Below are 72,089 nucleotides of genomic sequence, written 5' to 3' on the forward strand. Positions count from 1 at the left end.
CATGGCAGAGGGGGTCCCAAGAGATGCAAAAGTGCGCTTTGCAGGACACAAGGGGGCGGGGCTTGTAGAGGAGTGGGCAGGGTTTGGTGTGACTGGGGAGGATTAACAGCCGCCCAATTCTACTTGTTATCAGCGCCCTCAGGCAATGGGGCAGTCGGTTCAGGGACCGCATCAATGAGCCGATGCAGTCCCCGATCCCACTGAATATTTTAACCTGCCCGATCAATATCTGGCCAATTTCAGGCCAGATATCAGTCGGGTATGGCCGTCATTTCTGCCCCTACACGGGCTGATAAGCTGCCGAATCAGTCCATGGGGCCGATATCGGCAGCTAAAATCGGCCCGTGTATGGTGACCTTTAGAATGGCATCATAATGCAGCAGACACTAATGAAATGTCTGCAAATCAGAGAATCTACCCAATAACTTGGAGAATGTTGGACGGCACTGCCTAATGACATCTTATTGGATCAAAGTGTGCAGCAACCATGTGCTACATTCCGGTGTTTGGCCGGCCAAGTCTTGTGCCAGACACAGCAGCTGCTCTCTTGGCTACACACACTCGGCAGCGGCCAACGGTGCATTTATAATCACGCCTTTTTAAAGTGCCTGGTCTTTTTAAGGCTCATTCATTTAGCTGAGAATAATTGATCAACAGTTCATCAACATCAGTTTCACAATCAATATTTATTGAGCCATTTCTATAGGGAATATGAAATACTAATCATCTCTTCTTAAAGGCGAGTGCCATGTATGAGCAGCTGTGGGAAAGCCAAACAGAGAATGGGATGTTGTCTTTTCACCGGCTGAATGGTTAAATAGCAATCCCACCCACTAATGGGTGCTCATGCACTCTCCCAGCAAATACAAAGCCACATTAACAAAGTTTTTTTGCACTTTACACCCTGCTCCACACCTAGAGCCTATAGGTGCAAGTCTTTGGCTCTAGAATTAGGTTCTTTGCCTGAGTGGATTGTCTAATCTGCCCAATAGATATCTGGGAGGGTGTTTGGAGCAGTTATAGGTGTGTAGAGTGACTGCCTGTGTTACCACATTACAAAATTATTTTTAAAGTAGGACAGAAATGGTGTAGTTATGCATGGCCTTAAACATTCCTCAATTTCTAATTATACAATTAATATAGCTGATTTTTCCCAATTCCTCCCAATGATATCTTGCCGATAGGGCTTTCACGTTATAAAGCCGCAGCAAAGTCACAGGAAGGTTAGTATTCCTTATTAAGTATTCCGCCTGCACTTGCATGGAGGCACCCATGGGGTAATTGAACAAATGCTACAAACTAATCGACAGCCCCGCTCCAGGGCTGCCATTACTGTATCTTTTGCACAAGTGGCATAACTGCACTGGGAATGGCCATAAATTACTAACAGTAATAATAAAAGCCATAGGAGCTGTATATGCTGCCATGGCACACATAGCCAAACATTTCCCTTCTATGGGTTTCATAGCTCAGCACTTGGAGCTGGGGGGGGGGGATGAAAAGGATGAGAGACCTTGTTCCTCAGCTTTTTACGCCAGTCCCCCAGGAGGGTGAAGAGACGTCATTGCTTATATAATAATGTAAGTTCCCTTTTAGGCTCTTATTCTATATATGTGCAACTAGGCAGAATATCCTGCAGCCTTTTAAATAATAGAAGTTCTATGCTGTAGCCAGTTAAAATGCTCTGCAGATGTCTGCATTGGCTCTAGGGTGTGCGACTATGGGTCACCCCCCCGGGCAACTGCTGCAGGGCATGAAACTGATTCCTGATGTTTTAGGGACTGGCGTCAGTGTCAGACTGGGATGCGAGGGGCCCACCAGAAAACCTTAGACCATGGGCCCACTCTCCAAAATATGTTTCATCTACTTCTTACTCAGTACTATAATCTATTCTTCTATATATTTAGTTGCTTTGTTCCCATAGAAAAATAAGTAATGACCAAGATTAGGCCAAATGGCTAGAAGCAGGAGGGCCCACTGACACCTGGGCGCACTGGGAATTTTCCTGTTATCCCTGTAGCTCAGGAAAAAGATTTTGCAGTGAGGTCCAGTAATTTCCAATTACAATACTGGTATTCAGGGAAAGTTAAGAAACTCAACTGACCCCCCCCCCCACTGATTTATCCCTTTTCTGGGAAGGGCCTACAGCTATGGATGTATGATTGGAAGTGTGTATAGTAGCGCAGGAATGGTGTGTAACTGTGGGATAGTGTGGGTTGAGTAAAGCTGGCTGTACGCGTTCTCTCCCTAACTAGAGATGTAGCGAACCTCACAAAAAAAGTTCGCGAACCCGTTTGCGAACTTCCGCCAAAAAGTGCGAACTTTTGCGAACTTTGCGAACCCCTTAGACTTCAATGGGAAGGCGAACTTTAAAACCTAGAAAAGCCATTTCTGGCCAGAAACCTGATTTTAAAGTTGTTTAAAGGGTGCCACGACCTGGACAGTGGCATGCAGGAGGGGGATCAAGGGCAAAAATTTATCTGAAAAATACGTTGTTGACACAGCGTTGCGTTTTGTGCTGTAAAGGGCAGAAATCACACTACATTTCTAAACTTGTGTAATAAACTGCTTTAAAACGTCCGGCGTCTACATGCCAATCAAGTCGTGTAAAGGTTACAGCCGGTTCAATGTGTGGTTGGTGCTTAGTGCACTACTATGTGCAGCACACCTGTCTCCAACACACACAGGCGGAGCTGCAGTACACAATGAAAAGAAGAGTAACAGTTATCAGAAAATAAAAGCAGTCCTTACAAGGACTATTGGGTTACAGCAGATGAGATCAGCAGGACAGCTGTCCCCAGCAGCTACATACAGAGCAGTAGAAAGTAGATTACTAGTCAGCAAAGCTACCTAAACTGTCCCTCAAACCCCTGCACAGCTCTCTCCCTATGCTAACTCATCAAGCACACACAGGCAGAATGTAAAATGGCTGCTGGGCTTCGGTTTATATATGGAAGGGAGTGGTCTGGGGGTGGTCCAGGAGGGAGAGCTGCCTGATTGGCTGCCATGTATCTGCTGGCTCTGGGGTGAGAGGTCAGAATTTGGCTCCAGCTAAGGCGAACCCAAAATTGCGAACTTCGCTAAAAGTTCGCGAACTTGCGAACTTGCGAACACCCGATTTTCGTGCGAATTAATTCTCCGGCGAACAGTTCGCTACATCTCTATGCCTAACAACCAATTTCAGTGCGATCTGACAAATCCATCAAATTATCCTATGGTTAGTGGGCACCATCTTACATCTTGTGAATTTTCATCCGACATGGCTCAGAAAATCGATTGGGCAGATTTGAAAATTTTCATTGTTAACAATGAAATTTACCCATTGTCCATTTATTTGCAGGACCAAGCAGGTAGTTTTCCTAACTTCAAATAAACATCATCACTTAAAATGTGTTTTTGTTAATGGAAAAATTGGCCGTTTCAGGACAAGCTTGGTCCTATGATAAGGAAAAGAGGTTTTAAAAATCTTAACATGTATGGCCGGCTAAAGTCTTTCTAACATTAAGCCTGTTGCTTTTATTGAACTATAACTCCCAGTATCAACCAGTAGTACAAGGCAGTTGAGAGATATGGGTTAATGAGAGCTGGAGAACTGCAAACCGAATTAAACCTAATGGGACCCCACTCAGTATATTTTGCTCTGGGCCTCATTCAGGTTTTTTCTTAGCAGAGCTGAACATAGTTGGTTATGTACATATTTGGGGACATATACTTACCGTATATCCAGTTGTGATTAAGCAGGATAGCCAATGTGGTCGTGAGACAAAAGGCCATTCATTTATTCAAGGTACCTGCATGTAAACCTAGAGATGCAGGGCATCCCTGGAGCTCCCACTGCCCTCAAAGTTGGCAGTTGCTCCAGGGTTCCAATAATATCATTTGTCATTTGCCACAATGAACTTGCAGACGCCGACCAAATGGCAGATAGCAGCTGGGCTTAGAAAACTGTGCAATTTTGCTGTTGCGACTGATTTGCATCATAACACATGCAAAACTGCACTTGTTTTAACACATCGGGTGCTACTGCATTAGGCCCATATCCAACCTGAGTATCCAAGTAAGGTAGCTATGGACTATCATGATGTCAGAATATCGGGGCTTTTTCACCCAAAACTCTTACCTAACCTGGTGCAGGAATGTTCCATGATGTGGCCCAGGACAAACTGTAATATGTGTATTCCACCAGTCTGATCATAACAATAGAACAATAGAGGCAAAGGATGATGTTCCTGACTGGTGTCTATACTTGCAGGGAAGCTTAGCCTACACACCTTTCTTATCTTACAATCCCATCTCTTTTCCACTATATAATACTACCTACGTCCCCCAGGATTGGAATTCTGCCGAGGGGGATACTGGGATGTCTTTTTCACAAACAGCTGGATAGTCGCTCAGAGCTATAAGTCTAGTTTCCAAGCAAGAATGTGTCAGGCTGTATGATAGACATCCCAGGAGGTGGGCAGCTTTATCTCTACAGATACTGCAACCATCAAGGTAGTTCCTTCCCTCCCCCACCCTGGTGTCACATTGCTATCATTTAGATGAAAGCATAAGGGAAATGGAGTGCATGTCTGGTTGTTCTCAAGCAAAATGTATCAGCCGGCAAATCACCAGACTATTGTCCAGTTAATTTCCCATTACAGATTAAGGGAACCACCTTGCTTATGGCACACACAGCTATAAAATGATGATGATGTTTGCTTGTGGGTGCTAGTGCCATAAGCCCAGCAATTCCCTATGATCTTTAATTAAGATTGTAAGCTCTACGGGCAGGGACCTCCTTCCTACTGTGTCTCATACCTCATGGCACTTATTCCCTGTGCATTTATATATGTATGTATGTATATCTTTATTTATAAAGCGCTACTTATGTACGCAACGCTGTACAGTAGATATATATTTATTGTATTTATTTATCATAACACTTCCTCCCTGTGTGTAATTTTGTATTTTGTAAGATTGTACAGCGCTGCGTACCCTTGTGGCGCTTTATAAATAAAGTTATACATACAATTAAATAATCCCTGGTATTTTGTAGCCACTATGGCCATAGGATGGGTGTAGGTATGTGCCCTGTCCCGGTCATATGCGCAGTTTCCGTTCTCCTCAGCACTCCCCCAATTGCACATAGCTCCCCCCCAGATCCCCAAGGAATGAGGAATTAGTGCACAGAAGACTCCTGCTCACCTATTTAGAAAAAACAAATGCGGCAGGGTGGCATGCCGCACCTTAAATCACACTGCCCTTTGTGGCCTTCCCAGAGCCTTCCTGTCTAGAGTGAGAATCATGGGCAAGAAAGTGAATGGAGCACAGGAAATATAAAGTAAATGAGCTCAAGGTGCACTCCATGTTTTAGGGCTACTATTCCCTAGGACTGGACTCACCCAGATATTGCTGCTGTGATGACCCCTATGTAAGCTATGCTGGGCAGACACGAACCCGCTGACCCACAACCACCACCCCACTGTGCCCCCTATCCTGACCCACTACCTGAACCCAACGGCAATGAGTTTATTTACCATTTGACCTGGGACCTGTGAAACCTGTAGTGATGTCACCATGGTCCTATACTGCACATTACTTGGGTACCCAAGAAGAGTACCCGGGGGCTTCCTACCTAAAACCCGACCACTACTGGTATTCTGCTGGTACCCTTTGTACCTGAACTGCTGCAGGTCTCTACACTGTGGCCTGTGACGAGAGGGAGAGTGGCTGCAGAATACTGGGCTCCACTTGGATTTTGTCTAGTACAATAGCAGACACATCTGATTATTATTTTTTAGAAATTTGCTTAAATGCCTTGCATTATACAGAGCAATTGATCATATTTTTGGCATTTTCCATTTACTTTTCTTCTAATTCCCATGGGAAATTGGCATTATGGTATATCTAACAAATACAGTGGGGTCAGTTTATGAACCTAGGTGGTACATTAATTGCAACTGATCAGCAAATAGTATTAAACAGTCAAGTTGGAAAATGTAAGCAAACACCTAATTGGTGGATACTGGCAACTGCACTTCTGCAGGTATATATGTTAGTAAATAAACCTTTTTGTGTTATTAGCATTGTGAAGACCAAAAATATAGTAATATTTATAAAGACTTTCAAGGAAACATGTTACAATAAAAGAGCAACACTCAGGAATGTGGAAGTCAAATCATGAATAATCCTTGATATAAACAAGGTGTCCACCCATAAATTGGATGAAAAGCATCTGTTTGTGGGGAAGGCCGTTCACCTGGGGGGGCCACAGGGATCCTAAACATCTGTTTGCCATGAGCCTAAAGTGGATCTGTTTTGCGTCACTCAATCCCTACGACAGTTACACTTTTAGCCCCATCCTCCTGCTCTCCTCTACCTGCCAGCAATCTGCTGTGAAGTAATCTGACCAATCACATTGCCTGAAACATCAAAACACAACTGCACCCCCTCCTCAACCCCAAAACCAGCAAAGAATAATAGTCGGGCAAATGACCTGAATTTAGGAATTATCAGAAGTGGGGGGGGGAGGATGGAAGTCTTGCTTTCTCTGCTAGGCTATCTAGTTGTATAAACAAATGATAAGAATCACACAAGTGGTTTGAAAGACAGACTGGAAGGTGACACCAGCGATGCCCCAACCATTTTCGGTTTCAGCTTGGAGACAGATAGAATAGCAAGAGGAATTCAAGGGGAACTCCGCCCTGAAAACTCTTATAACTGTATACTGGACAGTGGCTCAGAATTACTTTTTCTTTCATTATGCATAGAATAATATTTTTGGTTTGACATCCCCCTTAAATAACATACAAACGGTCTCAGCATGTCAATGAACTGTATATGTGTATATATCTTCCTTAGGTGAACTCCACTAAGGCACTTATATCATAAACTTCATTATTTCCCAAGTGATTCCAACTGACCTCAGCAGTAAATCTGTATTGAATCAATAGTATTGTACAGGTGGCCCAGTAATATATATACGACCCTGAACATATTCTTGCAATAAATCAATGACCTTGACCAATACACGTGACACTAAACAGCCAAGCCACCACATAAACAGGCTGCATCCTGCATAGAAAGGAACAGGGGACCTCTTTGCACAAAACATAAACAGAGAAACACAGGGAGGAAATGTATTTATAGGGGCCCATTGTGTTTATTGCCCAGACTGGGGTGGCTATTGTTCAGTGGGTTTCTGTTGACACTTGTAAGCTCTTCTTCTATCTGCATATCTGCCCCTTTATGTTTTACTGGGAAATGATGTGATCACAGATTAAAAGATGATTACCCCAAAAATGAAAATGAGTCTAAGATAAACAGATAAATGTATGCAAAACCTACTGATCTTACAATGGTGTGTGTTTGTATGCGTGTGTTTGTGTGCCTATATGTGCCTGCTTGCATGTATGTGTATAGTTTTGGTATGTGTGTCATGGCGTGTGTGTGCATACATCTATTTATCTCTGCGTGTGTGTGTGTTTTTCTAATCAGTCTCAGTGATCCAGAAAGTAAAAGCAGAGGTGAGATTCCCTGGCAAAGACTTCCCATGACTGGAACAGGATCCCCTGACTGTTCAGTAACCTAAAACTATATGGAGTCGTAACCAAGCAGTGAGGGGAAAAAGTCTTCATTCTAGGAACGTGGCTGTTAATGGCATAATGAAGAGCTGGGAGAACATTTTATTCAAGATATGAGCTCACTTTTTAAAAAAAAAAAATGCTTCCCCCCTTAATCCCCTCAGCTACCCAAATAGGAGGACTAAAGTTGCTGCGCTAGCAGAGATTTATAGCAGGCGGCTAATGTCTGTGTGTGGCATTAGCTTAAATGTACACAGTGGCCATCGCTAACGCTGTGCTCCAACCAATTAAATATACAGTAAAGTTGATGAATGATATGCTAGGATGGATCACAGACACTCATATACTTCTTTAAACCGAAAGTTACAAAGATCAAGGGGTGTACTCAGGAGTGTAACTACAGAGCAAGCAGACCCTGCAGTTGAAAGGGGGCCCAGGAGTGTAGGGGGCCCAAAGAGGCCCTGATTAATGAGCAATTTCAATATATCCTGGTAGAATAGATCAATTTCCCAATAGTTTGGGGCCCTAGATTAAATTAGCAGTGGGGCCCAGTAACATGAAGTTATGCCAATGGTTAGAAATCCAAAAAATAGGAAAAAAGCTTGGATTTCTACAATTGTATTTGGTTGCAGCACAGAGCAACAACTAGGAGCTAAAGCTTTTTTTCGCAAGTATTTTATACAAAGTTCACCAATAATTTTTTAATTATGCCAATGGGTGTAATATAATGAAACACTTTGCTACAATTCAAGCAGCCCAAGGCAGCCATTCAGCAAGGCAAGGTGGAGTGTGCAATGGACCTTCGTATGAAACAAAGTTCACTGATTTAACGTGTGTTATGGTGCAGGGGTCGGAGAGGTTCCTGACAGTCCACTTGTGTTGCATTACATTAGTTATAGCAGTGTCACGTGGGGTGGTTTGGGGTGCTTTCAAAGCCACATCTAATGCAGCCCAGACACTTAGTGCCGAAACACCTCACACCCATTGACATCTAGGGAATCGCATGAAAGCACTTGTGACAACACAGACTGCTTGTGCAATGGCAGCTGATAAAAAGGCACTTTGGCTTCAGGTGTTTGACCTACTTAAAAAAGGTTCAAAGCACCTATAATTGCCCTGAGAAACCCAAGTATTATTTGTTATTAATTATTTGTTAGCATTTCCTCTTACAAATCCACACTATGGGGTAGATTTAGTGTGAAATCAGAGCTCACCACAGAAAATTTCACCCACTCTCTATTCATTCCTATGGGAGTTTTAGAAGCATATTTATCAATGGGTGAATGTTAGAGTTTGCCATTTGATAAATACAGCCAATGTCACATCATTAATATAATACACAATACAATAGGATGGAAATGACCTGGCAGGGCTGGGGAGAGAAGGGAACAACATTTAGGGAACTCTGCCCATTCCCAGTCTAAAGGCAAGGCTGTGTTTATTTCTCCTACGCTGGCACGTGTGTGTTTAAGTGCATTCAAGCAAAATTTACGCTCTAGTGGTGACTGATACAATAAATGCCATTTTATTTGCATAAATTGCTGGTTGTGCATCTGTTTTCCTTGCGCTTGTGTTTGACATGAGAGGATATGCCTTCTCCCCTTGTATTTGCTGATTGCATGCCTGCCGTTGCTTGGTATGCTGCCAACTGGCGACGAAACCCACCCATAATAATAAGGAACCTTGAGCCTGCAGCTCTAACTGCCTGCACACACATGGAAACAATGTATATTCTCACCTATATTTATCATTAATTAAAAGGTGAAGTTGAATCAGGCAACATCACTAAGCACCAATTACACACATAACCACATTAAGCACTATATTAAGCACTATTTATACAGATATATTTTTCAGGTTATTTATGGCTCTTGTATATTATGTTGCCATAAATGTACTCTGTACTTCTCAAGGCCATAATCCATTAACTGGGATAGCCAGTGTCGGACTGGCCCACCAGGATACCAGGAAAACTCCCGGTGGGGCAAGGTGTCAGTGGGCCTTCCTGCTCCTGATCATTTAGCCTAATTCATTGTCATTCCCTATTTCTGATTGGGAACAAAGAGGAGAAATAGATGGAAGAATAGATGCTAACATGTTAATGAAAGAGACTAGGAGAATAAAGGGGTTGGGCGAGGAAAGGGAGGAAAGTAGTTTGTGGAGTGGGTACTATAGTCTAAGGTTTTCTAGTGGGCCCCTGAGATCCCAGTCCGATACTGGGGATAGCAACAATTCAATAACAAGAGAAAGGCTAGTGCCACATGGGGCTGATTCTTGGCCTATGAAAAATGCAATCTGAGAATCAGCCCCTACGCTGGCACCAGCTTCCTACCTTTCCTGCACCCAGAAACATTGTCTTCACCTGGGTGCAGGCAGATGCATTGGATATCAGCAAAAAAAACGTGAGAGTTTTCATTTCACAGCCGATATCTGCTGCGTCTGTCGCAAATGAACAGAGACAATGCATCCAGGTGCAGGAAAGGTAGGAATCAGGTATCAGCATGGGGGAGGATTTTAGGACTGTGTTTTTCCGCAGGATGAGAACCAGCCCCTGAAGGCACCAGCCTTTCATTTATGGCATCATAATACACAACAGGAGCCACTCTAAACAAGTGCATGCATTGACAGGAGAAAAGCCCTGAATTATAGGCAGCCAGGACCTAGCAATAATTCAGGGTTCCCTAGGAAGGTTACATTAATAGCTACAATTTACTATTAATGTTGTGCTGTTGAAATTGAGCCATTCCAACACACATGCAGGCCTGAACTGAGATTTTGACAATGCCCACCATCAAGGAACCCAGGGGATTACTTAGTGGGGCTCAGGGGAGTTTCAGGCCCTGATATGCTCTCTGCAATAGAAGAGCTAAAATTTCAACTTAAAAATTGTTATTTCAGCTCTTAAAGTTATCAAGAGGGGCTTTTTGATGCCTTTGGTAACACTGCTGTCTGAGGCAAGTTTCTCAACTTGCCTTATGGCAGCATCACCCCTGGCAGGGCAATTTTTACCATATAGGTACCTGGGGGCCTTGGGTGCCTTTATGGGAAAAAAAGCATTTAAAAACACATTTCCCCAATCAGGCAGTGGTTCTGAGAGGAGGTGGCACCTTAATTCTAGTCCCTTACCAATTGGTGCCTGTGCAATATAGGCTTTGTACAAGTGCCAATTGGGAAGGGCAGTGTTGGACTGACCCACCAGGATACCAGGAAAACTCCCGGTGGGCCCAGGTGTCAGGGGGCCCTCCTGCTCACCCAACCATTTGCCTTGTATGCCTGTTACTCAATTCTATATGAGAAGGAACAGAAGAAAAGGAGGAAAGGATAGATAATAGTATGTAAAAAGAAGTAATTAAGAGACTAACAAAAGTGAATGAACAATAGAAGAACATTAGAGAGGCTTCAGATGTAGTTTTTTGCCTTCCTCTGGATCAACTAGAAGTTAGACAGGTTATATATAGGCATTATGGTTGAATGTGATGGACGTACGTCTTTTTTCAACCTAACTTACTATGTTACTATGTAATAGAGAAGGGGAGTGTGAGCCTAAGGTCTAAGGTTTTCTGGTGGGCCCTTGGCACCCCAGTCCGACACTGAGAAAGGGAATGGGTGCCCAGAAGTGACTAGGACAGTGCCAACTGCTAATATAGCCCTGCCTATGAGCTAATATTTAGGGGGCCTCTGGGGGGATGGCTCTGCCAACTTATTAGTATGTGGCCCCATAATTACGAATGGCAGCCCTAGTCCACATTAGTGCCCTCAATAAGACTGGAATTCTGGGAATAAAATACTGCATTGTCAGCAAAAAATTGCAACTTTGCCTTTGAAAACACACTTTTAAAATTTCTGCTGCTTTTCTCTTTACATATATGACATTCCCCAGACTTTACATCTAATCTACACAGAAGTAACATGCCTTCCAATAAGCACCTCTGCTAATATTACCATTCCTACTCCATTTACAGGAAACTAAAAAAGAAACCCATTTACAAAGAACGCATGGTTTTTATTTAATACCTATGAACAAGAACAGCTGACAGCATTTTATTGGTGCTACTGCTAAGTCAGTTCAGTTCTACATGACTAATGGTGCCTAGGAGTGCCTGTATTTAGAAAGAGCACACATTGTATGAGTAATAAGCAGAGGGTATCAGCAGAGAGTAACAGTGAATAACACCCATTCCACGGGAGTGTGTATCAGTGGGTGAAAGTGAGTAACACTCCCAGGCAGAGGTGTATAAGGAAGGAGTGTGCAGGTAGGGGAGGTGTTGCAGCAGTTTCTACATACATACCGGAAGCTGCACAAAGGAATGCATTTCTTGTTGTTTTTTAAATCATCTCAGCAGGGAAAATCCTTTCTGCCCTGTCACTTCCCATACCAGAGTTAAAAGTCTTCTCACTGCCTGGGGCCACAGAGGCCTTTTCTGCTCTTCCCATCCAGTGTTATATTATACCCCACCCAGTGTCATATTATATCCCACCCAGTGTCACATTCTATCCCACCCAGTGTCACATTATATCCAGGTGTACAATACCCAACTGTTATTTTAGCCCCTGCCTAGACCTTCTTTCCCATGGCCAATCTCATCCATGTGCCCACTTTCTTTCCCCGATGTGCCCACCTTGAGGTGATGCAAGACACTGGGTAAGGACGGCATTAATGAGCCAATGCGTTCCTCACCCTGATGGGATTTTTAAACCTGCCCGATTGGCATCTGCCTGATTTTTGTTCAGATATCTGTTGGACAGGGACATCTGTGAGCCCCATACATGGGCTGATAAGATATGTGTATGGCCACCTTCAGGAACTCATAGCCTCCCTAAAAAACCCCAACAGCTATACACTCATATTTAATTTCTTTAGTGGAAAACCTTTCACTCGTAGCCTCCCCAAACAAAAATGTCACTGTCCTCCCCTGTGTAGACTTCTCATCTGGACTAATCCTCAGCTGATTACTGGATGTGCCATTATCCATACGTCTAGTATTGATCACTGATCAGCTCGGCTCGTGCTGACTGACTGCCCCACAGGGAGAATTAAAGGGTCTGTCTATATTTAAGATATGAGACTCCATTAACATATATAGATTTCTACATTTTTTTGCAGCAACAGGGTTCAAAAGTGTTTATTTGAGTGGGTGCTTGTGACTGTATTGGTATGGGACACACAGTAACTGCAGACTCTGATATTTAGGGATCAAGGCGTTACCCCTTATTTATACTGGATCTTCCAGAATGAGGGTCCCATGGTGAAAGGTGTGCACTCCACCTCTAATGTGTCGCTTTCACTGCTTGAGGTAATACTGTCATATTGATCAGATTATTATTAGTGGGATTTCATTATAGTGCCATGTCCCACAGGTGGGGGAGGGGGGCATTTGGTTTCTTCTTATCTCCTATATTTCCCTCAGTTTTAGATTGTAAGCTCACATTGTGTGTGTATATACATATATATATATATATGATCTGTGCAGTTTCTCCATCAATGCCGAGCTTTACAAACTAAATCATATTTACACTGTGTGCATAGCGGCATTTTACATAATTCATGTTCCAGGCTAGTCTTTCCTCAGCTTTAAATGCAGTAACAGGCGCACTAACGAAACAACAATGCCAGTCGCTATCTCCAGGCTACTGCGCCAAGCGTATCGCCTATTTAGTAATATCCCTGATTTCCATTCACCTCACGTTGCCCTAACCTCCCCCATCTCTTTAGTGTAAGCGTGGGTAGGGCTGCCCCAGGCCATGAAAGAGTTAATCCTGCTGGAACAGGTGAACGGTGGGCGGGGCCCAGCATGCTAATGAGGGAGTGATGTCACCAGCTGGAAGATCGAAACCAGAGATAGGGGCTGGGAGTCGGGAGAGAAGGGAGCGGAGTCAGTGTGTGTGTGTGGGGCACGGAGCCAGTGTGTGTGTGTGGGGCACGGAGCCAGTGTGTGTGTGGGGCACGGAGCGGAGCAACACATACCGGGATAGGAGGCTTGGGTGCCCGCAGTACTGCCGCTGAGACGCAAGGGCCCCCCGGGAACCGAGCTAGAGAAGGAGGGAGCCCAACTGAGAGGGAAGGTTGCTAATTGGAGCCGCAGGATGTATCGCCTTTGCTCTGTACTGTTGCTGCTGTGCCCAGGTAGGTGCCAGCCTTGTGCCTCTGCGCTACTAGCCCCTCACTCATCCCATGGGGTGCTATAGGGTGCCCGGCTCCCTCTCCTCTTCTATTAACTCACTGACATTCCCAGCGGATCAACTGGTGTCTGAACACCCAGCAGCTGTGCAATATGGCCTCTCCCGTGCCCTGCCCTTTCCGCATCGGTGTGCGGATACTCACCTGGATCAACATTACATAGCAACCTGGGCTGGGCAATAGTGACCTTGTCAGCTGCTCACTAGCGCCCCCACCCCCATATTCTCCCACTCCTCTATTTGCCCCACATCCCCCCATATGTAAGGTGCCCTCCTGTACCCTACATTATGTATTATTCGCCCCCAGCCATCATTACACTGTATTATTCACCCCCAGCCATTCATTACACTGTGTATTATTCACCCCCAGCCATCATTACACTGTATTATTCACCCCCAGCCATCATTACACTGTATTATTCACCCCCAGCCATCATTACACTGTATTATTCATTACATTACATTACATTAACATTTATTTATAAAGCGCCAACATATTCCGCAGCGCTGTACAATAAGTGGGTTACATACATTGGACATACAGAGTAACATATAAAGCAACCAGTAACCGATACAAGAGGTGAAGAGGGCCCTGCCCAAAAGAACCATCATTACACTGTATTATTCACCCCCAGCCATCATTACAATGTATTATTCACCCCCAGCCATCATTACTCTGTATTATTCACCCCAGCCATCATTACAATGTATTATTCACCCCAGCCATTCATCCGAATATGGCAAAGATGAGTAGTATTGCTGCTTCCTAGCATGCCCATCTATGCTATACAGTACACACATTCAGAAATATGGGGAATAAAGGCCCAGTATGTTCTGCTCTAATTTACATTGAAGGGAAAAGTGTGTAGTAAAAGGAGCTAATGCTATAGGTAACAGGTCTTGTGCCTGGTGGGGTAAGTAAATGCCCTGGGGCCCCAGTGCACATTATGCTCAGTCCCTTTACTTATCACCCCCCAACCTTTAACAGCCTTTCTCTATCCAGATTGTATAGTTGTGCCAATTTTGTGGGTCTTGGGTCCCCATGTAGTTGGGACCCCTGTCCTTCTATAGGTAATACACCCTCTCTCCCTGCCGGTGAGAGTTTCATTCTCAATATTTGGGCTGTCAAACCTGCCAATAGTGTTGAATAGTAACTCCCTGCATTGGCTGGCGGGGGTTGTTTCAGGGTGGACATTTCTGCTAGAATGCAAAGAAAAATCTCCTTCAACTCTTGGCACTTGAGCTTGTATTGAACTTCAACAGCCTTCATTTTCTAATTTGCTTTTGCTTTAGAGGGGGGGGGGGGGGGGTTATGGAGTTTCGGTTTAATAATAGCTGGAGGTCCATGTGTACAATATGACTGTGTATGCCCTACCTATGGATGCCAGGGGCCTGTGGGTAGAATAAGCTTGAGCCAGAGAATCCCAATGATCTCATCCAGCGTTAGATGTAGATCTATATTAAATTAACCCCTTTATGGCCACACCCTGTTTTTCTGTATATGTTGGCTCCTCTTGGGTGGATGGGAGAGGTTGTGTGTATATGTATAACATCTGTGGAGCAGCATCTGTCTGTCCTTGCAGTAGACTTTAAGCTCTTTTGGACAGTGACATTTTATGTTTATTGATCTTTTGTACTTCTCTATGAGCTTGTAATTTTAATACTCTTTACTTCCTTGTATGTATTTCTAAATACCTGTGAGATATCTGTATAAACAGTGCTTAGAGATGTTATCCGTTGTAACTGGTGCTTGGTGATACACATGTCACATGACTCACTGAAACTTGCTTATTATAAATTTATTATACACCTGTTGTAACATATGAGGCAATGAGAAGCCACCCCTGAGTTTCATGACGTGGAAATCAGCCAGTGGGCTTTTATCTCTCTATGTCCCTGGGGCTTCTTTGTGGGAAGTGCAAAAAAACCTGATTGCACAGAACAGGTTTTATTTTTGCAAATATTTGTGGTTTTCGTGTTTAGGGTAGATTTTAGTAGTTTTGGCCATCTTGTTTTGGTTCTTAGCTTAGCAGGCAAAACAGTCAGACGCCAGCAATATGGCACTGGCCTTGTACAGAAGGATAATGACCATTCAGCTGCCTGCCCATATGGTAACCTAAAGCCAACACTGACTCTACTCCCTTTATATTGTGATTCAGGGCTGGATTTTGGGCCCTACAAGGACCCAGTCACTAGCGAGCAGACAGTAGAAAATGCATATTATGCAGCTCAGTATTCTCCATCCCATTATGGGTGCATATAAACCATGCTGGAAAGTTCTGTGCAACTCAGTCCACAACTTTGTGTGCACAGTCGGAACACTCCCAGTTGCACTTATTAACTACTTTCTTATTTAACCAGTTCTGTGATGCCCTGCCTCCCCACTGTACAGTTCCTTGCCCCACCAGTCGCCCCATTTCTCTATTGACCTGTCTCCCGACTGGCAGTGAGTGCGGGCTAGCCTGTGATGAGTTAGTTGAGGAATCCTGGGAATGCATGTGTAATAATTAGATGGGGGAGGTGAGGCCTGGCTGGCATTAGGAGGGGGGAGGTTATTGTATAGTAGAAAGAGGGATCGAAGGTTAGAGTCCCACTTTACAAACTGTCACACCCCAACTGGGGGGGGAATTGCTCTGCTTTTCAGACTGTTGTGTTTCCCCACCCCCCAGCGCTCTCTGCTCTCTCACCGATACTGGATAATATTGGCCCTCTTTGTTGTCAGACAAAAGTGAAGTTGGAGAGGAGTTTTGCAGGACTGAAAAGCCGCCTGGATCACCTCTCCTGCTTGTCGCTGTTAACCCCTTGGTTGTCATGCAGCTGCAGTACAGTCAGATATAGTTGGACATTGCATCCAAATAAGTTTGTCTGATGAGCTGTAGTAATGTATCTGCCATTTGGGGGCAACTTATACAGGCAAACAAAGTGGATTTTTGCTGCAGGCAGAAGCAGCTTTATTCCTGTGAAACTGGAGGCCTATAAAATCCCACATGCTGCATGCCTGGTAATGCGATGGGCACATGATGAGCTCTGCAGCGGAGTTTAAAGTTGGCCACACTCAAAGATGCACTTGTCTGACCAAGTTAGCAAATGATTTTTGCCACCTATATTCTGGTATAAATGGGTCCGACTAGAACTTGGCCAATGATTAGATCAAATGGGGCACCCTTATAGTGTTGGATGCCATCAGAAATCTCTGCCCAGTAGGGAAGGTGACTTTTCCCATAAGTATGAGTTTATGCTTTTACATATAAAGGGCAAGTGGATTATGTAAAGAGTAATATTCCCTGTAAGGTGTTGGCTTGTGCACGCACACACGTTTTGAGGCCAGCGCACACAACAAATTGTGGTGCGCACAAAGAATTTTCTGTAAAAACAACAAATTTTGTATCCTGACCTGGGCATACTGTTTTAAAAATGTGCACACAATTTTAACAAGTGTGCATAGCCAAGAGGGAATTAGAGGGGACATTGGTCATAAGACTGTGATGGCAGCCAATTTCTGCTTATAGAAGGCGTAGTTCGCCTTTAAGGCTGATGCCAGACGAGGCGTAGGGCGGATATTTTCGGCAAGTGGAAAAGCAATTGCTGAAAATACCGCCCTACGCCTCCTACATGTGCCTGCACCCGAATGAATGGAAAACGCTCAAGTGCACGCATGTAGCCAAAATATGCATAAAAATGCGAGACTTTGCATTCTCTCGGGTTTTTATGCGTATTTCTGCTACATGTGCCTGCACCTGAGCGTATCTCATTCGGGTACAGGCACATGTAGGAGGCGTAGGGCGGTATTTTCAGCAAGCGCTTTTCCGCTTGCCGAAAATATCCGCCCTACACCTTGTCCGCCATCAGCCTTAAGGTGTCATATTCTTCGCTCAGCCTTTAAATTGGTCTTAATATTTATAGTTTTTGTGAATTATTTGCCCTTCCTTGCTTTTATTACTTTTTTTTTTTTTTTATGCAGGCCCTCTCCTGTTCATCTTTCAGTATTCAAAAAAACTGCCTGGTTGCTAGGGTGACTCGGACCCTAGCAACCAGATAGCTGCTGAGCAAAAAGCTAAATCATTCAAAAACCATAAAACATAAAGACCAATTGCACATTATCCCAGAATATCACTGTCTACGGGTGTACTTTTTAAGTGCACACACACAGACTACACAAATGCTGCAGAACACTCTTTCAAGGACCTGGGGGGCACCCTGGACCCTGCTAAGGAGCATCAGCTATTCAAAGGCAAAGTAAAGAAACTCGGTTGTGGTTAGATGTATCTGATTTCTGTAAAGCTGCTGCAGCTGTGGGTTATTGTGTATAGTAGGGCAATATCTCCCAGCAGTCTGACAGCTGTCACATTACTACAGTTACTTGCAGAGCTGCAATAATGGTGTCTCATTGACTGTCCCTGGGCATTCCTATTCCATGGTCGCTCATTGTAACTTCCAAGTAAAGAATTTGTAAACTTTCACTAAATATCTGAAATTATGCTATCTACTATGCTTATCTACCAGCAGATCCCATATTTCCCCACAGAACCAAGTTAGTTGTGTGTCATAGTGAGAAATCTGGAAAATCCTGCTGATCAGTAAACCTCAAGGGCTGAGCTGGCCGGCAGTGGGGTCAATGATTCAGTCGTGTCATGGGGTAGGGGGGGCAAGCATGACTGGGTAGAAGGTATGGGGTGGGGGTAGAAATAGATTTGGTAATTGCAGAGGAGGTCAAGATGGCATCTGGAACACAGTGGTGCCCTATGTCCCTATCTGCAGCCCTTTAGTTGCCAGTGCCCCTTTCCAACCTTTAACTTTTCAGCTGTTGTTAACTACAAATGCTAGCACCGGGGCCCTGGCATTTGTAGTTCAACAACAACCGAGGGCTGCAGGTTGGGCAGCCTTAACTTTTCTAAAATAATGTGGGACTGAAAGAGAGCAGGGGGTAGAGTCAAGGTCCTACCCAGATGGCAGCATCTCTAACCCTTTTGCCCATTTTGCCATCTGGATTTTGTCCATATTTTTATCTTTCATTCATGCTGCACCAGTTTTTTCTCCCGGTTCTTCCCTAATTGTGCTGCTGCCCGATTTGTACAATTGCAGGGGCGCGCTTCCAAATCCTGATCGAGCTGCTAAGGGGCAACTTATTTTGCAGCCCTATTGGTTTGCCATGAAAGCTTGTGTTTGTGGTTTTAGGCTGTGGAACAAAGCGCCGGTACACAGCGAGATGGGGGTTGGTGGGGTCCGGTTTGGAAGAGCTTGTTCTACTGGGATGTGACCTCAGGGCCCATTATTGAGGGAATGTAGAAAGGCAAGGTCCTGCAACCTAGAAAAAAATATCCATCCACAATGGAAAAGTAGAGACAGGCCACTGTATTCTACAAATGTATAGTGAGGTATCATTTGTAGATTGTAAGCTGATTTGGGCATGGCTGTCTTCACCTCTTGTATCGGTTATTGATTGCTTTATATGTTAACTCTGCCCAATGTATGAAACCCACTTATTGTACAGCGCTGCGGAATATGTTGGCGCTTAGGACATTATTTGTAGTATGGCAAGATGGTGCTGGGGGCAGCAACCCTGGCATAGGCTGTAAAGCAGGGGGCTAGAGCTGTAACTGCAAGACAGTATGTACAGCCTCATTTCTTAATCTTGGTTGCCAATATATTGCTCCCAGTATGCTTAAAAGCTTAGCTGTATGTTTAGAAATGGTGACAGTTATAGTTCAGCAACATCTGAGAAGCCATTGTTAATAAACAGGGGTGCAGAGTAAGAGCAGATTGTGTCAAGAGAAGGAGCTGCAAAATTTGTGATAATGTGTGTAGGATAGATGGTGTATTTTCCCTTTAAATGATGCTGGATTAGAGAAACTATCTGTACCATCACTCAGTACCTGCCTCTCTAATTCCCATTTCATGCACAGTGCATTGTGTCTTGTTGTCATTCATATTTCTCCCCTTGAGTCCTCTCACCCCCCCAATTCGTTTCCCTTAGTTCTTGCAGCCTGCAGTCCCTGTGTGTGTGTCCCGGCGCTCTCATCGCGGGCCCCATGCCATCCTTTAGCTCTGCGTGTGCCTAATTTTGCTGCCTTGGCTTACGCTCTGTTGCGCTTGATCTCGGCCCCTTTGCAGTGACAGACAGAGAAGGGGGTAAAACAGTGGGGGGAGGGGAGGGATTAACCCAATCCGGGGCACCGCAGCAGGGAGTGAGCGAGATGTGTGTTTATAAGGAGGTTGGGTAACGTTATAACACGTTATTGGCACAACACTGTGCCAGAGTTGTCAAACCATTAGGTGAATGAATCGATATACAGCAGCATCTGTGTATATTGCTCCTCTGCACAAAGAACGCAGCACGCTTAGGGATGAGTGAATAAGACTCCATGCGAGCCTAGTGAGAAGGGTGGAAGGAAATTGCATAAGAGAATCCTGGGTACAAAGGGTTATATCGGTCCAACATCAGAGAGCCCTATACAGTGCCTCATACAATATGTATCACTGTGTGCAATGAGCCAAATGGGAGCCATGGTCTTTGCTCCATAGATATCATGGCAGTGGATGCTGTGCATGAATATATGTGCAGCAGTATCATGGCTCCATAGTACAGTGGTGCAACAGGGTGCCCAGCGCTGCTTAATTTGGTTTGGACACTCCATCAATTTATAGGAGAAAAGGCCCCCTTTAAACTGGGATGTGGGGGACCATAAGCTGCATTTAAAGCCTTTAGTTTCCCCTGCTGTATATAGTACTATAGTATAGTACTATTATTTACTAAGGCCCGTATTTCAGTAAGCAATTAGTAGCCTGGCCAAACAAGTGGTACTGCTTGCACTATACAAAACAATAAAACTTTATTCTGGCCAGCTACAATTAACAAGCTATTTTGTCTCCTTGGATGTTTTCATAGTAAGAAAGTGACCTCCTTCCCACTTGGATTATTGGCCTGTTAGTCAGCACAGGGGGATATGTTGGCGCTTTGGAAATGGTAAAATCAATGGGCGCACGTACACAAACAGCGCTCGTGTTACAGACCTCCGAGTGATGCTGCCAAACCCCAAAGCTGTTTATTGCACTGTCATTATGTGGCAATAGGTTATTCTATGCAAACCAGCATGCCAATTCAATAAACAGTTCAGGACTTGTCTCGGTGCATTACGCAGGAATGGGATTAGTGTTATTGAGCCGGGCTCCTGTATGAATAAGGAAAACAGCGTTTGGCCCGTGCCTAATGGCTCCCATTTATAATTAAATGCCTTAAATAAATACCCAGTTTTATCTTACCTTTGTACTTGGGTGGTCGATGGCTGGCAGGGTGCTCTGTAGTAATGTAACTGGTTCTATAGATGTGCTACAGCATGCCTTGGTTTCTGTATAATAGCACCCCCTGTGGTCACTAATAAATACTGTTCTCTTGAGCTCTATGGTGGGAAGAAAGCCTAGGACACCAGGATATCTATAACTGCTACTTTATCTGAGAACAATAAATAACTGTGTGTAGGGATCATTCTCCCTTGAAACTGGCAGTTAAGGTATGAGGGAAATAGTTGGTTTTGCGGCCAGAGCATTTCTTCTTGCATTTAGAGGTATGAGGACTCCCTGCCTGCCTTTTTTTATTGCACTGAAGGATAAGCTCTGCTTCAATGTTGTCTCTATTCCCCCCTGCAAAGCCTGTTGTCAGAGCTGCGGATTTGTCCTTTCATTACTAACAGCAGGCCGGTGTATATGTCGCCAGTGTTGGATTGTGGCATTTCAGGCAGATGATTAGATAACCTTAGCTGACCTGCAATGAAAGGTGTTCTGGATTCGCTAGTCCTGCTCTGCTCTTGTTAGCGTGTCTGGCTCTGCACCATGTGGCGTGTCTCATGTCAGCATAATCAGCCTGATGAAGGGGCCCCTTATATCCTGAAAGCCTGCACGGATTATCTGTTTAGCTGGCCAATGTAGACATCACCAACTGATGGAGGTTTGTCGCATTTGATAATTTTAATTCCTTATGCCCCATTCTCAAACACACACACCAGATTCCGTTTTATCAGGAGCCAATGAACCGGCCTGAATGTTGGAGGAAACTAGGGTACCTGGAGGAACCCCAAGCAAACACAGTGCTGAAAAGCTGCTTACTACCCACACTGTGCTGCCTGGATCATTTTTTTGTAGATTGTGCCAGACAGAATTCAGGTAATTGCCCCAGTTTGCTGTCCGGTAACTGCAGAGGGTTCCTACAAGCAAAACTGCCACCCAAAACTGCCAGCTTGTGGTGTGTTATTATGAATGACCGCTTCAACCAATGGGAAGTAAGCAGCAGTGATGCTTGCTGGTTACTTTGGGATCCAAATATGGGTTCAGGGCCAAACAAGCAGAGTGCTAAGATGACAAGGAATAAGTTCCATTTGTGGCTCTTTAAGGCAGGACAGAAGGTCCAGTTGGCCTTATCTCCCTGTCCCACTCTATATATGTTCTCACAGTTCCGTGTGTTGCAGGGTGTGATGGCGCCTGTGAGTCTGTGCATCGTTAGTAGTAATTAGGCTTGGACAGTGCCTGTGGTTAATGAAGCGTCTCCTTGTTTCGGCTGTTGTTCATCCCAGCAGCCTGCGGTTTCTGTGGTTGGGCAGAGCATTATAAAGGCTAAAGCAATGAGTACCTATTGACACTGCTCAACTGCAGTCCCCATGCCTCCTCACCTGATGGCTGCAGTGAAAAGTTGTAGTTCAGCAGCAGCCAAGCTCTTGAGTTTGTGTGTTTTGGCTACAAAGCAGCAGGCGTTTGATGTATTGTGCTGCTCTCGCTTCTTTGTAAATATTTCCTTATTTAGGAGAAGTGTGATCTATTTGCTGCTTGTCAGCATATTCTTTGTGGATTGCTCACTTCCTGCTCAGTGGATGATAGATTGATATGGCAGCATGCTGCACCTTTATACGTGGGGTAAAGGAGCTCCTTTTGCGTTTCTCTCCTTGGGAATAGGCTGTATTAGTGTAACAGTTTTTGGTGTAGTTCCCCTTTAAAATAAAAGATGAAGAAAGACACACACAGTGCCGTATGATTGTCCATCAATCCACCCTCCTTAAATTGCTGCTTCAGCCAACATCTGCTCCGGATCTGCCGCTCCCTTATGTTCTGGGCTAGAAATAGGGAATGTGCCCAGTGGGACAGCAGCCTGGACCACGTGAGCCCTGTAGTAAGTCAGCTGCTGGTGAAGGCATTTGCCCCGTGGCACCGCTGTCACCAGGTCAGATTGATGCTTCCCTGCAACAGCTCCAGCAAGTGTCACCCTATCACCCAGCGACGGCTAATTGCTAATGTCAGGGAAGCCGGGGGCTCAGTCATTTACATTTGGGGCAAACCAGTGACCTCGGTGCCGATGTGCAAACTGGCCCAGATGCCTGAATTCCAAGTTTAGTTCTCTGCTGGTGACCTTGGGCTTTGCTTATCCACCCAGCACTGCTCCAATGTCTAAAAGGGAGTTTGTTCCATAGGGGCAATTAATCATGATTTTTCCAAATGGAATTTTCCTTCACTGATTCAGTTAGTTTCCATATTATCTATATGGGGAAGTTTGCTCCTTCCTCCTCTTTCTTTCATCATGTGGCACTTAATCTCTCTCACTGTATATTTATTTATTGCTTTGTTTATTCCTGTGCCGTTAAAGGGGTGGGTCACCTTTAAGATAACTTTTAATATGCTATAGAATGGTTAATCCTAATTAACTTTTCAGTTGGTCTTTTTTGGCTTTCCAGCTTTCAAATGGTGTTAACTGCTCACTCCTGTAATGTTATACTGGTATGGGATCTCTTATCCGGAAACCCTTTATCCATAAAGGGAAGGCCATCTCCCATAGACTCCATTATAAGCAAATAATTCAAATTTTTTAAAATTTTCTTTTTTTTCTGTGAATAAAATAATACCCTCTACTTTATGCCAACTAAGATACAATTAATCCTTATTGGCCATACATGCACCGATGACAATGTATGAAACCTCGTTTCGTTATGATATTTGGTGCGTGTATGGCGGCTCGACGAGGCAACCGACATCGCAAAAGGCTTCGCATATCGGTCGACTTGTTGATTGGCCAGGTTAAAAGACTTTGATTAGGCGCCATTGAAGACGCCCGAGCAAATCTTCGTTCAGGGCTGAATCTGCAGAGGGAGGTAGAATTCCTACCAAATTACAGAAAGATCCCTTATCCGGAAAACCCCAGGTCCTGAGCATTCTGGATAATGGGTCCCATACCTGTACTATGTACGTCATGCTCAATATTTGGTTTGGGAGTGCAAGGTGCGACAAAGCTGAAGAAAATATGCACTTTTTGTTTATTTGTGCATGCAAAGCCAGCACCTGTTGTTTGTACCTTGCGCTATAAGGCAACTTAATATTAGGTCTCGCGTGTTCAGTGCATGGAGTGAGCTGTGCCATGGCTTTTCCCTTGCACGTTTGTTTGCACGGTGGCAATAGTGCTCAGGGTGTGTTGACAGTGTATCCTAGTGATGTTGGTGAGACTCCAGCATTATCCAACAGGAAAATCAGGCCGGGCGAACGCTTTACAGGTGATTGCTGCCTATAGATGCTGTTTAATCTCATGGAAACAGCCGAGGAATTTGAGTGTTTTTATGGGCTTTGAGCTTTTGTCTGCAGAACAATAAAGGCTTTTTTTAGGTTTCCTTGTGGAGAGGCCACAATCTGCTGTTGAAGTTTCAGTGCTGAGGAATCCTTTATACAACAGGAGATACAATTACATTCATCAGGAAATGGCTGGGCTACAGACAAATACTGGCTGGGAACGTTGTATTGATGGGATGTACGGTGCTTTTAACTTTCTGCAGGGGAAGACGTGTACATTTCCTCTTATAGATTCCTCTAAAAGGGGAATGTTTAACTATTAACACTTGCTGCAGAAACCCACATCAGTTGTGGATAGGAAGGCAAGACTTTGGGTAGTCTAAGTAGTGAATCCAGTGGCACAGGGAAGGCAGGGCATTTATCCACTATAACTAGGGGCATTTATGAAGCCCATTTGCTTTTTCTGCACTGGTAAAGCTATATTTTGAGTGAATAAACTGGAAATTCAGCCCAGTAAAGAGCGGTCTAAGGCTTCTTTCTTACCTTGCCTATCAGCAGGAGCAGCACTGGGTACCTTTAAGCCAGCCATGCCTTCCTCAATAACATTGTACAGTTATATCCATATGAATTATATGTGATTAAGCAATTTGGGAGAGTGGGTAGAATTGAAGCGCTGGGGATCATTTTCAGATCATTTTTCTGCAAGTAGTGTGTATGTTCTCCCAGGTACCCCACTTTCATCCCACACTCCAAACACGCAACAGATTGTAAGCATCCCTGCTGCAGGGGCCAATGGGAATGCTGTATCTTCTCTGTAAATCTCTGCAGAATATGTTGGCACTATAAATACTAATAATTTGGACAATATTATCTGCCTGTGTACTCGGCTTTCTGTTTCTCTTGGATGCGGTGGTGCAAATGGAAGCATGGAACCTGCAGATACAGAGGATCATTAATCTTGCCATGACGAATGAGTGGTCGCTTATTATTCTGACAGGAGGCTTTGTGTCCCCATTTGGAGCTGTGTGTGGGGCAGCAGGCTTGAGATGTATTTATTTTTATACAATTTGCTCTTTCTATGACTGTATCTTTTTAAAAGTTCCTAATTTTATTTCCCTTCCAGGAAATGCTTTTTTTCTACCCATACCTAATCCCTGAGGTGATACATTTTTTGTGCAACCTGATGGGATGGATTGGATAGATTTGATTGCTTCTTATTTAACTCCCTGTTGCTGGAGGGGTGTTTGGTGGTCATTTTGCTGCAGTGTTGGAAATTTCCAGTTTCATAGATTTTTATTATGTTCAGTAGCGACAATGCATTGATCCCTTTTTAGCTATAAATCTAGGATGTCTGATTGCAATGAAAACCTGTTACCCTTTTATTGCTGTAGAAGTATGCATATATCATACTTGCCACATGTTACACTCAAACTGGGGCCCCCATCTAGTACTTAAGCCCCCTAGGGCAGATAGACCTGCAGTTTGACTGGAAACTCTTCATTGGCTGTTGATACATCTTCCCTCTTGCCCCTTTATGTGCAGGCATATTGCTCCTCCTGGTTTGTGGTTCTACACATTGCATCTCAGCTAGATACATTGCCCCTCTGTTTCTAGTGCGTAGCCGCTCACATTGTATCTGCTGTTTCCCTCGCACTGATACAGTGCCCATGCATTATGCATAACATTGTAAGCCGCTGGCACACAGCTACACATACTGTGCCCTTCTTCGTTGTGAGATTTATTGTATCCACCTTGAATCATCTCAGGAAGGTCTCCTTGTCCCAGACTGTGATTTATTTCTGTCACATCCCGGCTCTGGTCTCCCAATCTGTATGCACATTAAATACCCATCACTTTGTCCTCCAAGTGCCTTTCCTTGTAAATCTTTTTATTGTTTGCCTTCGCTTTGCTCTCTGCCCTTTCTTCTTTTTTGTGCTCAGCTCTTGGTTTCTCTGTTGGCAATTCTCTATCCTTACTGTAACCCCCAGCCTCCGACCTCTCTGCTCAGCAAGCTCTTAGGACAGTGGAACACAGTCGATATGCACAAATTGTGCTGTGCCCTATTGCCCTTAGATTATCCCGTGCCTTCGGAACTAACCTCTTCATCATATCTACGAAAATAGTAGCGGAACTGGTTTCTAAGCACCCATGCAGTATACATCTCTATGGATTAACCAGCCCTGCAGGATCCAAGTGGGGGCAGCAGCACACAGCTGGGCCCTGCATAGCAGCTTTTTGTGGGTATAGAGAGGGGATAGCAGTTATAGTAATGGCTGTTGATAATCTTAAGGTGGCCATACACGCACCGATATTATCGTACGAAACCTCGTTTCGTACGATAATCGGTGCGTGTATGGCATGTCAGCGAGCCGACCGATATCGCAGGAAGCTGCTGAAATCGGTCGGCTCGCCGATCGGCCAAGTTAGAAAATTTTGATCGGGCGCCATAGAAGGCGCCTGACCAAAATTCTCCCTTCAGAGCTGAATCGGCAGAAGGAGGTAGAAATCCTATTGTTTCTACCTCCTTACCTGCCGATTCAGCCCTGAATGGTGTGTGGCGGATCTGACGATGTTTCGTGCGACCGACGGTCGTACGAAACATCGTGAGATCGCCACGTGTATGGCCAGCTTTAGTCTTACCCTTTGCTGTTTTTAAAGTGTTGTCAGCTCTCACCCTAACTAATTGCTCCAATTTTCCTCAGTTTTGCAGGCACAGGAGATAAATGTCAACGAGAAGGTAACTGGCACCTTGGGGCAGCAAATAACTCTGCCCTGCACATTTAACAACAATGGTGTTGATATGCAAGTGACTCAGATAATGTGGATGAAAGATAGCACAAACCTTGCTACCTACAGCCCCCAGTTTGGCATCCATGTGCAGAACAAGAATGATTTCAATCTGACTGCCAGCCCAAGCAGTGCCACGCTCCTTATCAAGTTGCTGCGGGCTTCTGATGAAGGAAACTATATCTGTGAGGTCACCACCTTTCCAGGCGGCAACCGTAGGGGCATTACATATCTCAGTGTGAAAGGTAAGTGCAAAAATGCAGTGATTTGAGGGGATGTTTTCATTGATAGCTGACGTGGGTACAGATGGCAAAAACACATTCCTTCCACTTTCATGGCTGCTCATGAGCTGATACAAATTGGGCTGATCTCCTTTGTCCCTCAGGCCAACTATTTGATCATAATGAGGGCTTATGCTGAGATTTCTAAAATTGCCCTGTAGATATCGGGCAGATTTTTTGAAAGGTATAAATTTGGCAAGCTAAAGGGAAGGCCCTTTTCATGAGCCAATAAGCTGCCAACTTTGGAGGGGATGAGTTGGCAGCTTTATTGGCCTATGTATGGACATGGGTATGGAATTTACACTGCCCCCTACAGATATGTCTTTTGTCTTGTTTTGGTACATACAACTTTTTTGCATCCCTAAATACTCACTGCCTGCTTGTCCCTCTGTAGCTGAACCAAGAAACTCAGCTGAAGCTCTTCCTGTAATTGCCGGCGACATAGAGGTTCCGGTGGCAAAATGTGCATCAGCCAATGGCAGGCCTCCATCCCAGATCACTTGGAGATCAACACTCCCAGGCAATTTTGATACCACAATGAATAATAACACAGATGGTACATACACGGTGGTCAGCAACTACAAGCTCGTCCCAACCTGGACTGCTGACAAGCAAGAAGTCATCTGCATTATTTCCTACGATTCCAAGGAGTCTGTGATTCCCATCACCCTGTCCATACAATGTAAGTATGTTTGTGTTCTGGCTATGCTGCCAAGCATGCAGTAAGGTTATTATACTTTCAGTATTTTAATATTCTCATTCTACATCCTGTAATGTTGGCTGTTGCTTCAGCACACGTCCCACAGTTAATACCTGTCTGTGACCCACTGCTAATGATCGCTGACCTGCTCCCTGGCATAAACTTTGGGGGCTACACCCCCACCCCTGATCATGGCACCAAGGAGGGTACACAGTGCAGGCAGGGTGGAGGCTGGTTTGCGACTCGGTTGGTGGGACCCCTGGGTTGGCAGCTCAGTGGGCCCTAGATACTTCAGTCCGACACTGGCATTACTTCTCAAAGTCAGTTCTGTCGAATTCTCCACATGCAGTGTCCATGGCTTCCTTCATGCTTTTTGATGCTGTTTGTCTGTCTGTTCCTGTGCTATTGCATTACTCGGGCATCTGATTTTAAGCTTTTGACCATTGCTCCCTTGCAGACAGCCCAATTGTCACTATTGAAGGATACGATAACAACTGGTATCTGAAACGGCTCGGGGCCTCGCTTACCTGCAATGCTCATGGGAACCCCCAACCTACAGTATACACCTGGAAAACGTAAGTGCAAATACTGTGCGATTCCAGTGCTGCCATAGCATGGATTTTAGGACCACAAAGATAAGTCTAAAAGGAGTGTAGCTCATAAATGCTACAATAATGGCCTAGGGAAACAAAGCCCTGCAGCAGTATAAGCTTATATGAAATGTAAGTAACAGACAGCATTTGGCCATGACTTGAAACCCACAGCAACCATTAAGTTGTTTGCTTCCATTGTTGTATTTGAGTCTGTTCTAAATGCCCCTTGGTTGCTATGGGTTACGAGATCTGGGCAAACTTTGCCTGCTATTACGTTATCCATTAACAGGCAGGTTACCTAGAATCCATCCTTTTTCTAATGATATGTCCCCTAGGTAACAAGAACAAAAGGATAATGATCTAACGATCTGGCAATTTCCTCTCTTCTTGTTTCCCTTTATTTCTTTTCCTTCCAAAACCCATAACCCTCTGTCATTTGCCAGCCTTATACTGTGGGTTTATGTACCCAATAAATATATTGTGCTTTGGTTGATGAGTACTTGCATAAACTATAGATATATCCAAAGATATACAAGATGTATTAGCCATGACTTTCAGAAGTGACCTGACTGCTATTCTCTTTGCAGGGCCGACGGCTCGCCGCTCCCTAACACGGTGAAAGCTAAAGATAATGTGCTGTATGTGGATGAAGTGGACGAGCGAGTGAATACGACCATAGTCTGCGAGGTGACAAATGCCCTTGGGAGCCGAGCATCCCACCAGGAGGTGCTAGTGAGAGGTAAGCCCCTGAATGCTGCATGAGCGGAGTGCTGAGCGGGAGTGTGTGCAGGGATTTTGCATGGGGAGGGCCTGCTGTGACAAGGCTCATGTCATTATCATATGGGATTGGGGTGGGGGGGCAGGGCACTCCTCTGGACATTTCTGCCATCCCCATGGCTATGTTTATAACTCTTCAGCTGGGGTATCGGACTTACCGGTCTAGAGTTTACTGGGTGATGAGTAGAGTTTACTTGACAGTATACCTGTGTTTGTCAAGTGGTTGAGATCCCTGTACTAGAGACTAAATAGCTATAGGTGTTGCCATACTACTTCCCAGTATCCCTTGGTCTTTTCTGAGCTGTGATGCAGATTACAAGCAGTGGTTGAAATTCCCAGTTCAGTCTTTTTGGCAGCTGGCTTATCAAATCCAGATAGAAGAATTTAAAGAAGTTTCTCATGCTTGTAAGTTTTTTATAGAGGGAAAATATACTAGAAATGGAGGAAACTTTGATTTTGGATCAAGGTTCAACTAAATTTTCTCTGTAAATGAAGGTTTCAGACTGGGTTTCTAGCTCTGCCGTCCCTGCTTTAGGGCTTGTTTATGTAGGGCAGTGATGTCGGACCAAACTAACCTCCAGAATGGAGGGGGGAGAAAGGCCACACTTTGGGAGCCACAGGTGTCATTAGTCAGCAGCCACTAGAATATTAGAAGCTATTTCTCCTTGTGGCTGTGTTCCTTCTTGATATTAAGTACTTCTTTTGCCAGCTGGTACACAGAATTGAATCCCTATTGATCCCTATTCCTACACCTGTACCTGAGTGTGCACCCATCGATACCTGCAGGCCCAACCATTTGGCCTATTTTTTAAAGAGATAGGAGGACTACGTTTGCTGCGGCAAAACAGGTTCTGTCACTTTGTTGGTTTACACTTAAAGAAATATTTTTCCCACTGTATTGGTACATTTTTTACCTGGTATTTGAGTTGAATGTAATTTCTGGCTAGTAGCGTGTTTGTCCTGTTGAATTGCTTCCTCACTGTGCTGGGGCTTTGTGTTTGTACATTCTGTCCTCTCTCGATATGAGTTTCTGTTTGTGCCAGGTAGAAAGAGTTCTGAACCGCCCATGTTAAAGTGAAAATATTACTGTTTGTAGATAGGATTTTATTAGTTTATTCTCAACATAGGCATAGTGATCTCAAAATGAAGAACCTAATACATCAGCACATTTGTATTCATGTGTATTAACTGGTGCTGCCACACAGCTTTCATTGCCATGGTAACATATCTGCCTCTAGCTTTGCCCCAATGACAAAGTATGGAAATGAGTTGGCTACTCAGTAGTACTTAATAAATAAATATTGGCCATTGATATGAAAATCCATATCTGACATTAGACGGGCTATCTGGCAGTAGCAGCCAGGAAAACCATCCAGTAACAATGGCTACAGGCCGGCCCACCTGACCTAAATATAGTTCTTAATAAAAAACACTGATTGGTAGAACAGCAGTGCTCAGACTTTTTGGTTTTATAATCTCTCTTGTAGTCCAATATTTGGGCCCCCACTTAGCTTATAACAATGCTACAGATATACAGAAACATTGGGGTAACAGTCACCCTGCTATAGTCCCAGGGGTACCCAGGGCACAAATAATCACTCACCCCTAATCTCCCCCTAACTGGCCTTCAGGCTGGGCCCCCATTAGCCAATAACAAGGTTACAGATATACAGAAACATTGGGGTAACAGTCACCCTGCTATAGTCCCAGGGGTACCCAGGGCACAAGTAATCACTCACCCCAATGTTCCTATATATCTGTGACCTTGTTATGAGCTAAGGGGGCCCAGCCTGAAGGCCAGTTAGGGGGAGATTAGGGGTAACAGTCACCCTGCTATAGTTCCAGGGGTACCCAGGGCACAAATAAGCTCTCACCCCAAATCTCTGGATGCACCCAGCTCCCTGCAGCCCACAGATAGGATCCTGCACTACAGAATGTAATTTCATATAAGTCCTATGAAAGTTCCTTTGGATCAGTAACCAGTTCTACTTCACTTTCTAACTGGGAAGCGCTCCTGGCGTATTCATCACTCCTGTATTTGATGTCGCACATTTGGGTCATGTTTTGTTTTGCACACCCAAAGAAACCTGTTTCCTTTCCAGTACGTGTAGAAATTCTCCCGTAGCCCCAATGATCCAGATAGCTCTCATGTCACTGCTGAAACGCCCTGATTTCGAGGTGTTTCCCAGAGGGCTGGGAGTTTGCGTCTGTCCGTGGCACCAATGTTTCGATCAGTGCGACCCAGCCCCTGGCCTCACGCGCCATGTTATTGCAGGATATCCCCGAACATAGAGCGCACGCCTAGAAATTACTCATCTGCCTGCCCCAAGGGCTAGACTTAAAGGAACCCTGAACCATAAATGTTATTGTTAATGAACTTAGCATAAAGAAAACAAAATAACAAATGTGTCTTTCTAGGAAGATACACAATTTCCTAATTCTGTTAGCCGACCCCCATGGGCTGCCTAAAGGATATATTAAGGTTATTTTGGAATTATTTTCATAATAATTACTTATCACCTGCACGTTTTGGGTGCTTTGTGTCTATAGATCCAGTAAAACTGAATGTATCCTGTTAATAATGGGAATATATATGCTGTATAGCAGTGATCCCCAACCAGTGGCTCGTGAGCAACATGTTACTCACCAACCCCTTGGATGTTGCTCCCAGTGGCCTCAAAACAGGTGCTTATTTTTGAATTTCTGGCTTGGAGGCAAGTACTTTAAAACCAAGTATAATGGCAAACAGAGCCTTCTGTGGGCTGCCAATCCACACAGGGGCTATTAAATAGCCAATTATTGCTTTTATTGGCACAATAGGGAACCTTTTTCATGCTTGTGTTGCTCTCCAACACTTTTTCCATTTGAATGTGGCTCACAGGTATAAAAGGTTGGGGATCCCTGCTGTATAGGATATGGGAATCTGCTTGCCTATGACAAATGGGACAATCTATGGCTGGAGGTCACAGTCTCTCATAACTTTCCCATAATGCTCACCCCTATGTGCAATAAACTGCTCTCTATAATGGGAAACAGCAGCCTGTGGTTCCAAAATGTATTTAAGGGAAAGTAAATAGAAGATTGCAAAGTCTATTTTCTCTTTAGTCAACACTGTTCCAGGTGGTAGTGTCACACAGATGCCCCCGGGCCCGGCTCTTTCATTGCAGTCAATGAGTAGTAATGGGCAAACTGACCTGGGATAGATAATTAGTTTTAACCTGGTGTTTACATGAGGGACTAACGTTTTTGTCTCCCTGCTCATGGTGCCCTGCTGTAAGGCTACTGTATAACCCTGCAGGCTGAAAGCTCTCCCTTTACTAGCCGTATAGGGCAGCACTTACACTCACACTCACAAATGGATCCGTCATGTAGCAGCAAGTGTGTGGCTTGAACACCTACAGGTGTAAAACTCTGCTTTTAAAGGGGCAGTTTACCTTGAAATAAACTTCAAGTAAGATGAAGTACTGTACATAGGCAATTTTTGTGTATTATTAATATTTTACTCATAGTTTAGAATATTATCTGTTTTCTGGTTGCTAAGGTTACACAATCTTCCAGCCTGTTATTCAAATCACAGCCTGGTTGCTTAACCGTAAATACCTGGCCTGGGCTTTGCTGGGGTCAGAGACCCTGACAACAAGTTTTGCAAATTATTTTTATTTATTAAAGGGGTGGTTCACCTTTAGGTTACCTTTTAGTATGTTATAGAATGGCCTATTCTTAGCAACTTTTCCATTGGTCTCTCTTTTTTTAAAGTTTTTGAATTATTTGCCTTCTTACATTTTCCATTTTTCAAACGGGGGTCACTGACCCAACAGCCAAAAAACTATTGCTCTGCGAGGTTACAATTTTATTGTTACTTTTTATTACTTAAGGTCCCCATACACAGGCCGATTTTAGCTGCCGATATCTGTCCCTTAGACCGATTCGCCAGCTAATTGGCCCGTGTATAGGCACTACCGACGGGCCTGCCCGACCGATATCTGGCCTGATATCAGCCAGATCTCGATCGGGCAGGTTAAAAATTCTTGTCGGATCGGGGACCACATCAGCTCGTTGATGCAGTCCCCGGATTGACTTTGCCTATACCCGCCATAATAATTTGATGCTTTGGCCTGGATTCTCCCAATATCGCCCACCCGTAGGTGTATGGGCACCTTTAGCCCCCCTCTATTCATATCTCTGACTCTTGTTCAAACCATTGCCTGGCTTCTAGGATAAACTGGCCCCTAGCAACCAGATAGTTGCTGATATCCAACCTGGAGAGCTGCTGAAGAAAAAATTAAACAATTTAAAAAAAAAACAAAAAAGACCAATTGCAAATTCTCTATACATCATAGTAAATGTTAAATCCTTTACAGTTCAACCAAATCTGCCCTTTATATAAATCAATATCCTTCATCCCTGCATGTGAATGCTATGTATCTGCAGCAGCATTGCGTGGCGTTTTGTCTGTGCATGTCCCTGTGTATATGTGTGTGCATGACGTGTGTATATACACAGGCAAACTCGCAGTGCACCTTACGGTGGGTGGGGTGGGATCTGCTGTTGTGTGCTTGGGCAGCCAGTAGAATTGCTGTGTTTCTCTCATATCTTAGAACGTGCGCTCGAGAACCAGACAAACAACGCAGGAGCCATTGCCGGGGGTGTCATTGGGGGGGTCCTGGTCCTGCTCCTTCTAGCAGCCGTCATCTTCATCCTCATCCGGAGGGGAGGGGTGCACAAGAAAGAACGGGGATCCTACAACCCCAAACCCAGAATCTTCGGCAGCGGGAAACCCTCCCAGGAATTTACTTACCAGGACGACTCAGAGATGGGCAAACCTCTTAAAGCTTCTGGTCCATTGAGAGACAGTGGGTTGAGCCCTTCGCTGGCAGAGGAAGAGGAGGATGAATCCGAAGAGAGGATGAAATACAATGTTTTAGAGGACGACGACGAAGAAGAGAAATTCAACGAGGTGGGGCCCATGCTGCAACTTAGACCTCACCACGACCCCTACCTGGACGATGACATGGAGTCTCAGACTGACGGCTCTATCATCTCCAGGACTGCAGTGTATGTGTAATGCTCCACCTTGTAAGCACCATTGTTATATCCTTCCACCACCGAGCTCACACTGACCGCAGGCCCCAAACACATGGACTGCAATGTTTCCATCTAGCCTCATCCCAACAATAATCAGGATTGCTGGTGTAGATGTACAAACTGTTCTCATCCGCCCACCATATGGACTTCATTGTGCGTCCTCACTGCCCTTATATCTACATTCTCCTGACCTGCAGTGTGCCACTACCTTGCATCTCATAGCCGCCGGCCTCCACGCTCCTATTTCTAATGGACACGGCAAAAACAAATGTGCTCTTTCTTTCTTCACCAGGAGTGCTATATTCTTCTAATACCCAATGTTCCTTCTTCCCACCACCCCCAAACCACTTGGACTTTACAAGGGCAGAATATGACTCTAACCTGTGTCACTGTGCATCTCAGGGCCCTATTGAGGACTGGGGACTAAAGAATTGGGGCGACTGTGCCTCACACTCACAGGGGAAGGGGGTTTTATTCGTCGGGTAATGGATGGCATTTTTATTTTCTCTGGACTACAAAGTGAGTGTGCCTCAGGAGATAACATGAAGGAGGGTGCTCATTGAAAACATAAAAATGAAGAATTGACTGATAAAGGGTTCATATGAAGTAGGGAGCAGTGAATAGGAAACGTTCCTTTCCCTCAAATTTGTTTTTTGTTTTTTTATTTTATATATATTTCTGTAAGATAAGAATTTTAATAAAAAATAATTGTAAAAAAAGATTCCTGGTTGTAAATGGGAAGTTGTATGAATCACAGTAATAAGCTGAGCCGTGCTTGTTGTCTTCACTAGTGGTGTTGGAGGCACATCTGTGTATCTGCCTATTGTTCTGTGTTTAGTGTCTGTCAGCCGAGCGGCACCAGTGGGGTATATAAGTGAGGGGTAGGATTTAGTGGGGATGATAAATGAGGGCATTGTTGCTTGGATGCTAGGGGGGATTAAAGCAAGGGTCCTGGCTAGGATTCTAGGGGGGATTAAAGCAAGGGTCCTGGCTAGGATGCTAGGGGGGAATTAAAGCAAGGGTCCTGGCTAGGATGCTAGGGGGGATTAAAACTAGGATTCTAGTAGGGGTTTATAAGGGAGGACCCGGTCACTAGTATTCTGGTGAGGTTTATAAGTGAGGGCCCTGTTGCTACGTTTCCCAGAGGATACCAGGAAAACTCCAGGTGGGCCCAGGTGTCAGTGGGCCCTCCTGCCTCTTACCATTTGGCCTAATTTAGGATCATTCCCTGTTTCTCTATGGGAACAAAGAGACTAAATATAAAGAAGAATAGAATATAGTATGTAAAGATAAGACAAAATATAGCGGTTAAGTGGGTAGTGGATGAAAAATAGTTTGGAGAGTGTGCCCATGGTCTGGGGTTTTCTGGTGGGCCCCTGAAATCCAGTCCGACACTGGCTAGGGCCCTGTTGCTAAGATTCTAGGAAGGTTTATAATTGAGGCCCTGTCACTAGGATTCTGGGTGGGGGTTGTTAGTTAATCAGAAGCTACAGGGACGCAGAATAGACTTTGGTGGTACCACTGAAACCCACTCAAGGTTTGCCTTTTACTAGCCAGAAACAAACTGTTGATACAGGTAACTTCCGTATATTTCTAAGCCTGGCAATAAGCTATTAAGGTATATAACTCTGGGTATATGACATGCCAGGCTGTATGCCATAATAGTCCTGAATTCCTGAGAATACACTGGTAAGGGAACTCTCCATACATGGGTACAATGACATTCTCTGCACTAAAGAGAGTATATAAGTGACAGAATGATCTCACTATATTGCTGACTAAAAAAGAGCTTTGTGATGTGCCCCAACCTAACAAAAACCAATGAAATGCACTTTTCAATGGGTGATGGGAGTCAGGGGTCACTGCAAAGGGCAACAGAAGTAAAACTGTGTTAAACCAAATCTATTTAGGGACATTAAAGTAAAAGGAGCCTGAAATGTTATTGAATATGAGTTTACATACTCAGTAGAATATTTAGTAGAACAAATGATTTATTACACAGGGTTTCTTAGATTCCTATGTGTGTTTATCCATAACAGTGGGAATTATTGCTATACCTCATGTGTATATTATATGTGTATTTCTTTTAGCTTATATAGAGCATCTAGTTTCTTCATAAATACAAGTGGGAGCTTCCATAATGGTTGTCTCTGAGGTTCCAGTGATAACCGCACGTGCCTCTTGCAGGATGAGGGACTCTTATAGCTGAGAGCATCTGTTATTCTACAGGGCAGGGCTATTCTGCGGATTCGGGTCAGTGGTTGCTTTGGATTTGCAGTACCTGTGTCCCAACTGCCTGTGTGTAGAGCTGCTGTGTGGGACTTCAGGAGTTAATGTGTGCTTAATATCTGTATACACAGAGTCTGCAGTGCTTGGGAAGAGAGCAAATAAGTTATTTCCTTCCCATAGTCCCCAATCTATATAAATACATACTGTATATTTTTCCACTCACACCTATGAGTGCTTTAGGCTTTTAGCTCTGCAGCAGTGGAAGGGCCACTGGGGACAGATCCCTAAGAAGCAGCTTGCTATACAGAAGCAGAGCAGGGATGGTTGGAGGATTTGTTTTGTTTCTATGCAGCAAGCTGTTCATTGGGCAGTAGATCAGGCTAGGGCAGTTTGCAGCCCTCCAGGCCCCAAACTACAACATCCTGCAGCCTTGCAGCTGTGAGCGAACTACAACGGACAGATGGGTTCCTCTATAAAAGTGCCATGGTGTTGGTTCCCCTAGCTTTTGTCTAGCTTTCTCTTCTCGGCTTCTCTGTCCAACTATGGTACAAGTCAGATGGGAAGTCCTCTAATTATGATGGTTTTTGCTGTGTTTTGTATGGGCGGGTTGGCTATAGACTTGTTCAACATGAGCATACTTGTGGATTATTGTTGGGTCTCTCTCCCCTTGAGTTATAACCACTTTCTATCTTTTGTATTTGATGTCAGCATTACTTTTTGATCTGGGTGGGGGTGGGGGGTTGTCCAAGAAAGAGACATTCTAGAATGGTTTAATCCTGAGGCGGACCATATCTTTATTGTTGAGCTGCTTTAGTTCAAGGCCTGTAGAGCAGACAAATGGCAGCAATGCTGAATAATGTGATGATAACAAAATACCCACCTTTTGCTCTTAGTAATAATAAATCAACCCCAGCACCCCCAAACAGAGCTGTGGCTTAGCCTGCAATAAACAAATGGCAAGCCTGTACTGAATCCTCTTGCCATGCCCATTGCCTGTCTCTGCCTTTATAGAATGATGTCTGGGAGCACTCACATAAAACTAGCCTAGACTCGGGCTGCTGCGTTCAAAGGCTTCATGCTAGAACATTGCTCTGTTGGCATTTTGCTGCGCTCTCATCTTTGAATGTAAAAAATGCTTGGAGGCTTGCAATGCAAATAATTTATGGGGACACGAAGCCCTACACTGAATTCCAGCCAATTATCTTTAAAGAGCTCAAATCCCCACACACATACTGTGCTTTAAAAGACATTTTCATTGCACAGGGGGTATCTATAGTCCTAGGTCATTATGGAAGGTGACATGGCGCCCCCTACTGTCTGGGAAACATGCCATGCCCTTCTAACCAAGCCAGAATCAAGAACCCTGCAATATAATTAAACCATTTTAATTCAAAACTTTTGTTTAGCTTCTTTGTTCAAGAAATTCAATCTCAAACATCAGTTGGCACGCTAAAGCTCCAAATATTGTTTTAAAGGGACACTGTCATCTGAATTCAGCGGGGAGCACAAACTAGTGATAAAATGGTTAAGAGCACTGCCCTTCAGCAAGGAAAGAGACACACAAATATGCTTGAAATAGCAATTTCAGAGGGTCAGTAGTGGCACGCAGGGCTTGTGCTCAGGCAGAAAACTGGTAAATAGGGGCCTTTTTGACAATGACTGTCACCTCTTCCTGTATACTTGTATGGGGAATAAACCACAGTTGTTTCCTGTCTGAGCACAAGACTGGCCAAGATGCCCATATATCATTAGCTATAGATGTGAGACTGCAAAGACAGGTTGAGCACGTTTATAGCTGTGATATGGCTATGGCAGTTCACTTCTTTAAAGCATTTTGTTCTTTTGTTCTGTTCATGGCTGAGTGAGGGTCAGCCTGACTCGACCTGTGTAGTTGTCCATCATGTGCTGCGCAGATTTTGATGACCAAACCTTTTTAGTCTATAAAATACAGCCATCGGGATGTGGGCTGCCTGCCAAACCCAGGACCACAATTGCTGCCAAACGCTACATCGCAGCTCATTTGTATAAAATGAGGGCAGATTGCCAAGCCTTTGTACCTGATTGTATTGGATTTCAAGTGTATTGCATTGCAACTTTTGTCTCAGAAAGAGCAACTGTAGCATGTTGGGCTGCCTTTCTTCTCCTTCCAAGATAAAAACCCAAGAGTCAGGGCTTTTATTTGCTGTGCCCAACACCAGTTGATGCAGATTTACGTGTGTTATCCAAAGTTGTTATTAACATTTATTTATAAAGTGCCAATATATTCTGCAGCGCTGTACAATAAGTGGGTTTTAGGGCTCTGCCACACGGGGAGATTACCCGAACTACCATCCCACCGGCGAACATGTAAGTCGCCGGTGGGATGGTACACGCTGCACAGGCGATTTTGGCAAATCGCCGAAGTTGCCTCATGAGGCATTTTCGGCGATTTGCCGAAATCACGCCGCCACGTGTGCCATCCGGTGGGATGGCAACTCGGGGAGATTAGTCGCCCGTGAACAGGGAGATTTGTCGCGGGCGACTAATCTCCCCGTGTGCCAGAGCCCTTATACATTGGACATACAGAGTAACCTATAAAGCAATCAATAACCGATACAAGATTAGCCATATATCAGGCACCATTTGATGTTGCTTAGAGAAGAATCTAAACTTATTGTTCTGCAGAACAGGATGTTGCTTCAGGACTCATATTGTAAGGCAATTTCTGGTAGTTATTCAGCAGATCTTGAGGCTCTAATAACAAAACTGTCAGACACCCAGTTAAAAGCATCACATGTTTCAAATATGTAGATGTCTGCAAAGGATTTAAAGTTTGTTCCAGTGTACATTATGGTACAGTATTTTAGCAAAGGTATTAGTTGCTGATGTATGGAGCAGGACAGGATTGGGCTTGCCCAGCCCCATTGGGAACAACCCCAGTGGGCCCTGGTCTCTCCCCAACTGACTGCCACTAGACCCCTAGAGGCCCAGCAGCACTACTGGCAGGTAGTGTAGGGGGGGAGGTGAAAACAGTCAGCGGTACCCTCTGTGCCTCAGGTACCCCAGTCTGACGCTGCAGTAGGGAAGCACCAGAATATGCTTTTGTGTGTTGAAGGTTGGTTCAACTTTGTTAACTTTTAGTATGTTATAGAATGGGCGATTCTAAGCAGATTTTCAGTTGGTCTTTATTATATTAATTTTTTTTATAGTTTTTATATTATTTGCCTCCTTCTGTTTCCAACTTTAAAATGGGGGTCACTGACCCCACTAGCCAAAAAACTATAGCAATGTGAGGCTACAATTGTATTGTTATTGTTACTTTCTGGTACTTATTTTTCTATTTAGGTCCTTTCCTATTCACATACCAGTCTCCTCTTATTTAAACTACTCCCTGTTTTTGTAATTTGTACCCAAGCAACCAGATAGCTGCTGAATTCCAAACTGGAAAGCTGCTGAACAAAAAGTTTAATAATGAAAAAAAATTTATATGAAGACTAATTGCGAATTGTCTTAGACTAGTCCTCTCTACATCATACTAAGAGTTAACTCTAAGGTAAACAACCCCTTTAAGCTTTGGTTGGGTATATATCCACCTATAGAAGAGCAGGTTAGAAAGCTGGCAATCAGGCTTGCTGAGCTGCTGATGGGGAAACATGAGAGGGCCTGAAAACAAAAAAGAAACCAATTCATTTTTACAACATAAATGTAAGAAAGATTCTAAAAAAACAAGCAACTATTGTTGGCACAGGCCACAGAGTGCATTTTGTACCCCTTATGTCTACATGCACCCATAGTGCTCAGTGCTTCCACCCATATCCATGGCTAATGAGGCCTTTTGTGTACAGTGTTCTGTGTCCTCCCCAATCCTTTACATTCACACAAAGCTTAGATGGGGCATTCGGCAGGAAGAGACTGGGCAGAGCTAGACCAATAGATTCCATGCTAGACCAGATTTACAGGAATTCCCGCTTGTGATGGTTTCCTAACACATCTATTTGTGCAAGTTCTGGTTAAACATCACTAATAATAACAGCCCCTATGACCTTTAATAAGGTCTTCCTTTCAGTGTGTGAGCTCACCTGCTGGGCGTTGGGGCTGCCCTGTCCTTTATACATCATGGTTTGTTCTCCAAGGTCACTACCCTGGTTCATCCTTCCTTCCTTTTTCGTGGCTGTTCCCATAGCGTACCTCTTGTTATAGGCCAAGGTAAACATGGCTCATGTCTCATGCTAAATTAAATAGCTGTTTTCCTATCTATCTTCTTTAAACAGGGTGTTTTAACACAGACACCTGCCAATTTTCCTTTAGCTGGAAGCCTTAATGTGTTGCCCTTTCGTGCAGATAAACCAAACACGTCTGGAGCAGGGGCCACCGGTGGAATAATTGGAGGAATCATTGCAGCCATCGTGGGTATAGCTGTTATTACTACAGTGATAATGATTTGTCGACAACAACGCAAGAACCAAACGGCCGAAGATGATGAGTGAGTGTCTGTGAAACTTCTATTGATAAGTAACACATCAGAGAGACAGCGCTACCCCTCACAGTTAGGTTTATAGAGCTATGGCACTGAAAACATTTTGTCACATATAAAAAAAGTCATAGACTGAACATTCAGTGGGAAACCAGAAATATATGCAGTATGTGGGCATCATCACCACTTATTTGTATATTTCTATGGAAATCTGGGTCACTCATTGGCTGCATAGCTCAATTGGTTGGTTAAGCTATCAGCTTCAGTATGGTCTCTCTTGGACAAGTGGACCTGGTCTGATCATTTTGGTCCAAAATATTTAGAAGGAACTTCTCTCAGTGTGTCACATGTACCAGTGGGGAGGTATTGAATGGCCTGCTTTTATGTCCTCAAAGACCTTCTGTGATCCCATTAGGATACAAAGGAACATTGGTCTTTCAAAACTGTCCTAAATTGTCAGAGCATGGAGCAGTTGTACTGAGATTTACTCACTGTTCTATTTTTTATTCCAGCCTTGAGGGACCTCCCGCATATAAACCTCCTCCTCCATCTGTAAAGATGCAAGAAGAAAAGGTAATGCTACACACTATTTCCCTGAACTCATTCCTGGCCACACAAACTGCAGCAACTTTGTATTCCTACTCTCACCACCTTCTGGAATCAGAGTTTTACCTTGTGCCAGTACATAGATACTTTGCTCTGAGGAATGTAAACTGAGCCTGGCCTCACAAGTTTATGTCTAAAAGACATAAGAAGCGTGTTTTTGTTTTTTTTACACAACCCCTAAAAATTAGTTTTTACAAAACTTAAATAAGTCTAAAATGAGTGAGATTTTCTTTTTAAAGCCCATATCAGTGGCTGAGCCTTTCAGATAAAAATATTCTTTTTGTACCAGGCTTAAGAAATGGCATGCAAGTGCTGACCCAGCACAGTGTGCTTATATAAACAAGTCAGCGCATGTTTAGGCAACGTACTTTTGAGTCTATAGGCAAAGCAAAAAGCAGTCCTATAGCTGGACCCATGATCTAAAAACTCCAGCTTTTGGGTGCTCGGCTGCGTAGACCAGTAACCTCTTATTTAAAGATAATGTTTTTTGTTGTCTTATAGTTTCCTCCAATCCAAGGTGAAGAGATGCTTCCGCTCAAGGCTCCTCTGGATCATACAGACACCATGGAAGATCCTGAAATGGTAATTGCATTCCATTTAACCTTCCAATAGTTAATATCTTAGGGGATCTTACTTTTTGGAATGATGACATCACTGCACAGTAGACATGTTATGACATCATCATGTCACTTTGGCTCCCAAAGACAGCAATGGGAACATGGCCTTCTATTAGGATTTCAAGAATAGGTAGTAACTAAACAAGTCCTGCAGAAGAAGGTTCTGTCCTGGGCTAATGTGGGCATTCCAAAGATTCCAGTAGATATTACTTTGGGATATTAGAATGAGTGAGAGTGTAATGACTTGCCTGACTGATATCTGGCTGAAAATTGGACAGATATCCATCACACTGGATAGAAAATTCCACTGAATGAGGATTGTATTGGTGTGCGCAGCTCTCATTCAAAGGATCTCCATAAGCCCCCTCATCATGACCTGGGACCAAATTATTAAATCATCATGATTTAGCCCAGCCTTTGGCTGCCAAATAAAGTAAACATGCTTGTTTAGCTTCTAGTAAAGTTGTAAAAATAATGACATTGTACTCTACCAATATTACACCTGTATAATCCTTTGTTCCCTCTTAGACACCCCCTAAGTACTGGTCACCCACTGGATCACAGAACACTGCAACACTAGAGGATGACTACCTTGAACAAATCAATCCTATATACAGCGAACTGTCTATACCAGAATCTGGTTCCCATAGAGATGACCAAGGCTTTGTGATGTCTCCTGCTGTCTACGTATGAAATGCAAGAAGCCAGCACCCGGACTAAGCTATGTCACTAAGGCAAAAGCAACAAATCGACTTGTGACATGGAACCATCTTACTGCAGCGCTGCTTTATTTAGTCTTAAACGTGCTACCACGTGCTGTGAGCATTGGGTTTCTTTGCACACAGTGCCGTTAGATCTACAGTCGCATTAGCAGTGCTGTTAGGTATGAACTTGTTTATATGGATTCAGTGTTCTGTGGCTTTGTAAGAGATCACTCTGTGAATGTGGCTCTATGGGATGTGGGTTATTTGCCCACAATGCTGGGTTAGACAGGTTTATAGATGCCTATCCTTACTGGCAGGGATGTGGCGCTACGAATCTGTAAAGTCCGGGCACTTATTTTTTGAAAGGGAACACTCCAACTATAGCAGAAGCCTGTGAATTCTTCTCTGCTACTTTGTTGCTTTTGCAGTTTTTGTTCATGTATAGATGGGAAGCCACTGAGGGAAGAGATGCTGCAAACTGCTATGTTCTTTTAATCACTGTTATTCCTGTTCTGTATGCTTTTACACTTTTACACCTGTCAATGAATAACACAAGGAAATCAAAAGCTTTTTTTAAAAAAAATTGACGGGTTAATTTGAAAATGTTTTTTCCTAAAACCAAAACCCCAGAAAACTATTTGCCATTGTGTCTGTTCTTCTGCATAGTTATGATTTGTACACAATCGCTTGATTCCTCTAACTCACCTTTTGTGTCATGTACATTGTGGGTGTTGGAAGTGCCTGGTGTGCAACTGGGCGCACTTATGATGTTGCCAGGATTTGGGCTGGCCAGAAGGTCGGCAGTGGGAAAGATAAGGCCTAATGGCTGCTGCATATGAAACTCCTATGCAGGTTAGCATACAATATGATAAATAGTCCTGATAAAGCAATTATATAAAAACAGCATTTCAGTTTTGTTACATGGAGCTCTGTGAAGTTTGGGTTTATGTACAGACAATACTGCTACATATGATTCAGAGTAAACCCTAGATTGACTCACAGACTCATATGATGAATTGATTCCTATACAAGCAGCAGTGGGAGATTTCACCGTAGACACACAGCACTTTGAGTTATAGATTTGCACTCAGGACAGCGCAGTATAAGAGTTCTGTAAGAAAGCTTTTTTAAATGTAGATGTACAGGCAATATGTAATTTTGCAGGAGGATACCATATGTGTCTTTATATGCCTATAAATTGTTGTGCTGCAGAAGGGTACTGAATGTGTCCTGGTAAGCCTATGCACTGAAATGCTGTGAGAGGGTATAAATGTGAGTGTGTCCTGGTATGTCTATGGGTTGTTATACAGAGGGATGATATTGAATGGGTCCTGGTATGTCTATGGGCTGTTATACAGAGGGATGATACTGAATGGGTCCAGGTATGTCTATGGGTTGTCATGCAGAGGGATGATACTGATTGTGTCCTGGTATGTCTATGGGTTGTTATACAGAGGGATGATACTGAATGGGTCCTGGTATGTCTATGGGTTGTTATACAGAGGGATGATACTGAATGGGTCCTAGTATGTCTATGGGTTGTTATGCAGAGTGATGATACTGAATGTGTCCTGGTATGTCTATGGGTTGTTATACAGAGGGATGATGCTGAATGTGTCCTGGTATGTCTATGGGTTGTTATACAGAGGGATGATACTGAATGTGCCCTGGTATGTCTATGGGTTGTTATACAGAGGGATGATACTGAATGTGCCCTGGTATGTCTATGGGTTGTTAAGCTGTAGGATGATACTAAATGGGTACTGTTGAGCCTGTAAGGGGGGGATGATGAGCGGGTTCGTTACAAGTCTTGTGCTAGTACTGTGATTGGGCACTACAATTCTTTTTACAGCTGTGAACTTGCTTTCTATTTTTGATAAATCAAAATTAAAGTTTTGTGGATTTTTTTTCATATTACTGAGTGCATTGTGGTCATTTATTTGTCATTTTAGCTGAAATATTAGAAGAGCTGCTTCTGGCTCAAGGAAACAAAAATCTTGTTTTTATTGCTGTGTTTACTATCAGCTCTGCTGTTGTAACAATGTATGTGATTTATGTATTTAATGGAGTAAGTCGACTTTCCGGCCCTACACAGAGGACCTTTATCAAGACATCACAAGGTAAAGGTCCTCTTTGTAGGACAGAAACATTGGCTTACACCATAAACGTTTTGCACATAATTTAAATCCCATGAGTGCTCTGTGTTCTACATGCTGATATTATTTTTTGCTGTAGCACCTGGGCTTTTCTTGCCTTTTTTGGGTATATATCCAAAACCCAACCCAATTTGGAAAGCTTCTTTTTCTACCCTTTTTAAAAACCATTCCTGACAGTTGCATGGGGGCGAGAGCTAGATTGATCGTCACATTCATGAAGCGTAAGCATAGGCCGCACTGCCACATATGTTGTACCAAGGGACCTATTCTGCCTCCCCCATCTCTGCATCTGGAAAGGTATAACTTACAGTTTATTAGAAACAGAGCTGTGTAGGAAGGAATGCGGAGGAGAAACAGTTGTGCATACAAGCACCTTCCCTATCACATTACATTAGGGAGTAATGGGAAGAAGTGCGTTGGTGGAGAAAGAAATGTTCATCTACTTATTTATCTGTATGAGAACAAAACATGCAAAAAGTCCACTGCAGGGGGACACAGGGTTAACTGACCCCATTTTCCTCAATGGTAACTGTAGCAACATAAGTACATTGAGCTGACTGCCATATCACAACTCTTATTTTGTCGTGTAACATATCCACGCTCATTTTAAAAAATCATGTTTTTGTGCTGATGCCACGCCAGCTCACATTAGAATCATGAAGGCAATGGCTTGGTGTCGATCGGGGAGGTTTCATTTTCCAGTATTATTGGGAACCCCATCGGCTCATTGATGCAGTCCTCGGTCCGATGTCTAAACGTAGGAATTAGCCCAGTGTCACCCACCCCAGGTGGTGGGCATATCTGGAGAAGATGAATCTTAACATGTGTTGCCACCTTTGGCCTACTGAGAAGATGGAAGCTGTTGCAGCCTCCTTATGATAAATAACCATCTATCTGAAAATGTCCTCCGGTTTAATTAGGTTTGGTATAGGGGAACAGATTTATGGTACGGGTTATATGCAAACTTGGGAACTGTCCCTCTTGTTGCTTTGCCCTGCTCAGTTTCTTTTCACTTTTCAAGCTCACACAATAACAAGTAACAAGAAATAATGCGTGACAGACTTGGACACAGGGTAAACCCCATACTGAGTCCTAGTAAGAGTATTATTAGACTGACAGCAGGGTGAGTGTACAGTAAACCTTCTGAGACTTCTTGTTACTTACTAAACCCTAAGACATAGTTCTTTTTAGTTCTTAAAGGAACAGTAACACCTAAATATGAAATTGTTTTATAACATATAACATTTCATGTTCTGTTCCCCTACACTGGTAAAAGTTGTACGTTTGTGTAACTGGTTGCATAGCAGATAACAGATAAACTCTGTAAAATATAATGGTGTTCTATAGTGCTTATCTATTCTCTACTAGCAACGTACCATTTAGCTTGAATTTAACTTGAATGGCTGCCCCCATGGCTACACAACAGCTTGTTAATATGAACATATACAATTTTTTCTAACGCAAAAACACACCGGTTTACCAGTACAGGTATGGGATTCATTATCCAGAAACTCATTATCCAAAAAGTTCCAAATTATGGAAAAGCCATCTCCCCCTTTTTACAAATTATTTTTACTCTGTAAAACTTGATCCTAACCAAGATATAATTAATCCTTATTGGAGGCAAACAATACTATTGGGTTTATTTAATGGAGATTCAAATTATGGACAGATCCATTATCGGTAAGTCCCCAGGTTCCAGGCAATCTGGATAACTGGTCCAATACCTGTATAAAGTAACACTATATACAGTATGTAAATATTTTAATTACTTTCAGCACACTTATTTATTGGTGTTAATGTTACTTTAAGAATACACACCTGTATATGTGCACTGGCAATGCCTGCTGGCATACAAAGAGATAAAAATTAATGGCATATGAAGTAAAGGCAGAATCTGCACACTGACTCAGTAACACTGTAATAGAAGTTAGAGAAAATCCTGCAAGATAAATATCACTATATATGTATCTCCCAATAGTTCCACAAAGTAAACAAAAATAACTGAGCATCTAAAAGTCCCCATACACGTGAAGATTCGCTCGCTAAGTGAGCGGATCTTCACCCGATATCCCCACCTACGGGTGGACAATATCGGGGAACGTGTACACTAATTCGATTGAATTATATTGGCGGCAATGGGGCAGTCAGTTCGGGGACCGCATCAACGAGCCGATGTGGTCTCCAATCCGACTAGATTTTTTAACCTGCCTGATCGAGATCTGCCCGATTTCAGGCCAGATATCAGTCGGGAAGACCCGTCGGTAGTGCCTATACACGGGCCGATCAGTTTATTTTACTGTATATGTACAAATTGTAAGCTCTACGGGGCAGGGACGTCCTTCCTACTGTGTCTCATACCACATGGCACTTATTCCCTGTGTATTTATACTTATTTATTGTATTTATTATAACACTTGTCCTCCCTGTGTGTAATTTTGTATATTGTAAGACTGTACAGCGCTCCGTACCCTCGTGGCGCTTACATACATACATACATGAGGCCTGAGCTCATGTGAGAGAGGGGCAGTTAAACAATACAGATGAGTCGAGCAGAGGGCATGCCATGGTTGTATAGAAAATCTGTTTTTTTTTTTCAAGTGACAGTTGCTATGGCCTGTGTAGAATTTACTAAAAATTTGTCTGGGGTTCTGGAATTTGCTGCTCCAGTTAGCTGCGACAATGATGTGATTCACGCTGCCGGCGAGATTGTTCTGAGTCAGGCTGTCCTGTTCATTATTCCCAGAAATAATGTCACATTTACAGAGCTCCCAGCTTGACCGTTATCCAGCGTACGGCCTTCTATTCAATGTGCAAAATGCACCACTATATTGTATCTGTTTTATACACATAAAACATAAGGTAACCCCTGGGGGACCCCTCAAAACAAGCTGTCTGGTGTCTCTACTGATATGCACCTAGCAACACAAGAAAGTGAGGCACCCAAACAGCAACGGGTGGGACCTTGGCTAGAGTTTCACCATAAGAGACTCCCCTTTAAAGGTTCCAGTTACTCTATTAAAATGACAGATTGCCTTCTATGATTTGTATGTAGTTGCATGGCTACAAATAAAGGAACCAAAATAAAAATATGTGTAAATGAAATAAATGTGCTTTCCGACACAACAGGACTGTGAGAAGGGAACGCTGCATTTGCACTTTATCTAATTTTGTAGCATCCCAAAAACCCCTGTTGGGTACTATTCCTCAGCACCATTTTATCTGATTAAAATCGCCCATATAGCTTTGGCACCCATTATGCATGTCAGAACCTTGATAAACTCAGAACTTGGAACCTGATCCTGGCTGTACTTTGGAAGGATTATTGGAGGCTGGGTCAGTGGCCCCTTGATTTTTCCTATAATCTAATACAACCATATTTTTTTTTTGGGGGGGGGGGAATCTAAGATACAGCATTGGACTTTTGACACACTGGCATCATATGCTCTGTATTATCCCCCAGGAGGGGGAACATCAGACATGGAGGTGTAATATTGCTTTGTTGCCCAGGATGGACCTACTTGAGAAGCCAACTATTAAGGTGATAATATCTGGGCTGATAAAAGCTGACAAATCTGCCCAAATCAAGTTGGCACTTATATAATTAGCTGTGTTTAAGGGGTGTTACTGATTGCGCAGGTAAAGTTGGCCATACATGTAACGATTTCCCCTTCCTAAGTGACCAATTTCAGTGTGATCTGTCAAAACCATCATATCATAAGGCTGTTGTGCACTGAATGTACATCTAGTGATCCTTCATCCAACATCGGTCAGAAAATTGATCCACCAGGTTTGAAAATTTTCCTTGTTAATGAAATTTGTCCATTGTCCAATTGTTTGCAAGGCCAGGCAGGAAGATTTCCTAGCTTCAGCTAGGCAGTATTGCTGGAAATGGTTGTTTTTGTTAATGGGCAAATCGTACTTTTAAATGATTACTTTATTATAAGCTTGGTCCTGCGATAATGAAAAGATCTTTTAAACATCTTGACGTGTATGGCCAGCTTTAAGAAATCCCTTCAAGCAAGAACTACATCAGTGCATCAATGTGCTCCTGAATAGGCTGTAATAGGATCTGCTTGCTGGCCCAGGCACTAGAGAAGCCAAGTTTGGCCTAGCAAGTAAAGTGAAGTTTACACCAAATTTAAACTTTGTGAGGCCTGGACTATTATATCCCTTTGTGTGTGTGTGTTCCTGTATGTGTGGGTAAGTGTCTCTGTGTGTATGTTAGTGTGGGCATCTGTATTGCTAGGAAACATCAGAAACAATATTCACAAAAGAACCCAGTTCTCAATTTTGCATTCATTAGCCGATAAAGTTGACACCCTAGGCTTATACAGGTATGGGATCCCTTATCCGAAAACCCATTATCCAGAAAGTGCCGGAAAGGCCATCTCCCATAGACTCCATTATAAGCAAATAATTCTTATTTTTAAAAATGATTTCCTCTTTCTCTGTAATAATAAAACAGTACCTGTACTTGATCCCAACTAAGATATAATTAATCCTTATTGGGGGTAAAACAATCCTATTGGGTTTATTTAATGTTTAAATGATTTTTAGCAGACTTAAGGTATGGAGATCTGAATTATGGAAAGGGATCCCTTATCCGGAAAACCCCAAGTCCCGAGCATTCTGGATAACAGGTCCCATACCAGTAATGTGATGTGCAGTCTGACATTTCCCTGTAGGTTTGAAGCCGTTATAGGTATTAATAATTAGAAAGGGTATGGCAATTCCTTATTGTAACAAAGGTTCAGGCTTTTGGCTATACACAAGCTGCGACTCTCTGCCCTGGTCTCTTTGTTAAGCCTCTTCTCAAGGGAAAAAAATCCTAACTGCTCCACCTAGTGGTTCAATAGGCTTCTTACAGGCTCTTGTAAGGACAATCTACTGGGTCTGTAGGGGGTCTGTACCCAAAGCGCAGCAGGGATCCAGGCCAGCCGCAATGATCAAACGTTCCAACAGATAATTATTAGTGGGGGGGGGGGGGGGACTTCCCCCAGCAATTAGTGTTGCTCTAATAAAGATCTATGTGGAGGAGGGTCACATGATGGGTAACCTGCAAGTAATTACTACAAACATTATTATAACTTTGAACATTATTATAACTTTTTTCAAACAAATTAAGTAAATGATATTTTTCCATTACATTGACATGGATATTATTGTTTTTCAGGCACAATTTTTTTTTTGACAACTGCAGGGGTGATACACATTGAGGAGTAAAGTAAAACTGCAATATAGAAAAATTAATGGAGAACAACTGTCATTAAAATAATTGATAACAGGACAGTTCACCTTTAAGCTGACTCTTAGTATATTATATAATGACCAATTCTAACCAACTTTTCAATTGGTCTTCATTTTTTTTTATTTATAGTTTTTGAATTATTTGCCCTCCTCTCCTCTCTCTTTTCAGCTTTCAAATGGGGGTCACTGACCCCAACAGCTAAAAGCTATTGCTCTGTGAGGCTACAATTTTATTGTTACTTTTAAGTACCTATTTTTGTATTCAGGTTCTCTCTATTCATATTCCAGTCTCTCATTAAAACCACTCCCTAGTTGCTAAGGTAACTTAGAACCTAGCAACGAGATAGCTGCTGAAATTGGAGGGCTGCTAAACAAAAAGTAAATTGCAAATTGTCTCAGAATACTATGCAGGAGATTCCTTTCTTCTTCAGCGTGTCTTTTCTGTGTCAGTGGCACTGCACATGCTCTGTGTGCTCTGGAAAAACTATGCTTAGGGGTTGTAGGACATGATCACTCAGAATAGTAGGTTTGTCTCTTATAGAAGCTGATGCTACAGTGGTGATTTTTAAATACTAATGTAAATTGAGACATCAGGGGCTGGGACTATGTCACACAATCGATGATTGGCTGATTGCTACGTCAGTCCTATCCAATTTTTCTAATTTGACAGACAGCCCTTACGAAAACTGGACAGGTGGCAACCTTAGAGTCTAGCCTGGAGTAAAAGCTGCATTGTGCTGTGTCTGTTCAGTATTCAGAACCAGCAGTGATTATATAGCCAGGAACAACCAGATGCTGCTTCCCATTGTAATAACATTTACAATGGAACAAACTATAATTGATGTATGTAGGAAATCTGATTAGAATGATATTTCTAATATAAATATAAATAGTGTTTAGAGGGCCCTGCACTGCACTCTAAAGACATTACAATGGCAGGTATATGGGCCGTTGGACTGCATCAATGAGCCAATGCTGTTCCTGATCCGACAGGAAAATCAAACCTGCCCAATCGAGATCTGGCAATTTTAAGTCAGGTAGGCCCATCGGGTGCAGATAAGCTGCTGGGTTGGACTGAAGGGCCCGTAATGGCAGCTAAAATCTGCCCGTGTATGGCCACCTTATGACTCCTGTTGTGGCTGTATCAGGCTATGGCAGGCTGGAGTAAGTTACTGTAGTCTAATGAATCTTTGCACCACTCTCAGTCTAGCCATTCATTTTACTCTGGGGCTGCTGATATCCAGGTCACATGAGCCCCTTTCCTTAACCCTATTTAGCCCCCCCCCCCCCTCCACCGCCTGTTTTATCTCATTTTAACCTCTTTTGACAAATATTACAGGCAGAATCATGAACTCTGTTTTGTAAAACTCTACTAGGCTCATTAAACTGCAGTAGCATATTTATTAAGGCAAGTCCCCAATGGGCGCGTGACTAGAGAGGGGAGCCCTGCATATACATCAAAGGCTCCCAGCTCTAATCTGGAGCAGTCACATGACACACACTGGATTGGGAAACCTTTGATGTACAGAATAATTCAGCACCCTGGGGCGGCTTATTAGGACAAATTATTTACAGGCTAATTATTGTAGCCAATGCTATGGCAAAATTAAACCACTATGCCCTCAGTGTAGCTAAGCAACTTCTGCAAGATCAGGGTCAGATTGATAGGGAAGAGGGGGCAGGCACAGTGCTTGGGCTATGGAAAAGCTAATTTGATCAAGGATGTCCTCTAGTTATTGTGAAACTGCAGCTCTCAGCTCCCCTTGAGAATATTAAACAGATGTTGGGTGCTGTACAGCTGCCGGAGAGCTGTATGTTTAACAGATGGAGCAGACTTCACTCAGGCTTCATGCTATTGCTTTGCAGTAGAATAAAGGGCAAGTAGAACTCCTCACTGACTGAGCTCACATCATGTAGGGTTTCTTATTTGATTCCTTATATGACTAGCTGCGGGAAGATTGACAGGCACATTTCAACCAGTTAAGAAATGCACCTTGTTAGCGAAGATATGCATTAGTGGTAATTAAATCCAGCACTGACCAGGCTACTCTTTCTGCCGTTTCAACAGGGACATTTTTTTCAATCAATATGTTTCTTTTTCATTACTGAAACCATCTGTTTATGCATGTATTAAAGCAGCCAACTGGATAAATGTCAGAGAAAGCATTAATTACTAAGATCATAGCACATGTATGGGATCCTTTATCCAGACAATTCTGAATTACAGGAAGGCCATCAGCCATAAAAATGATTTCCTTTTTCTCTGATATAATAAAACAGTAGCTTGTACTTGAAGGTATCTAGGCTGCATGAATCCATATTGGAGGCAAAACAATCCTATCCGGTTTATTTCATGTTTAAATGATTTTAGAATACTTAAGCTCTGGTGATCCAAATTATGGAAAGATCCCTTATTTGGAAAACACCAGGTCCCAAGCATTTCAGATAATAGATCCTATACCTGTAGTACAATGCAAGGATAGCTTTCATTTTATCCCCCTTTTATCAAATGCATGTATAAGTCTTAAAGGGCTAATTTACCTTAAGGGCTCTGGCACACGGAGAGATTAGTCGCCCCCGTGTGCCAGAGCCCTAAAAGTATTATATATGGCCCAAAATATCCAGACAAGCCTTTAAAATTGTATGTTGTCAGTTGGAATACTGAAAATACAAGTACCGTAAGTTCTAACTGAACAGTTGTAGTGTTACTCATAGTAATGGTGTAGAAGGGTAGGGTGTGGAAGTACTTGGGCTTGATGATCTATTATTATATTAACACTGATGTGCCCCAGATCTGTCTTCCATAGTTTTGGGAGTCTCCCAGACTGGACAAAGGCGCGGTTGGTTTGTCACGGCATATCTGGGCTTGGTTGGGGTCAGTGGTGTAACTACCTATCAGCTGACCCTTTGACCACAGGAGGGCCCTGGTGGAGCATGAAAGGAATTGCATCCCATGGCACCCTCCTGTCTGAACCATTGCTCTCATCCATTTGCTTGTAGGTGCTGGAGAGAGGGGGCACGGTAACATAACAAGGGAAGTTTCACAATTTTTTTTTTTTCTAGCAAGGGTGCCCTTGCAACTGACTGGGGTGTAATAGTGAACAGCCACAAATACCCCAAAAATCAATACCCCTCCCCCCATCTTGTGACTCACACTGCTACTACAGCTGTGATTTTGGGCTTGGCGGCAGGTTCCATCAGCCTGGAGACACTGGAGTCTTTGCCCCATCCACAAACCACAACGCCCCAGCAGCAGTCAGAAGAAGCATACTGGAGCCTATCAGGTTAGTCATTTTGCATGGCAGGGGGATCCTTTTTGCTTTAGAAGGGGTTTTTAATGTGATCATGATATGCTTGTCTAAAGGAACATGTCAGTTTCCCTCTAATTCAACAGTTTCCAAGCTGGAAGGTGACCTCCTAGTGAATCTCAGGGCAGAACTAGGGGGCAGTGGTGTAACTACCATATAGCAGACCCCACAGTTGCTGGGTGCCCAGATTGTGGGATCTGCTGTGTGGTAGTTCCTCCCTTCCCAGCTACTTCAAACATGCCCACTTGCTCTTTTGCTGCAGGCTCCAGGTGTGGGGGGAGAGGTGTAGCGGTAGAGAGTTGAGAGCCTGCAGGTGAGTGCCAAAGATTTTTGTTGGGGGGGGGGCAGTGTAATGAAGATAAGCTACTACTGGGGGGAAGAGTGCTCAGCCTGAAGGCTAGCTAGGGTGAGATTTCAGGAGAATGTGTGTTAGAAGGTGAAGGTGTTTCACAAAAGTTATGTTGGAGTAATTACTAAGTTTGGCCACTAGATGGTAGTAGAGTTAGTTAAGATAGATGTTAGGTATAAATATAAGTGTTTGGCCACTAAAGGGGAGCTAGAGGGAAAGGGGAACTCCCAACGAGTTCTAGAAGGGTGTGGCTAGAAGGGTATATAAGGAGACAGCACACAGCATCATGGGAAGAACATCAACTGGAGAGCCACTTGTAAAGCAGAACTACACCCACCTCCCTCACATATGTTGGAGGCCACAGTGTAACTGTAACTCATAAAGAAGGGCGCCAGTGGTTGTTGAACTTAAATAGGAACTTATTTATTGAATTTGATTCACATAGGAGACTTAACAAGTAACAATGCAGGACAACGCATAATACAGGTCAGGCAAATTCTCACAATACTCAGTCATATGACTCAATCCCCTTAGAGAAACAATGGGTTACTCCCAGCTTTTAGATTAGGCCTCTCCCAAGTGGAACCCAGGCAATTCTCTATCTAGCCCTCAGTCTGTACACTGGGACCCTACTTCTGGGCAACAGTACACCCAGGATCTTAATCCCTCTATGATCCTCTTCGGAGCCAGATCTGCTCAACTAGCTAGTCCTAGCTGTCACACAAAGTGCAACCTATAACAGAACTATGCCTGACCTATCTGGGCCTACACCTAAACCCAGGTTCCACTTCTGTCCAGCTGCCTGCTCAGGGAGAGATCTAGCAAAATGGAACCTGAGCACATGGCTGCTAAGCCTTTTATATTATAACACACTTTGGGGCTGATTCACTAAAGGTCGAAAAAACGAGTGCTATTTATAACATTTATTTCTTGCAAGTTAACGATCGATGTACTAAAAAGACACTTGTCTGAATTAAGAAGCAATGTTCTTGGCGTTATTTATCTGGTGATGAGAGATTTTAAGCGATATTTTACGGCATGCACAATAATTTCTGCCGTGTGCGATATTTTTCGACACACTTGATATTATCGCACGATATTACGCATGTAGCAGGTACTTTCTGAAAACTACTTTTCTAAAAATTACCATTTCCATGAAAACACAAGCATGCATCACTCTAGGAAGATCACATACTTGAAAAAATCCGACTGCAAACTCCATCTTGTCACCACAGACAATCACCAGCTGCAGTTTTGTTCAGTAACGCCTACTCCTGGGAGGTGTTAAGTTTCACAGTAATTATCGTCACATTTTACGTTTTCAACGTTTCATATGTGTTTGTGAATCATGCATATTATTTCTATGCAATAATTACTGCAATGCGATAAAAATAACACATTGCAATAATGCGTTATCACTCATATCGCATGCGAATTTATGTTGATGAACCAGTACTTATTTATCGCATGCTTTTTAACGCAAAAGAGTATTATCGACCTTTAGTGAATCGGCCCCTTTGTGGCCAAACTGTAGAACTACAAGGATCATGTTATGACTGAGGAAAGGGACTTACTTCCCTTCTATATTGAGGACTCCCAATAGGCATCTAAAATACTATGGCACTGCCAGGGAAAAGCAGCACAATGTACCAGTCCCCTACACTTGTAAATGTCTGATTGTAAGATCCTTTTGTGAAAAAGGATACAAATCATATAAAACCTAATTTTTAGTGTTTAGTTCATCGCCCAGGTTAGGAAATTTTGGTCGGATAACGATAAAATCTGTGCGTGTATTGTGTATCGTATGATATCCTTGGGGGACCTACAAAGGAAGTCACTTTCACACAACCGGCGTCTGCCAATTAAGGTGGCCATACACGGGCCAATTGTAGCTGCCAATATCTGTCCCTTAGACTGATTCTGCATCTTATCAGCCCTAGTAGGGGCACCAACGACGGGCCTGCCCGACCGACATCTGGCCTGAAATCGGGCAGATATCGATCGGGCAGGTTAAAAAATTTAGTCGGATCAGGGACCGCATTGGCTCATTGATGTGACTCCGAACCAACTGCGCCCATTACCGTTGTTTTAATTTGCCCGATATTGCCCACCCGTAGGTGGGTATATCAGGAGAAGATCCGCTCGCTTGGCGACCTTTACAAGTGAGTGGATCTTAACGTATATGGCCACCTTAATTTGATTTTCAGAAGATTCTCTGATTTGTATTTTAGGGGCTTTGTCCTAAAAATTTCGGTCTGAATGTTAGTTTTAGATTGTTGCGTTTAAATGCACGACAAATATCCGAACGTTCGGTGGAAGACTAGAATCTGAACATGTATGGGCAGCTTAAAGGAGACATATCCTATAAAAATTAAGAATGTACCAGTGAATTAAACTCCTCTAGATTGTGCTTAAAAAGTTGAGTTTCAGGCTGATTTATTGTGAAATTCCCCCAAAACCCTACTAGTTCCGCCCATCTGTTCCACTTCCTGCTGGCTGAATTCTCTGGATGACCTGGGGGGCCGCGGCCCTCCGTACCCTGCACTGTAGGATAGGAACCAATCAGCAGCTAGGCTGACCTGATAGGGAACTGAAGCCTGTCTGTGCTTGTGTAACTGCAGGGCTGTGATTGGCTCTCCCCCTCCTACTGTGCTTCTGGCAGGGACCATTAGGACACGCCCACTCTTCATTTCAAACATGGTCAGAGAAGAGATAGGATCTATAGGGAGCTCCAACAAAGGGGCCATTGTTACAGATAGGATTAATTTTAAGCACAAACGTAAACCAGCACCGTATTTTATTCATAATTGCCTACAATATAAAGGTCCCCATACACTATAAGATCCGTTCGCTTGGCGATGTCGCCAAGCGAGCGGATCTTTACCCGATATCCCCACCTACGGGTGGGCGATATCGGGTAACAAGTTGCTTTAAAAAAAAATAATCCAAACGATCGGATTACATTTGCGGCCATGGGCAGTCGGTTCGGGGACCGCATCAACGAGCCGATGCGGTCCCCAATCCGACTGGATTTTCTAACCTGGCCGATCGAGATCTGGGCAATTTCAGGCCAGATCTCGGTCGGCCAGGCCGCTCGTTTCTGCCCATACACGGGCCGATTAGCTGCTGAATCGGTCCAAGGGACCGATATCGGCGGCTTCTATCGGCCCGTGTATGGGGGCCTTTAGGGTTTTTCCCATTCATCCAATATGTCTCCTTTAACACTGCTGGCTGCCTAGCCCGGTTTCTATATTTAAAGAGGTGCCTGACAAGCCCCGCCCCCTTTGTGATTACATTGCAGGACAGGTCTATAAAGAGGAGTGAGAAGCCGGGTTAGGGTTGCGTTTTTTGGACCAGCACATCACTACCATACTAGCCTAAGGGGCATATTTATTATGCTGTGTAAAAAACGGAGAGAAAATTCGCCGGGCTTTGCCGTGTAAAAATGGCGTAAAATCGGCGTAATTGTTTTACGCGTTTTTTCTTCCACCGGAACTTATGGAAAATAACTGCGTAATATACGGCGTAATATCTGGTGTTCAGATGGCGATCTTTTCCATTTATTTTACACAGTTTTTTACTCCGTTTTTTCGGCGAATTAGTTTTACACAGCATAATAAATACGCCCCTAAATGTGTATTTGCCACCCTAGATACACCTGAGAGCCCAGTTAATAGGTCAGTTAGGGTGAGATTTGAGGTTATTTGCTCCCCAAGAAGGAAGGAAGCATGACTGATACACTGATTGTTAGGAGCTTAGGGGGCGCCTGACAGAACACCTGCTGCTTGATGCAATGTTACCAACAGGGGAAGAACATAAACATACCGGAAGGCTGTTTTTTTACAGAAAAGGGTGGCAACCCTAAGCAACCATCTGGGCTTGAGCTGAAAATACCTACCAACCACAGCCACCACATTTCATTTATTACTTTATTTGACCCAGACAACAAATAAAATATACTGTAACCCTATTTTGGCTACGGTTGTACTTTTAACACGCAATCACCTGCGTGTGGCGCTACAGGAGCCCTGAGCCCCCGCTTATTATGGGGGACAGGTGTAATATAAATGAATGGCGTGCCTCCACCCAGGGTAGGTATAGGTAGAACTATATGTATCCTCCCTGGGAAAACTCTATGAGGTCCTCCTTGGACCCGGACTCCCAGCAACTCCCGGTACCTTGCCCCTCCCTTGGGGTAGCTGCTTACCAGGCAGTTGAGGATCCTCAGTATATGAACCACCAAGACACTGGTTAAAATGGTGAACCAGATGAACTTGTTTATTGATGCAGGCAGAACACTTCAGAGGATGTCACACAGACGGCTCAAGTCACACACTCTCTTTGGGCTACCCCCGGTACTCCCGCCGGATGCTTCCACCTAGGAACTCACCCCGGTCCACGCGTAGGGCCCCTTCACTGGGAACACTCCCAGGTGCTGACTTGGCTCCTCTTACTACACACTACAGGCCCTTAACTCCAGCCATGAGTGCTGGGGGGTCTTAACCCCTCTCTCTCCTGTCGGGGCTATCACTGCCCGTTCTCTCTAGCCTGCCTGTCACTCCTAGAGTGACCTGTTACAGTACCTCCTGTACTAGAACACAAGCCTGTTATACGCTTCTTTACAAGAAGCAGTCCCAGGACGAAGACCTGCACAAAATGGGTGTCAGCCCTTTTTATACTTTTAGCACAGCGACATCTAGTGGTGGCTGTTAACTTGCAGGGAAACTCCCTTTTCACACATAAACACCCAGGACCACCTTTAGGTGTCCAAATCTCATAAGGCCACCCTCATGGTGCCTGTCTAAAGGGGAACTAATCCTGGAGGGGCCCAATTCTTTGGGGTCCCTACATTCTCCCCCGGCTGAAACTCTGTCACCTCCTGGCTGACATCTCATACACACTCAAATACTTTACACAGTACTTTTACATCACGCTTCAACAGCCTCTCCTGAGGTCTGTCAAGGATACAATGGGTTACCTGGAAACAATGTTAAACACAATAAACATTTCCCTTCAACCCCTTCAATCTTTGTGTAAGTCCCACACAAGAAAAATTTGAAAGGACACTTGTTGCCCTTAACCAAATTTAAAACTTATTGAACTGGAAAATCAAAGTCTCCACCTCTCCTTAAGGGAGTCCATGTCCCAAGGCAATCAGTACCCTGGGATACCTCCAACCAATGGGTTGGGCACTCTGGTCAGTCCACACTCCGACTGACGAACCCTCCTGGGTCTCCTTGCGGCCGGGCATCCTCCTCTGGCCAACACAGGATCTCCCTGCTCTCTGATGCAGCCGTCATCTTTGCTGGCAAAAGCTACCAGTAACTGTGCACACGCTTTCTCTCACGCTGACTCACTCTGCTCCAAAATGGCCACTGCGACGTCACTCCTTAAGTCACGCCCAGGCCTCTTGGCGCACTTTCTCGCTGATCCAGTCGGTCGCTCCACGCAATTGGGTGGCACCGAAACAAACGCTGGTTACACCCCTCTCTCTCACGCTTTCTCTCACGCTTCCTCTCGCGTGCCTTCCCGGTCCCTTTGGCGCCAACAGCCCTGCAACCCGATTGGCTAGGAGCCTTTCCTCACTCCTCTCATGCCAAAATCCCTCTTGGATGTGGATCAGGGTGGCCCAAACTTTAGCACGGATGGAAGGGAGGGTGTAGCACTCACACAAGGCCTCAGTTCCCTTAGGGCCCTTTCTGCTTAATGATTCCTGCTCTCATCTCAGCAGTGCCTCCAAATGTAACCCTATTTTGGCTACGGTTGTACTTTTAACACGCAATCACCTGCGTGTGGCGCTACAGGAGCCCTGAGCCCCCGCTTATTATGGGGGACAGGTGTAATATAAATGAATGGCGTGCCTCCACCCAGGGTAGGTATAGGTAGAACTATATGTATCCTCCCTGGGAAAACTCTATGAGGTCCTCCTTGGACCCGGACTCCCAGCAACTCCCGGTACCTTGCCCCTCCCTTGGGGTAGCTGCTTACCAGGCAGTTGAGGATCCTCAGTATATGAACCACCAAGACACTGGTTAAAATGGTGAACCAGATGAACTTGTTTATTGATGCAGGCAGAACACTTCAGAGGATGTCACACAGACGGCTCAAGTCACACACTCTCTTTGGGCTACCCCCGGTACTCCCGCCGGATGCTTCCACCTAGGAACTCACCCCGGTCCACGCGTAGGGCCCCTTCACTGGGAACACTCCCAGGTGCTGACTTGGCTCCCCTTACTACACACTACAGGCCCTTAACTCCAGCCATGAGTGCTGGGGGGTCTTAACCCCTCTCTCTCCTGTCGGGGCTATCACTGCCCGTTCTCTCTAGCCTGCCTGTCACTCCTAGAGTGACCTGTTACAGTACCTCCTGTACTAGAACACAAGCCTGTTATACGCTTCTTTACAAGAAGCAGTCCCAGGACGAAGACCTGCACAAAATGGGTGTCAGCCCTTTTTATACTTTTAGCACAGCGACATCTAGTGGTGGCTGTTAACTTGCAGGGAAACTCCCTTTTCACACATAAACACCCAGGACCACCTTTAGGTGTCCAAATCTCATAAGGCCACCCTCATGGTGCCTGTCTAAAGGGGAACTAATCCTGGAGGGGCCCAATTCTTTGGGGTCCCTACAATACCATTAATGTAACTGTCAATAAACACAGACCCTCCCATTTATACATCTCCTCACAACTATATTGCCTAACCCCGCCCTTTCCCAACCACCTCCCACGCCCAACCTGGTTACGCCCCTCCCCGCCCCATCCCTCCGGCTTTAGGCCACACCCACCATATCTTTTATCTACTGTATATCTTACCTGTTTATAACAGAGCCCTAGCTCAAACCTTAATCATATCAATAATTCTGAAATCTTGTAAACGGTCCAAATAAGTAACTAAGCCCCAGCATAAGATAAAGGAGTAATACAACTGTGATGTTTAACCCAATTTTCACCTTTTAAGCCTTTTAAATTTCAGTATACTATGTCCGCCTCAGTATATGACGTCACGCCTCACGTACATCCTTTACGTCACTGCACAACGCCAGCGGCTGCTCCCGTACATGACAGACTTCTCCATGACAACCTTACTAAGATGGCCGCCGAGGTCAGACAACGCGTGTGGAACTCTGGGGCGGTCCACACGACCTTGCACTGCGACCTCAGCGCCGACTCCAACCAATGAAAATGCAATGTTTGAGAAACCTAGCCAATCACAACTGAGCGGCGAGCAAGCTTGCTTGAGCTGCAAAAAGCCGGGTGATTGGCAGTCAGTAGTGTCCATTCATAGCTTACCTGTAAGGCGGAGTATGGAGAAGCCTCCAATAGCGCTAGGTGCTGGGCGGGACATGAGTGGGGAGCGGGTTAGTGTGCTCCTATCGTGTGTGTAAGTGAATGTGAGAATCACAGAGACTGCAGTAGAGAGGAGAGGAAAGGTGAGGCGAATTTGGGGGTGTCTAGGACATATCGGGGAAGGCGGGAAATGCACAGATCAGGGACGGGTCGCTAGCAGATATGTCGGGAGCAGTAGTAATGGGGCTGTGATGGAGAGGCAGAGTGTCAGGGTGCCAGGAGCAGAGGCAGTGCATGTAGAGGACGGGTTAAGGAGGAAATGGAATTGACAGGAGGGGGGTTGTATTATGAGGATTTATTTATTGCGGTGGTTGGGGCCAGTGTTCCTGACATCCGATGGGCCCCTTGTGGGGCAAGAAGATATTAGATTGTAATATACCCTGCCCACAGGTAGGGCCCCAGCCCTCTGCCTTTGCAGGGCCCAATTGCTCATGCAGGTTATTGGGGGACTCACAAGTACAGCTGTTAATTGGGTAAGCGAGGAAGGGGGTGTGGCAAATTAAAGGGCAACTGCTCCCAAAACATTTTTGCTTTTTTGAGTAATGACAGTAAATGTAATTCTAAGCAACTCTCTCCTGTATATACATTTGTTACAAACGTTTAAAGGTATTTGTAAATGTAATTGCAGCAGAAAGCCATATTTGTTTATCTGTTCTTTTTGTCTGACCCTTGAAACAATGCAGCTTGTGTCAGTTCTCCTCAACCACTGGCTCACTTGTTCTACAATGTTTCAGAAGTCAGAACTCAGAGAGCAGAGAATATAAACAGCCAGACAACTGCATTTACAAGAGCATTAAAGCAGGGGTCCCCAACCTTTTATACTTGTGAGCCACATTCAAATGGGAAAAGTACAACATAAGCATGAAAAAGGTTCCTGGTGGTGTCAATAAGGGCAATAATTGGCTATTTAATAGCCCCTATATGGGCTGGCAGCCTACAGAAGGCTCTGTTTGCCGTTATACTTGGTTTTTATTTAACCAAAACTTGCCCCCAAGCCAATAATTCAAAAATAACTACCTGGTTTGGGGGCACTGAGAGCAACATCCAAGGGGTTGGGGAGCAACATGTTGCCACTGGTTGGGGATCACTGCATTAAAGCATTTGTAAAGACTGTATGTTTCATTTTCGTTCATTATGCAAAACAACGCATTATAGTCCCTTAACATATTAAATGCATTGTATGATGTGAGCTGGGACCATCTATGTACTTACCTGGGCATCAGTGCTTATTTTCTGCCTAATATACAAAACTATGGGCTTGCTTGGTGCTTTATGTGGCAGCAACCCTGAAAAGGGGGGAGCACTCTATTAGCATAGGTTATTCCGAAGAGAAAGCAATTCATTATTCATATTGTGTTTATATGTGTGGAGCAGCCATATTTGCCCTGCCTAGGCAACCTCACCCACATGCTACATGCCATTCCCTCCAGTGGCCAGAAATTGAGAAAAGTGGTATCATTCTTGCTCCATGAACAAAAGAACTCCCTGACTGAGGCTAGAAGGTTAAGGCACATGTTGAAGTTGGATTGCTGCTACTCGTATCAATGATCAGAACACCTGCTTTCTGCCATAGGTTGTTTTCCATTGACATCAATGAAAAGGGAAACCATTTGTCCTGCATGTTTATTGATTGGGGGTTAACTATGGGCCATGATGCACCCACTCATGTCAGTGGGAAGGGAACTGCTAAGGACATTACAATGACCAAGATGCTTCTTTCTTATGTGCAACTTCTTACCCTTGAAAGCAGATTGGATCTGATTGCATTGAGGAAGCCGATCCATGCAGTTAGCATAGCTGCACATTTAAGGTAGTGCAAGACTTTGCTTCGGGACAATGATGTGCTTTTTCACATGGTTCTCTGTTATTATAATTCAAGCACAAGTGGGCAACAGCTGCTGTGTAAAGCTTTTTACCAGAAAGAGGGTATGAAGTGGGGAAACTGGCTAAGCAATAAACTTGCAGTGTCCTGAGAAACTCATACACAAGCTTTGTTCTTTGGCTCTCCTTAACTCAGATGCTGGAGGTCTGCATGGATCCTTAGGGGTGTGTGCTTTGTTTTTACTCACAGCTTTTATTTTATCACTCAGGTAAAGATGGGGAATGTTCTAGCTGCAAGTTCTCCTGCTCCCCCTGCAGCAGGATCCCCTCCAGCCCCAGGCTTAGTATCTGTACCTCCTGGCTTCACAATGCCCCCTGTGGCCGGGTTAACCCCCACTCCGGATAAGAATGAGACACAAGAAGACCGGTTACCAAATCCTGGCACATTTGAGGAGTGCCACCGCAAGTGTAAAGGTAATGGTTCTGTTCCTTTTCTGTGTCTTTCCTAGTTCTTTTTATTTGTATTTACCCATATAGTATTTGTATGTGTATATATATATATATATATATATGTGTGTGTGTGTATATACATATATACATACATACATTTAAATACAATTTTTATTTACTTTGTATTTATTTTCATATAATTTTATGCATCTTTTGCTTTTGTTTTGAGCTAGCTGTGCTTTCCATCTATTTTTGCTTGAGCAGGCCATAAATAAATAACTGCTATATCTCTTTTCCTCTCACAGTCTGTATTTATATTAATGCCCTTCTTTTCCCCATAGAATTATTCCCAATCCAGATGGAAGGTGTGAAGCTGACTGTAAACAAGGGGCTAAGTAACTATTTTCAGGTAAGCTGAAGAGTTTGGGGAACTTGTAGTACAGAGTCAGGGAACATTCTAGGCAGGGATTTCTTTAAATCAGTAAGATTATGTGCAGAAAAGGCTCAAGTATTCAGGGGCAGCTTAATCCCCAGAGGGCAAAATAAATAGTCACAAGGCACAAGGACACTGGAATAATTGTATTTTGGCAAATCCTTTTGCTTAGTCTGTACAGTTGTGGGGGGGCACCTTACATGTAAGGTTGTGTTGAGCCATCCCTCATAAAAGAGAGAACTGTTCACACAGTAAAGTCTATGAAATAATGCTAAATGGACACTGTGGTTGGAGAAGTTCTGCCGATAGTTATACAGGAAGAACATGACAAGGTGCTTGTTGGTGAATGACTTTTGGGGTGGGGATCCAGTAAGTAAAGAAGTGCATCGGCAAAATCAGCACCCTTTATTGTCTCTTAAGTAGGTTATTAAGGCTATTACCTGCCTCACTAGGAAATTTTGGGCTACTTCAGAAAAATTAAGCAACGTGTGTGTTTTTCCATCAGCAATTTACATTACTTCTGGTGCGAAGGTAATTTCAATAACCCTTGGTGGAGAAGATTTATTGACTAATCGCCACATGTGCCATAGCCCTGACGAGTTTTTTGTACTTTTTAGTAGTAGACAGCTGCAAAAAGCTTTTCCCTACCATGCTGTCTCTTTATAAGCTGTCTGTGCAGAGAAATCTTGTTGCATTCTTCTAGCAGGAACACTTCCAGTTGTTTGAGAGATGAGTGAGGGGTGTTTTCCAGTACATGCTGATGACCCTGTGTTATTCAGATTTAGGGACAGTACTGACTGTGAGCAAAATTGTGGCTGTGAGTCATTCAGTCCTTGTTTTCCCTGTTATCATTACTCCAGTCATTTTATTTATTAACACTGTAGGCAGTAAGTGACTGCATAGTAACTCTATTAAAGGTTATGCCATCATTGAGCTCTGTAGGAGTAAAGTTCTACAGTTATCCCATATTTGGTTATTTTAGGATTTTTTTATTTACATGAACATTTCAGTGTCCACTGTTATTTCTTTTATCTTTGCTTTGTTATCCCAGTTCTATGTGGCACATCCTAAATTTGGTAGAGTATGTGCAACAGCTGTATGTGCTTTTAGTAGCGATAATAATAGGAGTAATATCTTTGGCATCTGTATAATTTGCCTAATAACTCTTTTGCTGTATTTCAGGTCAATCACACAATCTCTCTCAGTATGATTGGGGAGTCTAACTATCATTTTGGGGCCACCTATGTGGGAACGAAACAGTTGGGCCCAGCAGAGGTGAGTGCATATGTTAAATTAACACTGATTCCTGCTCCCATTAAGTTCAGAGGATGGTCTGGGTGCTGCCTTTAGTAAACTCATAAGCAGACTACACTTGCCAGCAGTTACTTTGAATTCCAGACCGGGTGCCTTGAAAGAGGGGCTTTCAACAAAGAAGTCTTAAAACTTCTGGATTAGAGCCATGCTAATATATGTTATATATAAGTCCCATTTTGTATTATCCTACTCTATCTAGGGAGTAAGAATTCCAGAGAAATGAGCTGTCTGCCTTTTGGCTCCAGTACAATACTAACAGATCAGATGATTACTGCTTCTCACACGTGGATGCCTTATTCTGAATCTACCCACAGTTAATACCAAAGTATCCATGTATAATTAATAACACCCAAAGGCACACTACTGCCTGGCTCTTTAGTTACCTTTCTGACTTTGTGTGCATTACAAGTCCATCCCCATTATTTAAGTGTGTATTTAAGTATTGTTTACAGTATTTAACCATGGGGGTTAGGGACAGTTTCCATTTAGTTTCAGTGGCTAGACTTTAAGCTGTGACCACCCACTTTTCTAGTTTTTGGGAAACTATGAAATGTTTTCCTAGGAAATATATCTACAGTAGAGTATCAATGCATACATATTTACGATTTTCCTGCTATTGTGCCAGATAGATGTGACAGGTTGTTTTATAACGGCTGCCTGTTAGCTGCGTCATAGTCAGGATTATAAGAGTAGTGGTGACAATTTTATTTATCTTAAAGATTCTTTTAAAGGTGTCCTTGTCTGTCTAGAGTCTTAAACAGTCTAAAGGTAACCATACATGGGAAGATCCACTCGTTTGGCGAGGTCGGCAAGCTAGCGGATATTCTCCCAATATGCCCATCTAAAGGTGGGCAATATCGGGGGAATACTTACAATGGCAGGCCATCAGTTAGGGGACCACCTCGATCCAACGGAAAATCAAACCTTCCCGATCAAGGGTTTATCCTACTGAACTTTCTCTGTAATTGCTTTAACACTTGCAGTGTAGTCCAGGAAGAAGTATTATTTGTAGGGCCTAAAATCAAGTTCATGTTGTCATTCAATACAGGGTTACAGGCACAAATACTATAAATAACAGTATTTAGTATATAAACTGCAGAAATGCATATGAAATTGCATTGTACTGCCTAGGAGTTTATTTTGCCATTTATACAGATTTGGTGCTAAAAGTGTGGATTGCTGTGTCAGTCAAGTCCTTTCCACTTGTGCATGATAAGCCAACACAGAAAGCTGACTGACACACATATGATGATTGACATTCTCTTTTGTCCCATCAGGCATTCCCGGTGTTGGTTGGTGATTTGGATAATAGCGGCAGTCTCAATGCTCAAATAATTCATCAGGTCACTAGTAACGTCAGGTCAAAAATTGCATTGCAGGTAAGAGAGACCTATATTCCACTCAGCTTTCTTTTACTTTCTAGCACTGGATCACAGTGATTTTTAATACAGTCACAGAGAAATGTATTATTCTATATGCTGTGTTGCATATCGGCTTTCTATATGTTTTCATTTCTGCTTTGGAATATCCACCCAGCATTACATCCATTGAATCGCCTCCTCTCCACTCCTCACTTTCCCCCACTTTATGTGCCAGTGCTTACCATTTCCTGAGTTTAATAGTCACACTGTCACTTTTGGTTTCGGCAGACCCAGCAGTCAAAGTTTGTAAACTGGCAATTGGATACAGAATACCGAGGAGAAGATTTCACAGCTGCTGTCACACTGGGAAACCCAGATATATTAGTCGGGTCAGGTAAGGCATCAGTGCTGTATAGCAGCAGGGCTTGTGTGTCTCACACCATTAAGCTTCTATTTATTCCTATATGCCACGTTTTGTAATTCTGTCTCGTTGAGAATTCCTGAACTGCTTAATCTTCTATCAGCCAAGACCTTATTTATAGCTTATTATTGCACATGGAGTACAGTGAAGAGTACTCATGTGGAGCCCTGTTGTGATCCTGTATAGCACCCTGACTGGTCTTTGCTCTTTTCCCTACTTATTTTGGGAAACGTTCCTGAAAGGGGCTCTGATCTGTTTTTGTGCTACAGAAAGCTCTGCATGGGTTAACGGACACTTTTACTTTATTTTTTTGTTGTAATATATTTCTTTTTACAATCCATTTTATTTATATCTTTTAACCTATCCATTAGATGTAATTTAACCCAACTCTTGGCTGACTTTGCAGCCCATGTATATGACCCATCGCAATCCACTTCCTAAATGATAAGGGCTTGTTTAAGTTGTGCAGAGTAGAAAATCTTTATATGATCTAAGGGCTTGATATATCCTAGTATATGAGTGTCCAAATCATACAAACATACACTTGCTTTGAAAGGCGGTCTATCCATGTATGTATGGGTAGCTTTGTCATTAATTCAACCTCATCACTGCTTCATCTCTTTTCAGGTATCCTGGTAGCACATTATCTGCAAAGTATCACACCTAGTCTGGCATTAGGAGGGGAATTAGTGTATCATCGGCGTCCTGGGGAAGAGGGAACAGTCATGTCTTTAGCAGGAAGATACTCAGGTAAAGTGGGTTGTTTATATCCTATAGAAATTACTATTTTTGTGGCTGCATGTAACTCTCAGAATCAGTTTGTGATTTCCTTTGCTGATCTGTACTAAGAGATATTAAATGTCCATAGACCATAATGTACCTGTTGTGTTGGGAGAAAAGCATACTCTCAATTTCATCTGATAAATGGGGCTTCTAAGCTCCAAGTAATTAAACAGTGTGAAATGTTTTGAATGGATAGTGCCAAACATCTATGGCACTTTGACTTAGATAGATAGGACCAGCTCTGTGTGCTCCTAGGAGGGAGCACTCTATGCAGCAGAATGGACAGTATGAGGGCACCCCCTTAGAACATTCCATAGCTTTTCCATCAGTAAGATGTTCAAAGTACAGAGAGCTGGCAGGGGCAAGGCATCCTTGCACCCAACAATGCTGTGCTTTACAACTTGTGTTATATACTAATACAGCACTGCGGGTGCTTTTCTAATAGTTACTAATGGCCATGGACATTGAGGCTAGTAGGGTGAAGTGAGATGAGTGGATACATATTTTCTGAAGAAGGGCCTCCATACACAGAACAAATGGCTGGACAACATTGGGGAATTGAAAGCAGTTAATGTTTTCAGAAGGCAGAGTAGTGGACAAGGTCAAGGTCCACTAAGGGCTGAGGTGTCAGGAGTGAAAGGTATTTTGTTCTTGGCTACCAAGTAAAAACGATGGCAACTCTTTGAGCCTTTCTGTAAGTCAGTTCCTGTAGGCTGCTGTGGGAAGAATCCCTAGCAACCCTCTACTAACAGCTGTTCCCAGAACTATTACATTACATTACATTAACATTTATTTATAAAGCGCCAACATATTCCGCAGCGCTGTACAATAAGTGGGTTACATACATTGGACATACAGAGTAACATATAAAGCAATCAGTTACCGATACAAGAGGTGAAGAGGGCCCTGCCCAAAAGAGCTTACAATATACTATTACTAGTTCCAAGAACTATTACTATACATGTACTATTACTACATTACAGGCATTGGTCACTCTAATAGACCTTAGGGACTAATGGGGAAAACTGTTTTATTTTGTGCAATTGCTTTGTTTGCAATGCATATTATTGAATTGTTTAATTCATCGCATTATATTATTATTTAGTGCTCATTTTGATATTCGAACGTCAATGTGAATTTAGTCCTTTTTAACTGTGCTGAGTTACTATAATGCTCCGTGCAGCCCATGCATATGTATGCGGCATTGCTTTGCTTCAGTTACACCGTGTTGATTTGTGCAGCTCTTATGTATTGTGTCATGCTGCATCTCCATGACATTGAGTAGTTTTTTAAATATTATTTATTTTCTGTAGCTCCTAACTGGACGGCGACACTCACCCTTGGACAGGCAGGAGCACATGCTACATACTACCACAAAGCCAACGACCAGGTAAATTGGTGAACAAAGTAAATGGAGTCCCAGTCTTTTTGATAATACATACATACACATATATAATATATATAAATAAATACACTAGTCCTTAATCTGCACTCAAAAAAAAAGATATCGATAGATAGATAGATAGATATCGAGATAGATATACAGGGGGTACATTATTCACACACACATATTATGTAGCGTAGCTTCTCAACAGCTACCCTGAGCTCACTGAGCATGTGCAGTGTTGATAGCACTCAAACAATTTTCTAACAAGATCCAGGAAAGTGACTGGATTTGCTGTTATAGGGCTGCTGTATCTCTTGACTGGTACAGTAAGTTCAGTATATAAAATAGCATTTCTTGCCTAGTTCTCTCCAGATAGGGCAAGAGTGAATGTAAAAGATTAAGGCACAGATGTGTGGGTTAATGCAGTAGTGGAGGCTGATTGGATGTAAATCTGCAAATGGTCAGGTAAACCTTATATTTTCGAATGAATAGCCAATCATTTAACGGTGGCACATGCTGAGATTAGTCGCCTGTGCCAAATCTCCCTTGTCACGGGTGACTAATCTACCCAATATGACATTCCACCGGTGAAAATGTAAATCGCCGATGGGATGGCATACAACGGGGGTGACTAATCTCCCTATGTGCCACAGCCCTAAGACTTAAGATTCCCCTGAATATCTTTGTCTAATGGCCAAGTGAATAATATATTTACCTTGGTTATCTGTTTGATGGCTCTTACTGCTGCTATTTTTCCTTCCCACTTCCTTCTACCTCTGAACATTTTGTTTCTTTCTATCTTTAGCTCCAGGTGGGGGTGGAGTTTGAGGCCAGCACCCGAATGCAAGACACAAGTGTTTCGTTTGGTTATCAGTTGGACCTTCCCAAAGCCAACCTGCTGTTTAAAGGTTTGTGCAGTGACAGTGCAATGCCATGGTATGCCACTAGGGGGCAGACCTTTTACGCAATCTGCATATTGCGTAAATAATTTCTTTTCTTTCTGTGCTATGAGGGCTACAATACTCTGTTTTCCAGCAGAATGGTGCTTAGAACAGGAAAACACCTATTCTGGCCTAGTTTTAGGCTGTATGCATGCTTAGGGAGTTGTATGTGCTGCTAATATGCACATATGTAATTCCATTCCTGGACAGTTATGATTCCATTTGTATATTTACTGGTTTTACTGCCATTGCTTACTGTTCCTCTCTTCTCTTTTCCTGCAGGTTCTGTAGATAGCAACTGGATCGTTGGTGCCACCCTAGAAAAGAAGTTGCCTCCTCTTCCACTCACTTTAGCCATGGGAGCTTTCCTTAACCACAAGAAAAACAAATTCCAGTGTGGCTTCGGCCTGACAATTGGTTAACGTCACCTTCCTCGCCAGAGCTTGTGGTCTCCCCTCCACACCCTGACCTGTGGCCTCTTTGCTTACTAATTCCTCTGCCAATTTTCTTACTTGCCCTTCCTCCCCTACTCCTGCCAGGCTTCATTTTAATGTTTATTTTAATTTAAGGGGTAGGAAGGCAGTGATGGATTTGCCTGAAAAAACAAAAAAATGAAATATTTAAACTATGCCCTCGGTGTCTAGGGGAGGCCATCATCCTCTGTTCTCTCTGCAGTCTCTGATTAGTGGGCATGGTCTTTTCTCTACAACGTTTTGTCCTGTTCATGGGGGGGCTGTCTCTTCTTGTGTCACACTTGTCTCTGTTTATTAGGGGCTGCTTTGGGTTTAAACCTCCCACCCCTGCTCTCTCTGGTCACTGCCAGATAGTGGGCTTTATTTTCCTTCTTTAACTTGAAGGTCTTCCTCTTTTTCTCTTTGACCCTTACCAGTCTGTTATCTGCTAGGTGGGACAGCTGGTCTATCAAATGGACTGTGCTGCCTCTCTGTCTGGTGGATCTCTGCCATTTGGTTATTCTGGTTAATCCAAGAGCAGGCCTCTCAACAGGGCCTGTAAACAAATTACTGATCTTATGCTGCTGTCTGGGGAAGGGGTGGGGGGTTGTTGGGAGAGGGTAAGTCCTGCTGCTGACTGTGCCCCCTCAGTAGGAGTGTGGATGTAAATCATGTTTATAAGTTATACAAACACAAATCTTTTACACAAAAATGGAAGTGAAGCCCAAAGCGAAGTCATTGCTGGGCATGTTCGGCACAAATAAAGTGACTTCTGCAAAGGGAATATATATATATGAGTAACGTTACTGTCTTCGTCATTGTAAATTTATATAAATATATATACTTTATAATGCAGATAATAATGGACCTATGGAAATAAACTTGGAGTCTTTTAGTTACTAGATAATATTATTAGGCTGGGAAAGAAGTATCAATCCACTGAGATACCAGTTTCTTAACCTTGCATCAATGAGGTTGGTGAGCTTCTTCTATAGTTAATACTGTATATGTGAAAGATTTCTGCGAGTCGTAGATCAAATGATCTAAGGTTTAAAAACCTTCGCAAAAAGCATTTATTCTTGCACTACCCCTGCTGCCCAAATACTATATATACCCTTTGACAGAGAGCAGCTAGCCATAAAAGCATAGCTTTGCAAGTGTCAAAGCCTTGGTACAGGGAGTACCTTAATTCCTTAAACCAATG

The 72,089-nt window shown here is 43.5% G+C and overlaps 2 protein-coding genes across 4 annotated transcripts; both read left to right on the forward strand.

The window, feature by feature from the left end:
- Window positions 1-13,416: 13,416 nt before the first annotated feature.
- Window positions 13,417-45,024, forward strand: nectin2 (nectin cell adhesion molecule 2). Of its 2 annotated transcripts, XM_012956717.3 has the most exons (9): window positions 13,417-13,689; window positions 26,981-27,310; window positions 27,741-28,028; window positions 28,504-28,621; window positions 29,227-29,378; window positions 41,051-41,192; window positions 41,696-41,756; window positions 42,291-42,371; window positions 42,935-45,024. In XM_012956717.3, the coding sequence occupies exons 1-9, from the start codon at window positions 13,650-13,652 to the stop codon at window positions 43,097-43,099; spliced, it is 1,377 nt and encodes a 458-aa protein (XP_012812171.2). In that variant the 5' UTR covers window positions 13,417-13,649; the 3' UTR covers window positions 43,100-45,024.
- A 16,552-nt stretch (window positions 45,025-61,576) lies between these two features.
- Window positions 61,577-71,678, forward strand: tomm40 (translocase of outer mitochondrial membrane 40 homolog). 2 transcript variants are annotated; one of them, NM_203794.1, is given in 10 exon segments: window positions 61,577-61,605; window positions 63,613-63,817; window positions 64,135-64,202; window positions 65,409-65,501; window positions 66,818-66,919; window positions 67,190-67,295; window positions 67,950-68,072; window positions 69,419-69,495; window positions 70,298-70,400; window positions 70,716-71,669. In NM_203794.1, coding segments are annotated over 9 exon segments (1,011 nt in total). In that variant the 5' UTR covers window positions 61,577-61,605; window positions 63,613-63,618; the 3' UTR covers window positions 70,856-71,669.
- Window positions 71,679-72,089: the final 411 nt, after the last annotated feature.

Source organism: Xenopus tropicalis, chromosome 7, assembly GCF_000004195.4.
Source record: "Xenopus tropicalis strain Nigerian chromosome 7, UCB_Xtro_10.0, whole genome shotgun sequence".
Taxonomy (NCBI): domain Eukaryota; kingdom Metazoa; phylum Chordata; class Amphibia; order Anura; family Pipidae; genus Xenopus; species Xenopus tropicalis.

Coding starts and splice junctions, on each gene's coding strand:
- nectin2 (XM_012956717.3), top strand. CDS start 13,650: ATGTATCGCCTTTGCTCTGTACTGTTGCTGCTGTGCCCAG. Junction 41,193..41,695: donor CAAACGGCCGAAGATGATGA/GTGAGTGTCTGT, acceptor TTTTTATTCCAG/CCTTGAGGGACCTCCCGCAT. Junction 41,757..42,290: donor TAAAGATGCAAGAAGAAAAG/GTAATGCTACAC, acceptor GTTGTCTTATAG/TTTCCTCCAATCCAAGGTGA.
- tomm40 (XM_012956650.3), top strand. CDS start 61,954: ATGCAGGTTATTGGGGGACTCACAAGTACAGCTGTTAATTGG. Junction 67,296..67,949: donor AGATATATTAGTCGGGTCAG/GTAAGGCATCAG, acceptor ATCTCTTTTCAG/GTATCCTGGTAGCACATTAT. Junction 69,496..70,297: donor ACCACAAAGCCAACGACCAG/GTAAATTGGTGA, acceptor TTCTATCTTTAG/CTCCAGGTGGGGGTGGAGTT.